The sequence below is a fragment of the Phlebotomus papatasi genome, chromosome 5 (genome assembly GCF_024763615.1).
Source record: "Phlebotomus papatasi isolate M1 chromosome 5, Ppap_2.1, whole genome shotgun sequence".
NCBI lineage: Eukaryota > Metazoa > Arthropoda > Insecta > Diptera > Psychodidae > Phlebotomus > Phlebotomus papatasi.
The window spans coordinates 4,090,885-4,151,832 of NC_077226.1; the positions used below are offsets into that span (position 1 = coordinate 4,090,885).

At 34.1% G+C, this 60,948-nt stretch overlaps 2 protein-coding genes and 1 long non-coding RNA gene across 3 annotated transcripts; 2 read left to right on the forward strand and 1 right to left on the reverse strand.

Annotated features, from left to right (window-relative positions):
• Positions 1 to 527: 527 nt before the first annotated feature.
• LOC129808680 (uncharacterized) lies at positions 528 to 3,521 on the reverse strand. Its single transcript, XM_055858451.1, has 2 exons — positions 2,676 to 3,521; positions 528 to 2,627 (listed from the first exon to the last, which is right to left on the reverse strand). The coding sequence occupies exons 1-2, from the start codon at positions 3,519 to 3,521 to the stop codon at positions 528 to 530; spliced, it is 2,946 nt and encodes a 981-aa protein (XP_055714426.1).
• Positions 3,522 to 6,158: 2,637 nt separating this feature from the next.
• On the forward strand, positions 6,159 to 9,356 carry LOC129808825 (uncharacterized). The gene is made up of 3 exons (XR_008752466.1): positions 6,159 to 6,255; positions 6,750 to 6,937; positions 9,307 to 9,356. It is a non-coding gene; the product is annotated as an uncharacterized LOC129808825 (long non-coding RNA).
• Positions 9,357 to 33,180: 23,824 nt separating this feature from the next.
• Positions 33,181 to 58,874, forward strand: LOC129808826 (uncharacterized). The gene is made up of 6 exons (XM_055858724.1): positions 33,181 to 34,164; positions 45,454 to 45,826; positions 46,007 to 46,369; positions 46,501 to 47,082; positions 57,445 to 57,687; positions 57,767 to 58,874. Exons 1-6 carry the CDS (start codon positions 33,851 to 33,853, stop codon positions 58,316 to 58,318), a joined length of 2,427 nt encoding a protein of 808 aa, XP_055714699.1. The 5' UTR covers positions 33,181 to 33,850; the 3' UTR covers positions 58,319 to 58,874.
• The last annotated feature ends 2,074 nt before the right edge of the window (positions 58,875 to 60,948 follow it).

Here is a 60,948-nt window from a genome sequence, read left to right on the forward strand (position 1 = left end):
GTTCATCTTATATTTGCGTATTCATTATCACATTCATATGATCTTTAATTTATTTTTAAATATATTCATAAAGTTAATCTGACATTAAACACATTTCCCATTTTTTGCAGATTAAATGTTAACAACATTTCAATTATTATCACGTGTACAGCACTTAACTTCGTCTTTTAAGATTTATTTTACAATATCCAACATATTAAAGCCCTCCTGAGGAATTAACTTTGTGGAAAATTTTATTTTTCATTTTCACACCATCAGTCTTCAGTAGAGTTCTTTCTTAAGATTAAGTTAGTTCATTAGGTTTATTTTTTAACGCAGCCTTTTTAAATTCAATTTTACTGGAAAATTATTCAGTTCTTTTTACTTTTTTGGTCAGCCTGCAATCGACGAAATGGTCCTTATTGTTGAGTTGTGTTGTTTTTTTTCCTTGACGTATATTCTTCTTTCGTATGACAGGAAAAAAACAACAAATAAATTAATAAAAGACAAGATTACAAGACATACGAACAAATAGCCTTTCTGAGTTGTCATAAATTTAAATCTAAGTTTCTTAAGTAATCGTGGGCCGCTTGAGGTAAACGGTCCAGACTACCAAGTCCACCCACAAAGCCTCGTCTTGGACAGTCGTTCACGATGTGGCTCATCGTTTGAAATGCACTACCGCAGTCACATTCTGGAGAATCAGCCATTCCCCATTTGTGAAGCAAATAGGCACATCTTCCTTGCGTAGTGCGGAACCTGTTTAACATTGCCCACTCGCGGCGGCGCAAGTCGAAGCCTGGAACTCGAGAGGTTGGGTCCCGGACCAAGTGACCATTGACTGGTGCGGCTCTGCTCCAGATCTCCTTCCATTTCTGCTCCAGACAGAAGTCCACGCCTGTGATAGACGGATCAACAGTCCAGGGTGGTCTTCTCGACTTTAACCTGCGGCTTGGCAATTCCTGGAGCTCAGTGTATAACAGAGAATTTGCATTTTCTCTGCAATTTGTGACCTCCCTCACCGCAGCCGCTTCGCGCCTTAATTTCGGAGGTGCAATATTCGACAGCACCGGCAACCAGGGCAGTTGTGTAGATTTCACTGTACCTGTGATAAGGTGCATAGCGTTGTTCAGCTGCGTATCTACTTTGTGTACATGCGCGCTGTTGTGCCAGACTGGGGCGCAGTATTCCGCTGCAGAGTACACAAGTGCGAGCGTGGCAGTTCTAAGGGACTGGGCGTCAGCCCCCCAAGTCGTGCCAGCTAACTTTTGAATTAGATTTACCCGGGAACTGGTTTTCTTGGCTGTCTTTTCTAGATGAGGCTTATATGTGAGTGTGCGATCCAAAGTGACACCAAGGTACTTTGGGTGCTCGACATGATTGATTGTAGAACCCTCAAAGCACACATTTAATTTACTGTGTGCCTCACGATTATTCAAATGAAATGCGCAAGCCTCCGTTTTTGCTGGATTGGGTTGCAAGCGCCACCTGCGAAAGTATGTGCTGAGGATTGAAAGATCCGATTCCAGGATTTCCTCAATCTCAGTAAGCGACTCCGACTGGACAGCCAAAGCCAAGTCATCGGCATACTGAAATTGTTTGGCTTGGGTCCGTGGAGTATCACTTATGTATAAATTGAATAGAGAAGGAGCTAGAACGCTACCCTGCGGAAGTCCTTCATTCAGTCTGCGCCAGCTACTGCTTTTGTTGCCAAGGAACACTTGGAAATAGCGGTTTGACAACATGTTGTTTAGCAGGCCGGATAGCTTAGCACAGGGTATCACCTCCATAAATTTGAGAAAGAGTCCATCACGCCAGACAGTATCGTAGGCTGCTGTCAGGTCGACAAACACCACACCAGTTTTCTGCCGGCGTTCGTAACCGGCTTCAACGTGGGAGGTGAGTGCAAGCACCTGCTCTGTGCAACCACGATGTTTTCTAAAGCCTGCCTGGGAAACTGGGGTTGCTCGGTCAATATGAGGTTGTATACGGTGAAGGATCATTCTTTCAAGAAGTTTATACACAACACTGACGAGTAAAGAAATAGGACGGTAATGGGCGGCGTCTGTACCATCCTTGCCAGGTTTTAGAATGGCAATCACTTTTGCTCGCTTGAAAAGTTTAGGAAGGTGGCCAGTATCCAAGATGCGGTTGAATAAGTCAACCAGCCAACACTTAACTTTTGGACCAGCGTTCTTGATGAATTCAGGGTAGATTCCATCGAACCCTGCGGCTTTCCCCAACTTTACACTTAACAGAGCACATTCCAAATCTGCAGTAGAAAACCTACCAGAAAGGGAAGACTCTGTTAGTGTTTTTCTTTTGCATCGGACCTCTCTTCTGGTCAACTCCAGATCAACTTTCGACAGTTTAGTCTTAGAGACCCGAATTAACCGAGAGGCGACGCTGTTAGGAGATATTTTGTTAACTGTGGCTTCACATCTGGAATCAGCACCCAGCTTTCGGAGAAGCCTCCAAGCCTTGCGACTGGAATGCGTGAAGTCTGTGTTCTCCACAGTTTCCCTCCACTTTCTCTTCCGCTGGTCATCCAACTCCGTTAACAAGCGAGCAGCGACTTTGTTGTTATTTGTCGCGTTGTACTCCTCGTACAACTCATCGCAGTTCTCGTTCCAACCGGGGATGTATTGCTTTTAACGTTCATATGAACCAGGATGTGCAGGAATAAACTGCACAACGTGGTCAAAATCCTTAGAAAAGGCAGCCCAATTAGCCTTTCGAAAGTTCCAGCGCGGCTTTGGCTCTGACTCCACCAATGGAATACTTATTCCATAGTGAAGGAGTACTGGGCGGTGTTGACTATTGGGAAAACCACTCAGAACAGAGCGTTTAGCCCCATTTACCTCCCCATCGTGGTTTTTGGTGACAATCGTAAGGTCAGGATTATAATCCTTTTGCCACCGGGCAGATCTGAAAGTCCCTTTACTCTTCGAACTGTAGATGAGATACAAGTTGTTCAGTGTCATCCACTCAAACAGCAAGTTTCCATCAATGTCACTATCCTCATAACCCCAGGCCTGATTGTGTGAGTTGAAATCACCAACATATACTGCCGGGTGCGAAAAGGATTTGAGCGGAACACGAGGCCATCTAGAACTTGGTGGCTTGTAGACATTGATGACCGTGACTCCGCTTACTTCAATGGCAAGAACATGTATATTGTCTGTACAGTCCTTATACACCACATTATAGTTGGGAATAGATGACTTGATGTACGTTGCTACACCGTGGACAGCACTGTGGATGGCATCGACAAGCACATAACCCGGAATGCTTCCTCTACTTCGCAGGTTTTCATCTGAAATTGTATGTGTCTCTTGAATCGTGATGATGTCGACGCGTTCATCTCGCATTAGCCGAGCGAGATATTCACTCTTTGCCTTTGACATACCTTCAACGTTGAGGTGACAAATTCTTAGACTTGCACCAACGTCTAGCGTCAAGGAGTCCTGAAAAGGACTGTTTGTTCTTGGATTGTTTTGTCTCATTTGTTGTAGCCATGTTACGGCGTCGACTGTTGACATTGGTTACGCTGGGATAGTATTTACTCTTTCGTTTGTAAAACGGAGGCGAAACTACTATTATAGCCCCCAGCGCATGCAGGGAGGGCCACCCGAAAAAAAATCAAATTGCGTGGATTTCGAGATGCGTGCAGGCTGTCAACTTCCTCCCCCCTTGACGTATATAACTGAGTACAACATTCAAAGCCTCGAGCGCCTGTTCTGCTGAAACATATTTCTCAACATTGTTTTGCACTGCAGAATGAGCAAAATTAGGTTCAAAATCTTCGAGATCATTTTCAACCTCTTCTTGTTCAGAATTGACACACTGCATACTCCTCACCATATCAAAAATTGTGTCCTCACTAATCTCCAAACAATTATCACTTTGCGACCAGTCTCTAATATCCTCCGCAGTGATAAGGCCAATATGTGGCAAATCATTGGCCAACTGGATCAAGTGGTCCATGTCCACACTATCTGTATGGACTTCATCATTCAAAAATTGGTCTTCACTTAGGATGTTTGAGCTGAAGGTCGTTTCGAAAATTCCCTTCCAACTTCTGGCAATAGTATTTGCATCAACTTAGTCCCACCAGAGGAACAACGACTCCTTCATATTACCATAATGATAATATGAAGGAGTCGTTGAGAGGAACCAACATAGAAGGAAAAAGTCGTTTTTCTGCTTATGTAGTGGTAGTCGCCAGCATTTGAAAAAAAAACGTCGCCAAGATTGCTTTTTAAAGTCAATTTGTGAGGTTTAATTAATGAAATTTCAATAAGAATTCATGTTAACATAGAAAAAATAGTTTTTAGAATTAGTTTAGTGACACAGAATTGATTAAAAGGCGTGATTTAATAGTAAAAACAGGCTAAATATGGGTCGCCAAGCGACTTTTGCAACATTTCATAATTCGTGGAAAATTATGAAAATTATGTGGAAAATCGGTGATTTATGAATTGGAATAGAAAATTGGCGAGTATTGGAAGCACTTCTCAGTATTTCTTTTTTAAATTATCCGTGGAAAATCTTTTAAAAATTGCCTTGAAAAGGTGCCTGCTTTGCTCGAAGAAATGCACCAAGATGGTTCAGTTGTCAAATAGAAGATGGCGGACAGTGCCCTTTAGGACATTTCTCTTGATGTTTTTGCGTAATTTTGCACGGAAGTAAGCGAATTTCGGCAGTAATTTCATTACAAATCATTAAAGAATTGGCCAGTGAAGAGATTTGTGAGAAAATTCTGTGATTTTTCCTATTTTTTCTTGTGTATTTTTAGTGTGAAAATTACCCTGCAAAAAGAGCATGCACACTACATTTTTCGTTTGTTTTGGGGCTCTTGGGGGCTTTTCTCAGTCATCCTGGCATTCTAACTTTTCTGGAGGGAGGCCTAGAAGTAATAGGTAGACTCCCAGACAATCCGTGTGCTGTTTCGAAGCCCTCCGGACACTAAAATTCATTCCATTAGATCACCATAAGTGTCATTGACTCGAAAAAATCCTTTTTATCCTTCTAGAAAATGGCTAAAAATCTCACATCCCTTACATTGTAAGGATTCTAGATTAGTTTCTTTTTCTATGTAAAGGAAGAAAGAATAAAAATATTATAAGAAACATTAATAATTTCCAATTATCTATTAGTGTTCGTTGACCCATTTTCTTTTGGTCTCAAAAAAAACATGCAAGTTTTACAAATTTATCACAATTATCGCATTTTTTTATATTTATTAGACCTCTTGCAACAAAATTAGGCAGGAAAAATTCCTCAATAATAATTAAAATTATTAAAAACATCAAAAAATAAATGCAATATCAGCCACTTTTTTTTAGTGTTGCCAGATTCGAATGCAAAAATGACTTTTTCCTTTAGTGGTGGTTCCTCTAGTCCCACGCTTGAGCTGTACACAAAATTACCTTTAAGATGTCAACTGCTTTGACAGCATTCATCACATTCGCATCAATTTCAATTTGTTCGAGGACAAATTCAAGGAAAAGTTTTCGATTTTTTTTTTTAAAACTTCCATTGCATTTTGATCCATTGGTTGAATTTGGGACGTAACACTAGGAGGCAGGAACATCACAGGAATAGGCAAGTGTTTTATTCGGAAGTCTTTTAAAGTTCAACCCCGTCTCATCAGCATTATATATCTGATGAAAATTCAGATTCTCTTCTTCAACGATTTTTTGTAGGTGATTGACAAACGATGGTAGCAAGTCTTCCCTGGAAGACAGAGTCTCTCCACATACTGTGAGCTGTCTCACTTCGTGTTGTTTCTTCCATCGGCTAAGCCACCCGGAACTAGCAGAGAAGTTGGCAGGACCATCATGATAGACTTTATGAAACTGTAGTGCTTTGGCTTTAGAAGAGGGCCAGAAATTGGTACACCTACAATAAAGAATACGAGTCGAATATGAGCCGAATAAAGTCACCCCCTGGAATGTTCGTTATTTTGGCCAAATTTCTATAGAGAATTCAAATTTCCACCATGAAGGCATGACGCGAGCGACACGCCGCGGACAGATCCGTAACCCCTTGACAATCGCCGCATTGTTGTGTTTTTTTTTTATTCTGGTGGTCCAGAGTTTTGTGGATAAAACAAGTGAGAAAATCAGCAAATTGTAGAAAAAATATAATTTCCAGCAATTACTGAGTGTGCGTGAAGATATCCGTGCAGTGAAACGTGTGAAAAATGAAGTGCGCGGTCATAAATTGCTTCAACTCTAAGCACCGAAATCCCAATGGGGTGACCTTCCACAGGTAAGTTACAATTTTCTTCTTTCTTTTGACGCAGCAATTTTAGTGAAAAATAGTGAGTGAAAGCTTATTTAATTGTGAATGCGTGGGGGTGTAATTTGTTCTAAGCGGCGATTAATATGAATAGAAAAAAATTCTGAAAAATGTGGATACGGTGAAAATCTTCCCGGCCAACATATTCGACAGGATTGTATTTAGGGGTAATTTTGTCTTGCGAAAAAACATCTTCAATTGCTTTTTTTTAAATCAGTGAAAAAATTGTTTGAGCTTATAGAAAATGAGTTTTCGAATAAAAACCAACTCAATATTCGTGTATTTAGGTTTGGTGAATTGACGAAGAGGCTATATTGCACATTTCTTTTTTTTAATAAAACTAAAGAAAATAATTTAAACTAAAGATTAGAAACAAGTGGAAAGTGGGATAAAATAAAATATGCTAAAGAATATCTCTGACTTGTATTTTTGCAATTTTGTTTTGGAATTATTATTTTTTTTAGATTTCCAAGTAACTTGCAAGTTCGGGAAATTCGGGCTACACGTCTAGAGCTCTCTATGTCCCTTGTAGGGAAGGATAAGTATGTGTGCAGCATGCACTTCAGGCCAGAAGATATCAAACAGAAAAATACTTCTAAAACGCAGCGCTTCAAATATGTGCATTTTTTTGGATCCAACTGCTCTTCCGATTGTAAGTATCATTTTTCCTTATTGCGCAAAATGAGCAGAAATTTTATTGAATAAGATAAATGTAAAGATATATAAAGATTTATAACTAATTTAATATAGTAGTTTATATAATATTTGTTTCTGATCTTTTTGTTGAAAAACATGTCATTAAGAAAAACAGAAATCTTACTAATTACCACGTACCTATCAAATTTTGAGAATTTTCTCAGTAATTTTATTCTATGGTTAAATTTATGCATATTTCTCTTCATGATGGAAGAAAGTGGTCTCTTAGACGTGGACGTAGAACAGTATTGCAAATGTCCTATAGGATTGTTCTGATTAGAAATCTCTTAGTTCTTTTAGAAGATCATAGACAAAATAAATAAGCATTTATTTCTCGTATTAAATAAATATTATTTTATATTCAAAATAATAAGAAAATGTAGAGTAAATTGCTACTTTTCTTGAATTTCCTTGAAATCGAAGTCAAAAATTGCTAGTATAATATCGCATGATTTTGATTTTTTTTGCTTTTTTTCTAATAAGAGATGAATCACTAATATGAATCTTCATCCATAAATCTAACTTATTTATACGATATTTTGTTGTGTTCGAGATCTACGAGCGTACTTATATACAGTCCACTTTTTTATAAATTGACAGCACTGTAGTTTTTAAACAGCAAGAGATATCAACTTTAGGTTATCGATGACCCCCCCCCCCCAGAAATCAATGTATTCTAGAGAATTCACTTACCCAATTCACACCCCCCAACCCCTCCATCCCTTTCAAAAAATTACGTTTTTTCTTTATATTTGGCCCTACGGATTCAGATCATTTTCGGTGTGTTTCAGAGCAAGTCCGGGCGAATATTTCGACCAGACACCCAAGACCAGAAAAAATCGCAATCTTGAATTTATTAATGTCAATGATTCTGGAGGGCTTATTTCTCAAACAAATTGGTCGATTTTTGATTTAATTGAAAGGTATCGAAATCCTAAACCCGGCTGCATCGGTCTCAACCGCTAATGAATTGGTAATGTACCGGATTTTGATATATTTCAAAAATATAAATTATCGCAAATTTTTGGTTTTTTTTTTTAATTTCAAATTAAACTTTGATAAATTCGCTTTAAAAAATATCTATGTTTATTTTTCTATAGACTAGAATAAGTCTAGAAAAGTAAAAGTTGCAATTAACATACTTATCTTACCAGTAAATTATTTAATTAAAAGATTAAACTTAGGAAAATCAAAATATATTGCATTTTAATTTGAAAACACTTTGTTGTTCGTCGTAAAATCCTATAGAATCTTAAAGGTTTATATTCATAAGAGCAATTTTATCGCAAAAGTTTCATTCTGTTACCTAAAAAACATCTTATTTATCTTCTAAATTACGATATAGGCATAAAATAGAATCTGTGCAACCTCACATGACTTCATAGTAATATTGTTGGTTCAATGATAACCATTTATATATCGCTCATTGGATTTAAATGGAGTTCATCTCAATCTGTGTCATTTTTCAGGAAACAGTATTAAATATTCAATTCGTTATAAATAAATATCTTACGCAAATTTTTGTACAATAACTGTTTGGTTCTATTCTATTTGTCTGAGCACAATTATAAACATTGAAATTTTCACGTTTTTAACTTATAAAATATGTTCTCTTCTTGTATGTAGTGAAGATGGTCCCTTGTTCTTCCAAAGCTCTATTAAATTTTTCTGAAATAAGAAGAATAGGGGACCAACTAGTGACAGTTGGTTCCCTACCTCACAAAAATGGCGCAAGAAATTCATATTTGTTTCCCTTTACTTCTAATTAATTGTGCATGTATGTAAGAGATTAGAATTGTGAAAAATAGTTCTAACAAAGTAAGTTAGTTCTATATGTTATCTGAAAATTTATTAAATTCTCTTTCTGAGTACATCAAAATCTCAAAATTACAAAAACTCGGGATGACCCCCCTGACCCACTTTAAAATCCAATGATATTAAGTCCAGATTTACACAATAGGAACCGTATAGTATTCATTTAAAAATAAACGCCATATATATTATTCTTACTTCTCCTCTTAGAATTTTTGCCATTCTAAATTTGAAGATTAATTGTATGGAATAGAACAGTCGGTAACTTATCATAAGGAAACAAATTTTGCGATTTTTTTTATAATTAGAATTTTTCTCAATTACTTTACATTGTTTTGTTTTTGACTTGAAATGTTACCGACTTCGAAGTACAAAGATTAGAGATATCAATAGAATGACTAGAATGTAGTGCAATTGCATCATAAATTGAGAAATATATCATTTCACTCATTGCCTACCAATTACACAAGATATTCTTCTGAGAAGTTCCTGAAATAAATTTCCTGATCATAGGACTTAAGGCAGACACAAGCAGATTCTGTTGTTCTTCTTGATGACAATACACAGCTTGGGAGTCATAATTCGAAAATCTACGCTACAATGGTAGAACTCCAAAAGTCATCCGTCAGCGACTACAGTGCTATGGACGATGATTGCGACGAAGTCGAGTGGCTTGAATTCGAAGATGACATATCGGAGCCATGCAATACGGCCAGTGACTCGATAATTATACAACCTCAGAAGGAGCATTTCCATCGTTTAGCTCTGGAGGTTGGTCAGCAACGCTAAGACGGTGGTGGCCGCAAATGTTGCTTTCTGATTAACTTTTCTTTATGTCTGCTTTCAAGAGCACTTGCTCAAAACATGTATTGATATTCAAAATTTGAAAAAAAACTTAAATCATACAACAAAATGCAGCAAGATTTCTGTAAAAAAGAATTGAATATGCAAGTCTTATTGAAAAATCTGATCTGTAACAAATGAACATGATCATAAATATAATCTTAGTTAAAAAAGCTATATATTTTGTTTTCTTTCTCATCCTAAACGAACTTAAGATAAAAATGTGAAATATTTTAAAATATCTTTCTAAAGCCTGTGTTACAAATAGGCCGAACAAAGCTTTGAAGCATTAAATTTTTTTATTTTTAGCTAAATTGAAAAAAGTAAAACGGTGGCAAAACGAGTTGACCCTTTTATATATTTTATAACTAGGGTAAATGTCCTAATTCAAAACCATTTCCTGACGCTTTAACTATGACAGAAGATTCAACACATTAAGTTCATCTTTTTTCTGAAGAGAATTACATAAATTTGCTCCTTGACTCTTCTAGAATGTTATTGTTTAGTCAAAATTCTTTAGATATAATTTGAAAACTTCTTAAATACAAGAAAAATACGCAAACGTAAAATGCTTCTATTGGAAACATATTAATAAAAATGGAGACAAGGAAACTTTCTTAATTGGAGACAAACAGTGTAAGTGAAACCCCGACGAAATGCTTCCAAAACCTTGTTGAGTTGCTCCTGTGTTCAAGATTTGTTATTATTCCTAGTCTTTTCTCTTTCCCCATCTAAAACAATATTAAAATTTCTCAAAACAAATCATATTTCCGGGGTTATTGTGAAAATTATTTAAATTAAGACTTATTTCTTGCTTTCTTCTTAACGATATTTTTTTGATTTTGCTATATACCTTGTACAAGATATCACATCCCAGAAAACAATGTTCATGATGAGAATCAGTCTCTCCTTGGTAACATTGATTCTGTAGTAATGAATGTTTACAAAAATATTTTTTAAACGTTCTAGAAACCACCGTGCTTTGTTATTAAATTGAAACTAACGTATTAAACAAAAATTATAATATTGTATCGATTTTCAACAAAATCTGCACAGAATCTGAATAAAACGATCAAAATTGCTAAACGTTCAGGAACTATGACGATTTTGTATTCAATTTTAACCGTCTTGTGCTGAATCTGTGCGCTTTTTATTTGTAATTTGTCCTTTTTGTGTTGGAGCTATGAGTGCATTGCATACAAGTGAAATCATTTTAAGTTAAGTTGTGCGCAATTTGAACACAATATTAACCTTTTTATGCTGAACCAGTACTGGTTCTGGGACAACCTTTTTCACTTAAGCTGTGCGGGTTTTATGCACAATTATGATCGTTTTTACTTAAGGTTAATTTAAAAGAATATATTGTGACTTTATTCTTTGCGTATTGTGTTTTATCCCTGAAGAACATAAAATCCTTAATTTTTCCTGCACTTCTGGAGTTTTTATTGGCTTTTTCAATACACAAAAACAGATAAATAATTCTTCATCAACTCTTCTATTTGAAACACTATCTTTTAGCTTTAATTTTTGGATAAAGGGTGATAAAAAATATAGAAAATATAGGTATCACTGTATTATATTTGCATTGCAATTATTACAAATATACCAAATAGCAGGTTCTTTTCGTATCATTATATCAAAGTCTCTGAAAAATAATCTATATAATTACTGTAAAACATTATTAAAAAGTATTTTTTTTAGATTTAAAAAATTGATTGATCAAGTCGTGCCATTTTCCTATTTACGAATAGTGAAAAAATCATATTTTTATGTCTCATTACCTTACATGTTTACTAATAACATTAATTTTAATTCTATTTTTCGTTAACGATAAAAAGAATTCAACATGTTGAGGATTTAATATAGAAAACATTCTGAAATATCTATCTGCGAAAGAAGGACGAAGTTCTTTTTAATTAGAAAAAAGTAACGTTTTTTTTTTTACCACGGAGAGTATGTTTTGTGTGTACAAAATCGTTGAATTACTTCACATCTAGGGTAAGTGTGCCAAATTCCGGCCAGCTTACAATTTCGGCCACCTTTTTGTTCCTCAAATTTCCATGAACTTTTTTGTTTTTGCCTACTCTAGAGATTATACAATGCAAAAGAATAACAAAAAATGTAGCTTCGACAAATGAGATGACGTGAAAAAACATTGGAAGAATTACCGAAGCGCAAGGAACTATGAGAATGAGGTGGCCGAAATAGGGCACCAAAGCTATATCTATATTTTTATTCATTTAAAATGTATTAAGAATGATTTTAAAGTAAATAAAGACGGTAAACTCCTTTACAAGATTCCAAGCAACACTCTTTCAGAAGAAAAAAATAAAAATAAATAAATTTGTATTTAAAATATTCCATTACCAATTTGAAACTATGACGCTTGCATGCAACTATGCCGAAATTTGGCACACTTACCCTATGGGTTTTCAAAACGAAATATAGTTCATGGTTTTCCCAAAAAAATGTTTCTTTGATATTTCTTATAAACAATATCAATATTGATATTGCTTACAGAAAATATTCAAAAGATTTAAAAATGCGTAATCTTCCTTTTTTACATTTTACATATTATTTTTACATTTTTACATGTTCTTTACATGTAAAATGTAAAAAATCTTTTTTACTATGTAAAGGCACAACCCTGTTACTGGGTGATTATATTTTGTCCAGTCATAATCGATACATTTTGCCGTACATAATGCCGTGATTATATATAAAATAAAAATTTGTTATATTTTGGATGTAAAAATTCCCCATTCACCCGAATATGTGCCTCTTTTATACGGTTATATAGAAGAAATTTATAAAGTCTTCGCCATTATTTTCGTATAGATATCAGATATCTCTACTCATTTATGGCGATAAATGCTTTTTGGGTATGCTCTCTTGGAAGGAAAATGATATGTAATACGTCTTGAATCTTCTGTCAAAGTTTGAGTCTCTGGAAATTGTTCCAAATTACATCACTTTACCCTAATTGACTTTGCACGAATTCTTAATTGGAAACACGTCCGAGGTCACCTGAATAATACCTCAGCTACCATAAACTTATCTGGGCTTATTACTGTTTTTTTTTTTTTTAAAGAAACACATCCACTTTTCACTATTTACTTATATATTTTCTTGTACACTAAAAATAGATTTAGAGTAGAAAAAAAAAACTAAAACTTTGTAATCCTTCAGCCGTTTTTTTGAATTGCTGCAGCCGTTGAGAATCGTCATCGAAACACACCTGAAAATTTGCTCACCTCGTTTTTATTTGTTATTTTCTTTGTTAAAAGAAAAAATTAATATTATTCACAGGCAATAGCAAATTCTAAGGCGTGCCCGGACTGACGAAGTTACTGGATGGAAGTTTGATGAGAGAATGGCCATGATTGACTATTTCACTTTGGCTTTATATACGCGAAGGTGCGGCCTAAAAGGTGGAGCATTTGGGGTGGTTTTTTCCTTTTTTTTTTTTTGTTTTTTGCTGCGGCTTGCCTCGAACGCGTCCATCTTTACGATTATCTCCACCATTCGCGCAAAAGTCTCCCATAGACACCTTCTATATTGCCTCCAATTTTCCTAATTAATAATGATTTTTCCTTTTACTACGTCTTTTTTTTTCTTTCTTTTTTTCTGTTGTATTTTCTGCATTGTCGCACCGTCAAATAGCCAATCATTCCCCCTTTTTTTTTCCCCGAGTGCGGTATTTTGTCATTTTCCAACGTATCCTCTTGTTTTTGCGGGTCCATAAAAACCATTTTATTGCCATCAATCGCAAACTGCAATGGACCGACTAATTGGTGTCATAATTTGTCGCTTGGAACTAACACGGGGTATCCCTTTTAGCCCCGGCACCACCCTTCCCGCCGGAGTTCTTAATCAAATATTTACCATTTAATCATGCCGGACGACTTAACATAATCTATAAGCGAATCATCTTGGGGGCATCTTCATTGGGGTTTGAGTTGGGACTATAAGTGGGACAATTGAGGCACACCCTCTTTTACTTTAGTTAGATGTTCCAAATGAACAAAAATATATCTAAATCTAATATAAAAGCACACCTTTATGACTTTTCTATTTCTATTATGGACAGCAAAAATATATTAGTAAATAAAATTAATCTATTAAATAAGAAATAGTTATTTTAGGGCCTAAAATAGCCGTCAGCTTAACGTTATTGTGAATGTGATACCTCAACATAAGTACAGTGATTTTTTAAATATAGTTTTAATAATATTTGTAATGAATTCTAAAATGAAAAAAAAAATTAAAAAAAGGGATTATTAAACAGAGAAAAAAAAGATTAAAATTCAATATTTTCTTTATAATTTCAAGTCCTTTTAGGGCTTAAAAAATAATTATGATTTTTTCTTCTTAATATTAGTCCTATAAATAATAAAATTAAGTCGGAACTGAAAATAAGATTTTTTGCGAATAACTTTATATCTTTTTTTTTGTAGAAGCTAGAAGATTAAATTTAACCCTCTAACGGGTAAGACCGCCTCCAGGCGGTCTTCATAAAAATCACATTTACAGCGACAATAGAGGTTTCATTTATTTAAAAGTGCTATACTGTCCTCGGTAATAGTCTTATAAACATCTCTTGAAAGTTTGAACTCATTTTGACTCTTCGTTTTGTTGCTATTCCCAGTTTTGTGTGACAGAGAAAAAGCAACAAAAAATATTTGTGCAAAAAAACTCATTTCCAATCAAGGGCGTACCCAGGATTTCAGTTAGGGGGGGGGGGCTAAGTCACAAATATTGTTGGCGGGGGTGGGGTACATAATTTTTATCTTGAAAAAAAAAAACTGAAAAAATAAAAAGAAAAATAAAATGAGACAAAAAGTATCTATATATACAAACTGGTCCTACTTTTAACGAGAGATTAGCCTATGCCCAATTTGTCGGTATTGGTTAAGGAACGATCATCAGTATTCCTCAGACCAGTGCACTGTCTCCCTAATTATTGGTCAAAAATAAAATTAATTTTTTAGAAATTATTCGCAAACTTTTCACCAAATTACTACAGCAAGGATTCATTCCGTTAGTTCATATTTAATCTATAGAATCAACTATCTAAGAAACATCAGGTAAAGTCCCTTTCGATCCGTAGAACACAGTGCATTTTTACTATTACACCTATCTTTATTCATTTCTGATAATAATAAGCATACAAAAACGTTAAATAGTTTTAGAGGATGAATTAAACTAGTCCTCGAACGAAGGATTTTGTGTTTACTTGATCATAACTTATAGGACTGCTCCGACTCATTAGCTAACAGGACATATTTGGTTTTTGGATTTCGGATGAATTTATTTCAAGAAATCTTGTCCATCGAAAAGTAATTTTTTTTTTCAAAAAGGTCTCCGAATTCCGAAAATCAGATCCCTACAGCTGAATTTTTAAAAGAAAATTTCAGAAAATATACTTTTTTAAATGTTGTTTTTAATGTTTAAATGTTTAAATTTTACATGCCTAAGAGCTTGAATTAAATAAACTTTCTATTATGTTGTAAAAGTATTAGAGAAAAATATACTTTTTTTCAGTAAGTTTGACCTACGTAACCCCTTAAGGGGTTACATGGATCACGCAGTCTAATAACAGCATGTTTTCTTTCATTTTAGTCAACGTAATAAAATTATTTCAATTAAAGCCCTTAAGTAAGTATAAATACAACATTTAAACTTCATTTTTTTTTAAATTTTTATTTAACTTTTACTCCTTGAAACTTGGCACCTAATTTTTGGAAACGTCTTTTTGAGAAAAACTTTTCGGAAGTCACGATAATTCAGTGTGGATTAATCTAACGTCAAAAAAAAACAAATTATTTCCTATTAGACTATGAGTTAAACTAACTTGAACCATGGATTTTTTGTTGCCTTGATAACAATTAATTTTGCAAGACGAAACAAAAATACGCCGAAAATCATATTTATGTATTAAATTTTCCGAAAAACCCAATTTAATCTTTCTTTCAAAAGTCCTCAAGTTCAAGTACGGGTTTAACTCATCTGCTAATAGGAAAAAACGGTTTTGAGGGTCAGGTGAATCTACTCTATGTAATCGTTACTAACGAAAAGTCAGTTTTTTCAATAAACGTTTCCGACAATAAGGTCCTAACGGTCCTAACGTTCGATTTTTTTTTAATAAAAATGTAAAAAGAAATAGTTTCAATGTTATGATTTTATATTCCTAGGAGCTTGAATTAAATAAAATTTTTATTATGTTAAGAAAAAAAAGTTAGAAAATATGCTATTTTCAGCCTTTTTGACGCGCATAGACTCTCTACAGATCAAAGTTCAAAGTCAATATACGACCTCAGCTTTAATCACAATCTTACATTTCACGTCTGACTGCTCCGTTTGATGGCTTAAAATAAACTTTCGGAATTTTCTTTTTTTTTAAACATATCTCTGCATTACTCTGGATTACTCTAGGTGGAAACGTCACAATTTTGTCAAAAATGCAATTTTTGACGAAAACAGTTCCCAATGTGTATAGGCCATTAAGAAGAAAATTATTAAAAATAATCGGTAGAATCATTTTAAGAAACTTGCTTTCGTCTCATATTGTCAACCGTTAGTGCCACAAAATACAATTTTTAAAAAACTCAAGGACGACTTTCCTAAAACATTCTAACCAGGGCAGAGCATTCTCATACATTTTCCGTACTCATACTGTATTTTAACTTCATTCTTTTCGAAAAATATACTACTGAATAAATTTATTATTGAAATAAGGTTAGAAAAAGAAATCCAAAATAGTTACGAAATATTTGCCCATTTTTACACTTTTTATTTCTTGAATGTAGTACAGTACGGACAATAGCCTTGTCCTGCCCCACCCATTGGGCTTTTAATAGTTTTTGAGTTTTTATAAGTTCATTTTTGTATTGACCCTCTACAAATGAGCAGTAAAACATCAAATTTGAGAAGTGACTAAATTTAAAACTTTAAAAACAGTAGATTTTTTTAATGGAAGTTTCGATCTTTATGAATTGAAAAATTAAGCCTATTTTTGAAAAGATTTTTATTTTTTTACTGATCAAACTTAATTTTTTTGCTAACCAAATATATATTTTTTAATTCTCATTTGTTTTTGTCTTCTTTGACGCTTCTAGGGGGGCAGCTGACCCCCCCCCTGCCCCTTGCTGGGTACGCCCATGTTTCCAATTTCCATAAAAAGGGACAGATAATCTTAACCGGCTTATGTAGGTGAGATTCTTAACGTGAGCTAACTCGGAGTGCATGCAAATTCGATTTGGAGCTGAAGTTGGGAGACGCCATTCAGTTATCTTGAATCAAATTCGTGAAATTATACAAATTTTGTATTTAAACCAAAATATCAAGGATTTGGATGAACTGGCACAAAAGTGATATATGGGTGAAATGTAGACCAGAAAGTTCTCTATAATTTTGCCATAGAACTTGATCCCATCGATTAATCAGAAGCCGAGATAATCGAGATTGTTTGTTTCTGAACTCGTTTTTCGACCAGAGCGCCCCAAGTGTTCATTTGATGAACTTTAACTATATCAAAGAATTGTTGTATTTTGCGGGACTTTCCATTTAAAACCCTATTTTAAGTGTCTTGATCGAGTAGAGGCAGTCAAATTGGCATCTGAGCGGTTTGAAAGTGTTATTATGGGAAAAATCAAGTTTTTCACACTTACCGTGCAAACAGACGGAATTCCCACGGGAATTCCCACGAGCAAATGGTAAATTTGCTATACAAGCGCCCTCTGCAAAAGTGCACGAAACTGCCCGAATGTCTTGAAATATTTTGAATTTCAAATGGAAATTTTCCGTTGGAGGGTGAAATATTCAATTTTCTAAAATGGAAAAAAGCTATCTCCCTCGAGATAGCTTTTTGCTTCCGGAAAATTCCGAAAATTTAATTTGGAGTGTTTTTAAGCAAATAATACATGAAAAAACATGTAAAATCTCCTGTAGTGATCAAAACATTGATTTTAAAAGCAAATTTGAAATCGAATAATAATACTATAATAATTTTGAAAGGATTAGTGTTTCTGGATTAAATTAAATATTCATCAATAACATTTCAGAAGAGGTTTAAATGATTGGAAAGGCAGATTCAAAATTTATCTTTTTCAATAAATCCCATTATTAAAAAATGTAAAGAATATAATAATGTAGATAAGGAAATACAAAGAATAGTAAGAACTATCGAAGTTCACTGATGAAAATTATAGCCAGAAACCATATAAACTGCCTTTTCGGATATAAAATATTACTTCAATATTTTTTATTGTTTACTTTTTCTTGGAAATAAAATTTTAAAATATTTTACAGTCTTCTTGTTTTTTAAAACAATTTGTATTCAATTATTATACAATTAACTAATTTTTGTAAACATCTCTGTTCCGAATGAATTGACTGCTTGGTCACCCAGGGACACTTTATACATTTTCTTCCAACACTTTATAAAATTTTAAATTATCAGCACTACAATTAAACGAAAATTAATCAATAGGTCCTATCAGCAAAGATATCTAAAGCCTGTCGTTGATTTATCCACTTTAATTGGGGGTTTTTGACAAGATATTTACGCTATAACAACATTTCTAATCATTTCTCGAGAAATTTTAAAAGATTTTCCATGAAATGTATTAATAGATAATATTACTAATATCATTGTAGTATAATAAAGCCACTTTAATAAAATAAAGTACGTAAAATATCCTAAATACACATTCCGTGGAAAAAACAAATTTTGAAATTCAAATCTTCGTCTGTTTACACGTCTCATTAGTAAACGGCAAAATCGGACAGATAGCGTAGTTGAGGGGTGGAAAATTGTGTGAGAACGAAATGTAGACACAAATGTCCTCTACCCCTATAGACAACGGCCCCAGCGATTCCACTGGATTTCCAGCAGCCTTTTCTGCCATGCCCGCTAATTTTACCGCTAAAAATCCGCGTGGAATTCCCTGGATTTTACCGCTCAAAAACCAGCCACTGATGAAGGCTTGGAGATCGAGCCGAAAGCTCTGAAGATATTTGATGTGTTTCCCTGAGTGATTATCTCTTCCCGACGACTTCCGGTTTTCCCTCTTGTTAATCTTCTTTTTAGTAATAGCGCCCCTAGCTGTAGTTTTATTAACTTGCGATGTAAGAAGGAGAAGTGGCATTTCACGAGGACTTTCCAAGGCCCGTATCCTCCACTTTGTGAGAGAAGATTTCACGCGAGCTTCTCTCCGTAACGTTTTCTCCTATTTTTCCCATCTGACTGCACTCCGTATCCACGAATATCGGAGAGAAGCAGGTGAGATTTTCGTGTGGAACTTGTTGTGGAAATCGTTTTTTGACATTCCGCGCGTTGTTTTTGGTCACAAAAAAAAACTGAATACTAAAATAATTATAAATTAAATGAATGAATAAACAATTAAATAATATTGTTATGTGCTTTGATTTATTCATCGCGACTTCTCCTAACACTTAAATGACTGCACCGGAATTTTTGCCAAATTTCTCTTTTTAATATTTTACTACAGTAAAAAAAATTTAAAAAAAAACCCTTTGCATTTATACTAATTCAATTATAAATACGTATTTATACGTATATAGATTTTCTCATTTTCTTGTAGTTTTGTATAAATTTTCTGAAAATTGTCAAATAATGCTAAAGTGAATTTTCAGAGATTTTTGTAACAAAACGCCAATTAACATTTAATTTTTCTTTTTTTTTTAAGTAATTTGACAAGGATTATCTTCAATATTTTCTCATTTTGACTACTTTGACTCTTGAGATCTAACAATTTCAACTTACTAAAAAAGACCTTTTCCTGATAAACTCCCTACAAATTATGCGATCTTTTTTCTCCAGTTTTATTTAAAACAAAAATTAAGAGTTTTAAAGAGTTCACGGCCAAGTAAACTATTAAAATTCTTTTAATTTCGTATTTATTAATAATATAAATAGGTTATTCAAAGATCTAATCATTAAATGGTCACAAACGTTTTCTTATTCACGAGAGCTGAAACAAAATAAAACTGAAATAATAAACACTTTGGAAAATGATTGGTATCAAAATCAAACAATTAGAAAAATAATAAGAGATAACAAGAAAAAAGTTCGAAATTCCTGCAGTTTATTAAGAAAAACTTGATTGAAATTTATTATAAATATAAGGAAATTGTGTTCATTAAGTGAAATAATTATTTAAAAACCATTTAAAACTTTAAAAAACGTGATATTTTAATTTATTTGCTTATTTTCTATGTAAATTAATCAAACTCTCACCGGGAATACCACTCGAGAAATCTCCCCGGTTTTCTATGAGAAAATTTCCAATCGAAAATTTCGTGGATACCAAATAGGGGAGTTCCACACGGAGAGTTGGCTTTTCCCACAAAATCAAACTCTCACATCTGGAGGATATGGCCCCAAAGCGCTCTCACTTTTTAAATTCTGACAATTGCAACCGGAGTTACGGCCATTTTAAGCAATGTCAATATTATTATTAATTTTTCAATATTTAAAGAAACTCTTTAAAGAAAACAAGGATGTTAAATAGCTTTCCAAGGTTGAGACCAACACTCCAGAAAAATGAAGTAACAAGATATTTGAATATGTATTAAAATTAGTAGATTTTAAACTTAGGACTTTGGTGCTTATTTGGAATTATGCCGAAATTTGGCACACTTATGTTGAAGATAATGTAGGGTAAATTGGTACAAGTTGGACAATGGCAAAAGTTGGAAAATTTCGCTGGGACAAGTTGGACAGGCAATTTTTTCTTGATAAATACAGTACTAAATTTTAATTAGTATATTTTTCTATGTTATAGTTTAATTATTTGGTTCCTTGTGCTGCAAATAAAGTGAAAATCCATTCATATGAATAAGATTTAACGTATAAAATTCTCACCTCAATTGACAGTGTAACTTTTCACCGTCGAAAAAATACATCGATCGGCCATTTTTTCCTAATAAAAATACAAGAAGAGTGACTTTGGTTTTTCGGTTCTGTTGACATTTCTCAATATTTCTGGCAAATTTTAGTGGAATAAAGTGTTTAATCTCGATAGTTAACGGTACGTAATGGTTTTATTTGATATAATTACTAACTGTATGAAGAAAAAGTGCTTATTTGAAGCGTGAGCAAAAGTGACAAGTTGGACATCCGGAGATACGATTGTATTGCAGGGGTTTTCTTTTTATTTCAGATGGGTAAAAAGGCAAATAAATTGAAGAAGTACAAATCCTATACTCAAGACAAAGTGAACAAAAGCACTGGAAGCTTTTCGTCAAGGAAAGTCACTAAGTCAGGTGTCAGTATTATTTGGGGTGCCAAGAACAACACTTTTTAATAAGCTGACCGGGAAATGTCCGGAAGAATGCTCTGGGGGAAGGCCTCCTACGCTGCCAAAAGATATAGAAGATGAGCTCGTTGAATGGATTTTATGATGCAGTGACAAGTGGCATCCTATAACAAAAGATCAAGTCCTCAACACTGTGCAAATTATTTGTAAGAAGTTCAAGATTGTCAACGAGTTCACCGATGGAAGGCCAGGATACTCTTGGTTCAAGAGCTTTTTGAACAGATACCCAGAATTGAGACTTCGTACACCAGAAGCATACACAACCCAAAGAGCTGGTATTACCACTGAGGACATCACTGAGTGGTTTGAGAAAACTCATGAATATTTAAAATCCAAAGATCTTCTGGAACTTCCTCCTGATCGCGTCTTTAATCTTGACGAAACGGGTGTAATGCTTTCGCCCAAAGGTGGACAGGTATCTATTATTATTCTATGGAGTTTTTAAATTCATGTTTGAAGTTCTTTGTGACAATTCGTATGATTAAAGAAAACTAAAAGAAGAGGCTATGCAAGAAAAAAAAAAGAATTAGACTTCAGAAACAGGAAGAAAGGTTCAAAATAAAAGAAGAAAAGGAGCAAAGCAAGAAAATTAAAATATCCAAGAAAAAGATTTAATAAATAATATATATCTAAGCCTTAATGTTTTTTACTTTTTAATTATACACTTTACCCTAGTGGTACAATTGATTCAGTGTGTATGGCATTCAGTAAAAAATCTTGAAACTTGCACAACCTTCCCCTACGCATTGTCCAAATTCTCACGTCCAACTTGTCCCACCCTGTCCAAATTATATTGTTTTGCACTCACGTATTTTTCTTGTATTTAAGAACTTTTCAAACTGTTTTTCAAGAATTTCCATGAAACGGTAATATTCTAGAAGAATCAAGGAGCAAATTTATGTATATCATCAGGGAAAAATGTATTTATAATGTCTTTAATCTTGTATCAAAGTTCGAGCCTCTGGAAATTGTTCCAATTTATGCAACTTACCCTATTTCTTAAATTTCGTAACACAAGTAACGCCTTTATTCAGTGCATTGACTTTTTTTTAAAATGTTTTTGTAAACGAATGTATAGGGAATCCATGTATGATTCCTTGACTATTCCCATTGAATTGTTTGGTGCCGAAGTGCTACTTGGGTTGTGTTCTAAATTCAACGAACAGTCTAAAATGTGAAAAGATTTCGCGCCAAAAAGTCACAGAACTGAGTGAGGAAGGGCATTTAAAGGGTGGGCGCGGGGGTGGATTGGAAAGTGCAGGCACTCCTTTGAGCATATCCTACACATTTAGATTATTTCTAGCAGAGGGAAAAAAGAGATATAGGGGTCTAGGGGAGACACGGAGGGTGTTTTGTGTTTCTGGAGAAGGTAAACACGGAATGTTAAGGAGTGGCGCCGTGTTCACACCCTTTTGCAGAATTGATTTTCCAAGCTCACTGCTGGACTTTTCTTCTACCAAGATACTCACTGCTCCTCTCGCCCTTGTCCACACCATAAGAAAAAAAAAATAAACGACCACCAACCCCAATTCTTCTTCTTTTTTTTATTTTTATTCCCTTCACCCTTCACAAATGGCACCAAAATGTCAATGAGGCCATTTGGGTTTTATTTTTCTCAATCAACGTCTCTGCTAACGTTCAACATCATCCAATTATATTACATGACTACTTTTTCACTACCCCATTTAACCGATTTACTTTAAATCGCCAATTTAGGATTATCATCAATTCTCTTCAAACGTTTTATGATACATCAAAAGTATCCCAGTATAATTGAATAGTTTTATGAAATATGGAAACATCTTGCAAAATTTTACAGTTTTGAAGAATATCCAAAGGGGAGATATTACTCGAAAATTCGTGTACACCACTTTCAGCACTTCCTGAATTTATTTGGAAAACGTCAAAGACCTACCCACTTCCGGAAGTGCCATAGGTGATTTCCATCACTTCCTGCACTTCTAGGTACTTCCAGGCACTTCCGGCATTTGAATTTAAAAGAAACGACTAAAATCTAATGTGAATTTTCTTCAACAGGCTGAATTATTATTTCTAACTTCATTTGATATCGCAATTGCTTTTCAATTCAACTCAAGGGGGAGATATTAGGGTTGGAAGTGGTGTACGGTTTAAAATGAAGTGCTTGGAAGTCTTTGGAAGTGGAAGTGCCCGAATATAAGATCTTTTCTACCTAATTCCTTATTTTTCGGACTACGGTAATTTTAGTTGAGTTTTTTAATTCGAACGGCAGTGTAATTTAAAAAGATTTTTTTTTGACATTTTACAAATTCGGTTATGACAATGAAATGGAGCAAATATGCTCAAATTTATTACAGCTTAATTTGGGTAGTAATTTTTCCGAGGAAATATTCAGCTGAATAATATTCCTTAATTTTTACATGAATTTCAAATTCAAAATTGCACGTAAATACAGTAGACTCTCGCTAATTCGGCTCTTTTAAGAAATAAATTATAAAGTTTACGAATTATAAAGTAATATTCGAGCAGAAGTTGAATTTGAAAAAAGTTTGTTGACATTTTTCAAGTCCCAAATAGCAATTAGGAATAAGATTACCGTTGGATGTATGTATTCTGGATTCCAAAAATGGGTCCTATGACGGTCGTCAGAGAGTCGAATGACGGAAAGTGGGGAATAATATGACGGTAATTACGGAAGTCATTTGGCGTCATAATAACTCTGAAATTACCCGCCTACGACTAAAATATGACGCCGACTTCCAGTGTACTAATAAAAATTCTTCTCCTCACTGGATATATCTGAGGGGAAATTTCACTTGTCAAATGGCAAATAGAACTATTCAGAGCTGTGAATTCGCAAAGTAACTGATATTTTCGCGTGTTTTCTCAACAATATAATAGTGTACATTGGGAGGAAAAGCTCCTTCAGTAGAGATGTGTGTTGTGATTGGAAAAAGTACAGTGCCGACAGAATTTAAGCGAAATTAGGCAATTTTTTGCATGATAAACACAAAAACATTTTTTTTGCAAAATGAAATTTTGTGATTTAGGAGTTTGCTCCAGTCTCTGCAGTATCCTGTGATTAAAATTTTGTGTCGAAAAGACCTATTTAGTGAAAATTTTTAAAGATTTTTTTGTGTTGTTGCCATCCAATGGGAAAATTTTCGACATGTCGGATGGCTCATTCAGCAATAGGCTAACGGCAAAAATCTTCGCAAATGTGTGTAGTGAATTAGGAAAAAATTAGAGAAATTTACATAGAACGTAGTAGAAAACGATGGAAATGTGAAGAATTGTTGAGAAAATATTGTCTACAGTGGTAATGCAATACAAAGTTGTGAAGTACACTTAACGTTTTCATTCAAAGTGTGTACGTCGATTTCGTATCTATGCGCTAGAGAAGGACGCCAAATGCATTGTTTTTGGCGCGTCATTTTTTGTACGGAAAAATACCGTCATTTGGAGTCGCTTTTGTTACTGCATGGTAGAGTAAATCTTAGGACCGTAAAATAACTATTATATTACTAATTCAATCTTGAGTAATGCCGTGACCAAAATTCGACGCGAATATGACTAATTCTTAAGATTCCAATTAGGAGTAATTTTTTGTGACCATTTATTAACCAGTCATTTTTGAGTCAGAGTAATTTTTTGCGGATTGGGGTTTGATAATGCGATTATCAAATGAAGCAAATATGCTATGGTTTGTCTTAGTTTTGATGTGATTTTACGTTATTAAGAGGTTTTCATGAAATTTGTAATAGCAATGAGCATGTAAACTTAATATGAGTATGCATATCAACAAAAAATCGTTGCAGTTCAAACAATTTGAAGCCCGAATTTCTCTCAAATTCGGTTGATATATCGGTCCCAAATGTCCGAATTTGAGAGAGTCTACTGTAATGATATAGCTATTCCAATTGCCTTTGAATCCTTGCTCTAAAAATGATTAGGGGGAACTGGTGTAGTAGTAAACAGGGGTAATTGTAAACACTGTGATTTTTTTCATTAATTTTAAGACTCCAGAGAATAAAACCCATAAGCATTCATAGATAAAAATCATTTTTCCTGAAAATGTTGATATTTCGATTATTTTGATCATTTGGATTTCCACCTGGAAATTAAAAATTGTGTAGAATAATCGAAATGTAGCAATATCAGTTCCTTCCTACATCTTTTAGGATTATATTAATGCATTTACTAGAGAAATTGAGATTCTCATCATTTTAAAAGAATTTATAATTGGTCAGAAAACAGTCAGAAAACAGTATTTGGGGTTGATGTAAACAGGCAATTTCAATTTCACAAAATGAGTAGGTAAAAGAGCGGGAAATGGGCCTTCATGCGAAATGTCTAATTCATTGATTACGAGAAAATGGTGGCGCTGTGTTCAATAAGAAGTCACATGATGTCAAAAGGGACAGATAATCCTAACCGGCTTATGTAGGTGAGATTCTTAACGTGAGCTAACTCGGAGTGCATGCAAATTCGATTTAGAGCTGAAGTTGGGAGACGCCATTCAGTTATCTTGAATCAAATTCGTGAAATTATACAAATTTTGTATTTAAACCAAAATATCAAGGATTTGGATGAACTGACAGAAAAGTGTTATATGGGTGAAATGTAGACCAGAATGTTCTCTATAATTTTGCCGTAGAACTTGAACTCATCGATTACTCAGAAGCCAAGATAAGCGAGGTTTTTTGTTTCTTAACTCGTTTTTTCATCCAGAGTTCCCCAAGTAGTCATTTGTTGAACTTCAACTATATCAAAGAATTGTTGTATTCTGTGGGACTTTCCATTTAAAACCCTATTTTAAGTGTCTTGGTGGAGTAGAGGCAGTCAAATTGGCATCTGAGTGATTTCAAAGCGTTATTATGGGAAAAATCAATTTTTTCACACTTAAACGGCAAAATCGGAGTGATAGCGTAGTCTGAGCGGAAAATGATGTATGGACGAAATGTAGAGACAAATGTGTTCTACAATTGTGTCGAAGTAATCATCAAAATCGGTTTGGCGACAGTCGAGATAATTGAGGTTATGTGATATTGAAATTGGTTTTTCGACTGTGGCGCCCCTGGTGTTGGTCCCACGAAGTTCAAATATTCTAGAAAGTTGTAGCATTTGGTGAGATCTTTCGTTTAAGCCCTCATTCATCAAAATCGGTCACATAGAACCGGAGATATGATTTTTTGAATTTCGTGAACTTTGACCCCTCATATCTCCGGTTCTATTGAAACCACAGCGCGCATACGCACCATTTTGGAAACGTCCTAGACTGGACTACAACATACTAAAATTTCATTAACTTGCACAATGCCGTTTTTGAGAAAAGTGACTTTGAATTTCGATGAATTTTGACGCTATCACAGCGCCACCTGTGGTGACTTTTTGAACTTCCATCTGAAAGTGCTCATCGAGACGAAACCAAAAAGGTAAAATTTAGGTCGCTATGTTAATTAGAACCGGAGATAGAGGCCGGTCAATGTTCGAACTTTGACCCCTTATAGCTCGGGTCAGGGGTTATGGATCGACTTAAGGTTTTTTTTGTTTGATAGGTATAATCAACGGCTACAACATACTAAATTTTCAGCCCGATGCACAATGGAATTTTTGAGTTATTTAACTTTTAAGATTTAAAAATTTTCTTTTTAAAAAAAGCGCCCCTAGCGGTGGTTTTATGAACTTGCGATGTTAGAAGGGGAAGTGGAATTTCACGAGAGCTTTCCAAAAAGCCCTCACTTTTTAAATTCTGACAATTAGAACCGGAGTTATGGCCATTTTAAGACTTTTTTTTTGGACCCTTATAGCTCGGGTCAGGGGGGTCGGGGGACCTTAAGTTTGGTATTGATGGAAAGCTCTAAGGCCCAGCTATAACATACTAAAATTTGAGTCCGCTGAATGCCATAGGGGCGGAGCTATTGAGAAAACAAAAAAGGGGGGTCTTCAAAATGGCGGAAGGAGGGGTGGGGGGTGGGGGGTCTATGCACCAAGTTGCAATTTTCACCCGATATATAACCTTTGCCGAAAACCGCAAGTCGATATCTTTTTTAGTTTAGGAGCTATTAAGCTCCAAAGAGCGGCCGGCCGGCCGGCCGGGAACGTAAATTAGCCACATATATATTCGTGATCAGGAAGTGCTGAAACACATTTTGGCCAAATTTGAGGTCGATCGGACGACATGAAATTTTGTTAGGATTATAGTAGGTGAGATTGTTAAGAATCTCACCTAATATGGGGAAAATCCATTGAAAAATGTCTTTGATTTGCACGCTTTTAGTTTATTTGCTATTTTAATTATTCCTTGTAAAAAGTGCAGTGATTTTTTGAAAAATAACAGTCTTTATATATCTCTTAAGTACTTAAGTAATCAAAATAATCGAAAGTGGTGCAAAATTAATTTCAAGGGTGGGAAAAAAGGTGTTTACATCCTCCCCAGAAAGTGATTACTTCTACCCCAGGTATTTTGTGAAAAGAAAAAAATGCACACTGACACAAATTTTATATTTTTATGGAAAACTCAATTGTTTTCCAGCATCCGCATTACCCTCGATGAATTGCCTATACCCAAGGGTAAAACATGAGCTAAGAAAGATTTTCCAAAAAATCACTGTGTACTTGGAAAATCACCTCAAATTCGCATCTATCGAAAATGTTTACATGTGCCCCAGTCTCCCCTAAAAGTGGCTTTGAAAATTATGAAATAGGGATTTGTTCTTCAAAACATCAAATCCATTTTAAACGGTCTCTAATATTGATGGTAATATTGTGAGTATCCTAGTGGAAGAAAATTTTTCGATAACAGTTGAAGAGATTATTAAAATAATGGAAAATAGTAATTCGATCGTATTTCGCTTTGTAGAAAAGCTTGGATGTGTTTAAAAGCTCGCTACATGGGTACCATATTTTTCACGGAAAGGAATAAGAGGAACTGTATAAATGTGGCCATATTTCTCCTGATATGTTGCTATAAAGATCCTTTTCTGAATCTGGATTGATGACAGGTGATGTGAAATTTCTCTAATATAACAATAACGGAAAAGGTCCTGGAAAAAATAGCCAAGTTTTTTGCAAAAGTTAATTAGAAATCATTAAAAACCTTTCCCAAGAATACAAAATGTTTTAATTTTAAAGGATTTTGAAGCCAAGGAGAGAATCAAGTTTAATAAAAAATGAAGACACTTCTAAAGTGCTGAATTAGTTGTTGTACTCGTACTTTTGGTCTCTTACAGACTTTCAAACGCAGTTTCAATTGTTACAAACTACAATATATTTTTTTTTAAAAACTCTTTTCCAAAAGTAGCTTCACTGGTCTCTTATGAAAATTCAAAATAAGTATGCAAGAATATCTGTCGCTAGAAATTTAAAATATAAGTTTATTATTAAATATTAAAATGGGCCAATCCATCTCAAGACGACCATAGGGGTACCCTTCATGGTCTTAGATGTTTTTGAATTTTACATATGTTAAAGTACACGATAAAATAATATACCCCTATTTTTTTTTTCGTCCGAAAAAAAATCCTGGCCGGAGATACATGGCGTCAAAGATGGCGCCTCGCGCTTCATTCCTCAATTGCGATTTTTAGCAAATATTTTAAAATGCTCTATTTCGGGAACGGGTTGAGATTTCTTCTTACTCTTTTTTTTATTTGAAAGATAATTTTATACTCTTTAAAACGATATACTTGATTTTGCATTATCTGCTTAAGTTTTTTTGTAACGGTCTTTTAAAAAAAATTTGAAAAAATTTAAAAATTAATTTTTCTCAAAAACCCCATTCTCAAAAATTTTGATTTTTTTACTGTTGATCAGTAACATTGAGTACTACATTCCCTGAAAAGGCGAGCTTCCACTTTTGCACTTACTTTTTTTAAAAAATATTTGAAAAATTACCATATTTTCAAAATTAAAAATAACCAGTTAAATTCAAAATTTTGAGTTCAACTTTTCAGGGAATATAGTACTCCACAATACTTATAAACAGCCAAAAAATCAAAATTTCTCGAAATCAAGTTTTTGAAAAAAAAATTTTTTTTGAGTTTTAAATAAAAATGTCTTTTATTGACAAAAATAAGCCTTTAAATCATATTAAACACATGTACTAATTATGTTTTTTTGTTTTCTTTTAGTTTTTCAAAAAAAAATTTTTGGAAATTTTTTTGGATTATTTTTGAAAAAATACAAAAAAAAATTTTTTTTGAAATTCCGTTTAAAAAAAAATCTACATATTGACACATGTGTCAAATGTATCTTAAAGTTTGATTTTTGTCAATAAAAGACATTTTTATTTAAAACTCAAAAAAAAATTTTTTTTTTCAAAAACTTGATTTCGAAAAATTTTGATTTTTTGGCTGTTTATAAGTATTGTGGAGTACTATATTCCCTGAAAAGTTGAACTCAAAATTTTGAATTTAACTGGTTATTTTTAATTTTGAAAATATGGTAATTTTTCAAATATTTAAAAAAAAAAGTAAGTGCAAAAGTGGAAGCTCGCCTTTTCAGGGAATATAGTACTCAATGTTACTGATCAACAGTAAAAAAATCAAAATTTTTGAGAATGGGGTTTTTGAAAAAAATTAATTTTTAAATTTTTTCAAAATTTTTTTGAAAGACCGTTACAAAAAAACTAAAGCAGATAATGCAAAATCAAGTATATCGTTTTAAAGAGTATAAAATTATCTTTCAAATAAAAAAAAGAGTAAGAAGAAATCTCAACCCGTTCCCGAAATAGAGCATTTTAAAATATTTGCTAAAAATCGCAATTGAGGAATGAAGCGCGAGGCGCCATCTTTGACGCCATGTATCTCCGGCCAGGATTTTTTTTCGGACGAAAAAAAAAATAGGGGTATATTATTTTATCGTGTACTTTAACATATGTAAAATTCAAAAACATCTAAGACCATGACCCCTCGATTTGCGATTTTTTCGGTCGTTTTGAGATGGATTGGCCCAAATATAAAATATAAAATATAAATAATAATTTAATAATATGCGTAATAATAAATTTCTTGAGATATTTTTTAAAGTTTTCTTAACTAGATTTCTCATCAGATTAAATAAACTATTTATTTCTAAGTATGAGAAGTGCTGGAAGTATTTCCACATTTTCGAGAGTATTGCGAAATTTTGGAAGTGCGAAGGGCTATTCCATACAAATTGTGGAAGTGCCTGGAAGTGGTGTACACATTTTCACCCTAATATCTCCCCCTTGATTCAACTGTAAATAGAATCTCAGTTTTAATAATTTCTCTCGGATGGGTAATTTTTATATTAATCTAAAAAAGTTATTCATATACGGAATTCTTCTGAAAACGTCAGTGATATAATAAATTTATTTTTCTCACGAAGAACAAATATTTCAAAATAAAAAAAAAATTAGAAATAATGAATCAAGAATTGCGCACAGAAACAGTGTGTCATCACTCTTTTTTTTTAATCTTAAAATCTTCTTACATTATCCAAAGCTCTGTTTGTAATTTTAGTTATTCTTTGGTTTTATTGGATGATTGCATAAGTTCATGGGCCACTTTCACAGATGTGTTAAAAATGTATCCTATAGCTTAATTCTGTAATTACGTGCATTGGAAAAATTATAATATCTTAAATTCCCATAATGCCATGTATATCCTTCAAATGAGTCGACATGTCCTTTAGAGGACTTTTCCAAAATGTGAAACAAAAAGGTGTATTTGCAGCAATTAATGCTGAGGATGTTAGGCCAATTTTGGAAAGGTCCAAGTGATGGATTTCCACGGAAAAGCATTTTAGGCATTTATTTTGATCATATTCTAGCTCTCAGATTTATTAAAAGGTGTTCTGGAATATTTCGAAATAGGGATTTATCCTTCGAAAGATCAATTCAATTTTAAATGGCCTCTATCATTGATGAAGATATTGTGAGTATCCTTATGGAAGAAAATTTATGCATAATATTTGAAAAGATTGTTAAAATGTTGGAAAATAATAATTCGACTGTATTTCGTCATTTTCAAAATATTGGATTTTTGACTGAAATGCTTTAGGTGAACCGAACGAATGTGGCCATTTTTCTTTTCGTTTCGTTACGACAAATAGTCTGTTTTTGGATCGATTGGAAACAACTGATGGAAAATGGATCCAATAAAGCAGCATATAGTCGAAAAGGTCCTGAAAAAAGCAGTCGAGCCTGTTGGAAAAACTGATCTTCATCTCACAATGATAATGTTACAAATTTAATGAGATTTCTGGAAAATTGCTTAATTTAGGTTACCTGAACTCGATGAAAAAATCACAGAAGACAAGAACTAAGAGCATTCTTTTTTAGTTTCGATGAGTTTTTTTTAACGAAAGTCAGTTTTCGGGGCAAAAGAAAAAGCATAATTTTCGAAGGCAATAACGTAAAATTGTGTGCCTTATAGGAAACGTTGTCAAAGTTCCAAAGGGGTTGTATAGTTTAGCACTTAGAATAATGTTCATTAATTGAGCCTTTTGATTAGCATTTCTTCCACAAAAAGGTACAAAAATATAACTTTCCCAAGAGCTGTCAAAAACTACTTTTCGATCTATCTTCAAGAAAAACGGGTATTAGGTAAGATTCTAAATAATCTCACCTACTATAATCCTAACAAAATTTCATGTCGTCCGATCGCGCTCAAACTTGGCCAAAATGTGTTTCGCCACTTTCTGATCACGAATATATATGTGGCGGCCGGCCGCTCTTTGGAGCTTAATAGCTCCTAAACTAAAAGAGATATCGACTTGTGGTTTTCAGCAAAGGTTATATATCGCATGAAAATTGCAACTTGGTGCATTGACCCCCACCTCCCACCCCTCCTTCCGCCATTTTGAATACCCCCCTTTTTTTTGTTTTCTCAATAGCTCAGCCCCTATGGCATCGATCGGGCTCAAATTTTAGTATGTTATAGCTGGGCCTTAGGGCTTTCCATCAATACCAAACTTAAGGTCCCCCGACCCCCATGACCCGAGCTATAAGGGTCCAAAAAAATTTCTTAAAATGGCCATATCTCCAGTTCTAATTGTCAGATTTTAAAAAGTGAGGGCTTTTTGAAAAGCTCTAATGAAATGCCACTTCCTCTTCTAACATCACAAGTTCGTAAAACTACCGCTAGGGGCGCTATTATTAAAAAGAAAATTTTTAAATCTTAAAAGTTAAATAACTCAAAAATTCCATTGTGCATCGTGCTGAAATTTTAGTATGTTGTAGCCCTTGATTGTACCTATCAAACAAAAAAAAAATACTTAAGTCGATCCATAACCCCTGACCCTAGCTATAAGGGGTCAAAGTTCGAACATTGACCGGCCTCTATCTCCGGTTCTAATTAACATAGCGACCTAAATTTTACCTTTCTGGTTTCGAATGAGCACTTTCAGATGGAAGTTCAAAAAGTCACCACAGGTGGCGCTGCGATGCATCGAAATTCAAACTATTTTTTCTCAAAAACGGCATTGTGCAAGTTAATGAAATTTTAGAGTGCTGTAGTCCATTCTAGGATGTTTCCAAAATGGTGCAAATGTGCGCTGTGGTTTCAACAGAACCGGAGATATGAGGGGTCAAAGTTCACGAAATTCAAAAAATCATATCTCCGGCTCCATGTGACCGATTTTGTTGGGTGAGGGCCTAAACGAAAGATCTCACCAAATGCTACAACTTTCTAGAACATTTGAACTTCGTGGGACCAACACCAGGGGTGCCACAATCGAAAAACCAATTTCAATATCACATAACCTCAATTATCTCGACTGTCGCTTAACCGATTTTGATGATTACTTCGACATAATTGTAGAGAACATTTGTCTCTATATTTCGTCCATACATAATTTTTCTACAATGAGTGAACATTTCTTTCTGACATTAATTCACTCTGGACAAACTGCATACTTAGTAAAAAATCGTTTTGAATACATCAACCGCCAGCGTTTGGCAGCTGTCACCCGGATAACGAAGTGCCGGATAACGAAGAGCCGTGCGTACGCTTCAGAATGTGTAAATATCAAAGCATGTCTCTTAACATTCCGATTCAAGGTGCTCTTTCCATATTTGTTCGCAGGAATTTCAATCGAAATTGCAATGAGTTTGTCAGGTAAAAGACAGGGATGGATTATACATACATCTCATACTCAAGTAATGCATGATGTAAGGTATATGGTATGACCACTGGGAATATCTGCGCATGCAACGTCAACCCCAAACTGTCATACAAATGTCAGAGGTTGACGTTGTCAAAAATTGTCCCAGGTTGTTCTGACGTCACACACGGGAGCGAAATATGGGTGATATGTGTGAAGTGTAGTAAGAGAGAGCAAAAGTTTTCAAAGAAGTACCCCCATAGCATAAAAAAAAACTAACCGCAATTGTGTGGTGCTAAAACAGACGATATTGTTGCTTTTTGGGTCAATCCAAAAGGAAGAAATCTGCAAATTTTTCATATCAAACCATTTTTAAAGTAGATATTTCTGTTTTTTTTTCTCTCATCTTTTTCCCCCGTGTGTGTTAATATTAGTCCCGGGGAAGAAGAGACTTTACTACCGAAAGGAAAAGTGTGCGTGTATTATGTGTGGTGTTTTAGTGCAATAATAAAATTGCGGGCGTGTGCGTGATATATTGTAGCGCCATTTTGGTGTTGCCATATTAGACACACACAATCAAAAAAAATAAAAAAGAAGTTTTTTCTTAAGGAGGGGGCGCTTTTTGGCAAACAAACACACATCAAAATAATATTTTAAAAAAAATGTCCAGTGACAGCAAATAGAAAGAGAAGTCTCTCGCGTGAGGCAGAGAGATATTTTGAATCTATTATTATTATTATTATTTTTTTAAATAATTACTACTATTATTATTGTTATATTTGTTATTTCGTGTGTGTGCGGTGTATGATTGAATTTGGGAGATCATGCAAGTGGCAACGTTATTTCGTGAGAGTGCTGCAACACTTTTAGGCGCCACTGGGATGATTGAGTCACCCACAGCGCCGCATTCTTTCGTGCCACCACCTAGTCATCCTCCCAAACCACCGTCAGGCACGGAGGCGCCACCGTACACTTGCCTAGATGCTTTGGGTGCTCACCATCAGGTGCTGCCCCCTCAGGACAGTACCGCCTACAAAATGACATTGGAATATCATCATGCCAAATCCAGTCCTTTCGCCCAAAATTGTCCCTTGTCGCTGTCGCCCACAACAATCAAGCACGAGATGCCAGATGATGGGTAATAACCAAAATACACATTATGTCAAAAGTCTCATCTTTACACCAAGATATTTTTTTTAATCTTAATGTCCTAAGGATCCTAACCTAATAAGTTATTTAGGAATTGAGATAAGGTGCAAAGTATTTGCTAATAACTTTCACAGTTGTCAACCAAAAAGAATGAAATTTCGGTTGAATATACCTTGAAGCTATGTCTTTCAATATATCTAGGTGATTTCCCTAGAATTTATTGCAAAAGAACCTAAAGAAAACATTGTTTGTGACTATGCAAAAATCTCCATGTGATGCCACTTTTGCGCATTAAATTCCGCCTTTTTAAAATGCATATTAATAATAATATTTATTTTTCCAATCTCTAATTTGCGTCTGCCGCCGACTTCACAAACGATCTCATCGGAGAAAACGGTAGAAAACTGAATCACTGATCGTATATATCACTGTTGGGGACCAAGTCCCCTGGGTCAAACAAAATCAAGAGTTAGTGGACTGTATTTATTTTTATCAACTGAATCAGGCGTGGCGGACTGCAAGGACTTGATTAATTTGGCGGTGACTGATTGGCTAATTATACAAATATGTTAATGTGTGTTGATGGTTCCTAAAATATAACCTACATTTCAATTCACTTCCTTAAACAAGATAATTCAATTCTTACTTTAACACAAACAGCCTCCGTTTGTTTCCATCAACATCAAGCTATTTCACGAGTTTACAACCTGTAATTTAATAATTTTCATACTATCGCCATATTGAATTTCTCTAATTTTTCTCTTTCAACCTACCAAGTTATAAAACTCTTTATCCTGACTCAGGACCTAGCTTGATCGTCTCCCAAGGAGTTCAGCCAAACCTATACAATAAATACTCCTAAATTACATAGGTTTTGACATGAGAAAATATCCTTACTTACGCAAATTCCTTTCTCAAAAGAATTACACAACTGCACGTCACACAACGCTTTTAACAAAAAGACTGACAAATGTACCGGAAGGGCTTACATAATAAACCTTCAAATATTTCCGTGAGTTGGCGCTCGCGTTTCCAACAGCCACTGATCAGATATACATAAACATAATAAAAACAATTTTAGATAATACTGACATTTCAATCGGAATAACAATATAATATAATCATAGATAATTGGCTCAGGAGCCGCGATAAATAAGGTTATTTGTTTTTGAATTCATTTTTTGACTCTATCGCCCCTAGTGTCCATATGACGGACTTTGATTATGTCAGAGAATTGTTGAATTTTGTGAAACCTTTCATTTTAACCTAATTTTAAACGAAATACACAGCTCTCTTCGACATCCGGCTTACGGAGGGACAAAATTGCATTTTTTGTTTTTGCATCTGGTCAACGGTTTTTTCTATTTTGCGCTGGTAAAAAAAAATGTTTTGCATTCATCAACCGTGATTGTTTGGCTGCTGCCAGCCAGAAATCGAAGTGACGGATATCGGAGATCTTGTTCAACAATCTTACATAAAATAGAAGAAGAAGAAGAAGGATATAGGAGAGAGCAATGAAGTTGAATAAAAGCGATCATATCAGTAACCGTGTAAACAGACGGAATTCCCACGGGAATTCCCATGAGATTTTCCATTCCGGATGGGAATTCCGGATGGAAATTCCCATATTGAACTGTCAAATTTTTACCATCCGCTCTATGCGCCTCTGGTGGACTTCAAGCGCAACACAAAAATGCTCCGAAGATTTGAATTTCAAATTTTGTTTTTTCCGAATATAAATAACGGAATGTGTATTTAGAAGATATTTTACGTACTTTATTTTATTAAAGTGGCTTTATTCTACCACAAGGATATTAGTAATATTATCTATTAATACATTTCATGGAAAATCTTTTAAAATATCTCGAGAAATGATTAGAAACGTTGTTATAGCGTAAATATCTTGTCAAAAACCCCCAATTAAAGTGGAAAAATCAACGACAGGCTTTGGATATCTTTGCTGATAGGACCTATTGATTAATTTTCGTTTAATTGTAGTGCTGATAATTTAAAATGTTATAAAGTGTTAGAAGAAAATTTATAAAGTGTCCCTGGGTGACCAAGCAGTCAATTCATTCGGAACAGAGACGTTTACAAAAATAGTTAATTGTATAATAATTGAATACAAATTGTTTTAAAAAACAAGAAGACTGTAAAATATTTTCAAATTTTATTTCCAAAAAAAAGTAAACAATAAAAAATATTGAAGTAATATTTTATATCCGAAAAGGCAGTTTATATGGTTTCTGACTATAATTTTCATCAGTGAACTTCGATAGTTCTTACTATTCTTTGTATTTCCTTATCTACATTATTATATTCTTTACATTTTTTAATAATGGGATTTATTGAAAAAGATAAATTTTGAATCTGCCTTTCCAATCATTTAAACCTCTTCTGAAATGTTATTGATGAATATTTAATTTAATCCAGAAACACTAATCCTTTCAAAATTATTATAGTATTATTATTCGATTTCAAATTTGCTTTTAAAATCAATGTTTTGATCACTACAGGAGATTTTACATGTTTTTTCATATATTATTTGCTTAAAAACACTCCAAATTAAAGTTTCGGAATTCTCCGGAAGCAAAAAGCTATCTCGAGCGAGATAGCTTTTTTCCATTTTAGAAAATTGAATATTTCACCCTCCAACGGAAAATTTCCATTTGAAATTCAAAATATTTCAAGACATTCGGACAGTTTCGTGCACTTTTGCAGAGGGCGCTTGTATAGCAAATTTACCATTTGCTCGTGGGAATTCCCGTGGAAATTCCGTCTGTTTACACGGTAACCGTGTAAACAGACGGAATTCCGACGGGAACTCCCACGAGCAAGTAGTAAATTTGCTATACTAGCGCCCTCTGCAAAAGTGTAAGAAACTGCCCGAACGCGTCCAAATATTTTGAATTTCAAATGATGATTTTCCGTTGGAGGGTGAAATGTTCAATTTTGTGAAATGGTTTTTCATTTCTAAACCATCGGGAATCACTGAATTATTCGTCGAAGCTGTTTTTTGCAGGATATCTATCCTAGCTACTATACTTTGAGACAAAGTATTCAGCAAGATTGCTTGTTGAAAACAAGCTACATTCAAAATTGTAGTCTAGAAGCCGTAATTGAAACTAGAATCACAATTATTTTATAGAAACTATCATAAGATACGCCAACTTATATGTTTCTGCTTCATATATCCATTTTTATCTTTTATATACATACAATTCCTGTATAATATTGCGAAATTCTATTAAAAAATTTATTTTATGCACTCCAGGGACTTATTTTGAGGTATTCTTCTAAAATTTAAATAATATTGAGATGAAATATTAAATATTGAATATCTAACAAAAATAATTTTAAAAATGTAACATTTTATATTACAATTTGATCAACTTAATTGAAAATCAACTGCAATAATGTCCAAAATGGCAAAAAGCTATCTCCTTCGGGATAGCTTTTTGCTTCCGGAGAATTCCGAAAATTTTGTTTGGAGTCTTTTTGAGCCAATAATATATTAAAAAAACTTGCAAGATCTACTATAGTAATGTAAAAAATCATTTTAAAAGCAAATTTGAAAATGAATAAAGATAGGGTGGAGTAACCACTTATCGCCACGTTTAGGAAAAAGTGAAATTAATTGTATTATGACTTTTGACCCCTTATTATTAGATAACTCAAATTTGATACAAAGCTACTTAGATATATTGGCTCTATATTCGCAAAAACAAAGGTCCTACAATTTAATGCTGGAGTACCTAAAAACTGATTTTTATTAATAATGCAAAAATAACCACTTCGTTGCCACTTTTTACCACTTTTCGCCAGTTTTGTAACCACTTCTCGCCACCCATCGCCAATTGAAAATCTATGGCGACAGGTGGTGAATCAATTTTAGAATATTACCACTTTTCGCCATGGCTCATTTTTACATAAAAAATATATAAAATTAAATATTAACTAACTAAATACAAATTTTATGTATTCGCCGAATGAAATTAAATGTTCAATAGACAAATTATTGATTCAAAATCGGAAATTTTGTTTGATAAAAGTTTTATGACACTTACTATATTTGCTAAGAAATATTCGATTCGATGCACTTGCTTAAAATATTCCTCTAAAAAATGCCCAAACATTTAAATTCAAACAAAAAAATAGTGTTTTTCGACTCTATGGTAGCAGCAATACAAATACAAGTAACTTTGCGGTTCATGTATTTCAGAAATCGTGAAAAATAGCGATTTAAATATACGTGGCGAGAAGTGGGGCACTGGCGAGAAGTGGTGATTCCACCCTAATATAATAAATTGTGGAAAATGTGGAAAATTTTTTTAGTGTTTCCGGATTGAATTAAATATTCATCATAACGTTTCAGAGAAGGTTTAAATGATTCGAAAACAAGATTCAAAACATTTTTTTCAATAAGTCTCATTAGTTAAAAAAAAAAAACTGTAACCGTGTGAACAGACGGAATTCCCACGGGAATTTTCACGAAATATTTTTCATTCCGGACGGGAATTCCGGATGGAAATTCCCATATTAAACTGTCAAATTTTTACCATCTGCTCTATGCGCCTCTGGTGGACTTTAAGTGCAACACAAAAATGCTCCGAAGATTTGAATTTCAAAATGTGTTTTTCCGAATATAAATAACGGAATGTATATTTGGAAGATATTTCACGTACTCTATTTTATTAAAGTGGCTCTGTTATACCACAAGGATATTAGTAATATTATCTATTAAAACATTTCATGGAAAATCTTTTAAAATATCTAAATTATTGCAAACGTTAGTTATTGCGAAAATATCTCGTCAAAAACCCCCAATTAAAGTGGATAAATCAACGACTGGTCTTGGATATCTTGGCTGATAGGACCTATTGATTAATTGTAGTTTATATTTTTGTTTCAATTAATAAGAGTCTTTAGAAAATATGGAGGTTAATTAACTTAATGTGAAACTCATGCGTATTTAAAATTTTCTGCTTCAAATATTAGATGAGATCATATATTCTGTCAGTAGAAGAGGTAAAAAGTTTGGAGTGGTATATCTCAGCTCCTGATGAACATAATTGGATGAGTGAACTATTGTTGGAAAGCTTGGCTCATTAGCTTTTAGAATCTGGTATATGTAATTGGCTATGGGTAAATCATGGTCATCCAGAACCATTTATGTCGAAGAAGACACTTTTTGCAGCGTCATTTTTGACCATCTACTGCTGGGACCAGGAGTGACCCACAATTCTCGCACTTGGACTGTTCGTTAGAGGAACTCAAAGGGTATAATTTGTGGAAGAAACTTTTTTTTTGGACGTCTTACTTTTTTTTATTCATCGACTTTTGCAAGAATTTTAACATTTTACACGCAAGGAAAAAATTACAAAAATCCTAAAAGAGTGGTTTCTGGAGGGGAAGGATAGACGTGGGGATGAAATTGATATGATATTTGGATTCCTTGGATCAACTTATGGGGGAGTACTTAGAACATTCCAAGTCGATATCTTCATTAGTTTGTCCAGAAAATGAGATAGAAGGATTTCTGTCATTTTTTTCTATGCGTATAAAATGTTAAAATTCTTGCAAAAGTGGATAAATAAAAAAAAGTAAGATGTCCAAGAAAAAAGTTTCTTCCACAAATTATACCCTTTGAGTTCCTCTAACAAACAGTCCATGTGCGAGAAAAGTGGGTCACTCCTGGTCCCAGCAGTAGATGGTCAAAAATGACGCTGCAAAAAGTGTCTTCTTCGACATAAATGGTTCTGGATGACCATGATTTACCCATAGCCAATTACATATACCAGATTCTGAAAGCTAATGAACCAAGCTTTCCAACAATAGTTCACTCATCCAATTATGTTCATCAGGAGCTGAGATATACCACTCCAAACTTTTTACCTCTTCTACTGACAGAATATATGATCTCATCTAATATTTTATTTCATGACTTACGTGTTGTCTTTTATACTCAATTATTATTGTGACAAAGTCTTTAAAATAATAAGTTAATAAATAGTTTATACGGTTCTGGTTATACCTTTAATCACTAAACTTCGACAGGTCTCACTATTCTTTGTATTACTTAATTTATATGTCGTGTTTGGATATTGATGATCCAAATAAAACACTGATATTGTAAGATCACTTAAGACTATATTTGCACGCACTTTTATTCACTTTATCGCTTGGATGCCAGAATTCAAGTGACCGGAAACATTACTGCCACTCTGGAGTTACAATAAACTCCCCACTAATACTATTCACCACATTATTTAAATTATTATGTTCTTTACATTTTTTTAAATAATGGGACTTCTTGAAAAAGAAATGCTCTGAATCTTATTTTCCAATCATTTAAAGCTCCTCTGAAACGTTATGATGAATATTTTATTCAATCCAAAAACGCTACAAATATTTCTACACTTTCCAAAATTTATTTTAATATCTTTATTCGTTTTCAAATTTTCTTTTAAAATTAATTTTTTAATCACTATAGTAGATCTTACAAGTTTTTTCATATATTACTTGCTCAAAAACACCCCAAATAAAATTTTCGGAATTTTCCGGAAGCAAAAAGCTATCTCGAGGGAGGTAGTTTTTTTTCCATTTTGGACATTATTGCAGTTGATTTTCAATGAAAGTGATCAAATTGTGATACGAAATATTATTTTTTTTAAATTATTTTCGTGTGATATTCAATATATTATCTCATTATAAATAAAATTTGAGAAGAATAATAAGTTCCTGGAGTATAAAATCAAATTTTTAATAGAATTTCGCAATATTATGAATGAAATGATCGATATATAAAGTAGAGAAATATAATTTAGGATATCTTATGATTCCTTATTAAAAATAATTGTGATTCTAGTTTCAATTACAGCTTCTGGACTGCAATTTTGAATGTTGCTTGTTTTTGACGAGATATTTTCTATACCGATCGCATTTTCTGACATTCTTGCTTAATATTTTGTCCGAAAGTATAGTATAGGGATATACATCCTTGAAAAAACATCCTTGGTGAATAATTCAATGATTCCCGATGGTTTGGAGATGAAAAACGATTTCACAAAATTGAATACTTCTCTCTCCAACGGAAAATCACTATTTGAAATTCAAAATATCTGGACGCGTTCGGGCAGATACTTGCACTTTTGCAGAGGGCGCTTGTATAGCAAATTTACCACTTGCCCGTGGGAATTCCCGTGGGAATTCCGTCTGTTTACACGGTTTGGGCATTATTGCAGTTGATTTTCAATGAAGTTGATCAAATTGCGATACAAAATGTTACTTTCTTAAAATTATTTTTGTTAGATATTCAATATTAGGTGAGATTCTTAACAATCTCACCTACTATAATCCTAACAAAATTTCATGTCCTCCGATCGCGCTCAAACTTGGCCAAAATGTGTTTCAGCACTTCCTGATCAGGAATATATGGGGGGCTAATTTACGTTCCCGGCCGGCCGCTCTTTGGAGCTTAATAGCTCCTGAACTAAAAGAGATATCGACTTGCGGTTTTTGGCAAAGGTTATATATCGTATGAAAATTGCAACTTGGTGCATTGACTCCCCACCCCCCGCCCCACCTTCCGCCATTTTGAATACCCCCATTTCTTGTTTTCTCAATGGCTCCGCCCCTATGGCATCGATTGGGCTCAAATTTTAGTATGTTATAGCTGGGCCTTAGGGCTTTCCATCACCTAAGGTCCCCCGACCCCCCTGACCCGAGCAATAAGGGTCCAAAAAACAATTCTTAAAATAGCCATAACTCCGGTTCTAATTGTCAGAATTTAAAAAGTGAGGGCGTTTTGGAAAGCTCTCATGAAATGCCACTACCCCTTCTAACATCACAAGTTCATAAAACCACCACTAGGGGCGCTATTTTTTAAAAAGAAAATTTTTCAATTTTCTAAGTTAAATAACTCAGAAATTCCTTTATACATCGGGCTGAAATTTTAGTATGTTGTAGCCATTGATTATACCTACCAAACAAAAAAATACTTAAGACGATTGATAACCCCTGACCCGAGCTATAATGGGTCAAAGTTCGAATATTGATTGGCCTCTATCTCCGGTTCTAGTTAAAATATCGACCTAAATTTTACCTTTCTGGTTTCGTATCGATGAGCACTTTCAGATGGAAGTTCAAAAAGTCACCACAGGTGGCGCTGCGATAGCGTCAAAATTCATCGAAATTCAAACTCATTTTTCTCAAAAATTTCTTTGTGCAAGTTAATGAAATTTTAGAGTGTTATAGTCCAGTCAAGGACGTTTCCAAAAAGTTGCGTAAGTGCGTTGTGGTTTCAATAGAACCGGAGATATGAGGGGTCAAAGTTCAAGAAATTCAAAAAATCATATCTCTGGTTCCATTTAACCGATTTTGATGAATGAGAGCTTAGACGAAAGATCTCACCAAATGCTACAACTTTCTAGCACATTTAAACTTCGTGGGACCAACACCAGGGGCGCCACAGCGAAAAATCAATTTCAATATCACATAACCTCAATTATCTCTACTGCCACTAAACCGATTTTGATGATTACTTTGACATAATTGTAGAGGACATTTATATCTACGTGTCGTCCATACATCATTTTCCGCTCAGACTACGCTATCACTCCGATTTTGCCGTTTAAGTGTGAAAAAATTGATTTTTCCCATAATAACGCTTTGAAATCACTCAAATGCCAATTTGACTGCCTCTACTCCACCAAGCCACTTAAAATAGGGTTTTAAATGGAAAGTCTCACAAAATACAACAATTCTTTGATAAGGTTGAAGTTCACTAAATGAACACTTGGGGCGTTCTGGGCAAGAAAACGAGTTCAGAAACAAAAAACCTCGCTTATCTTGGCTTCTGAGTAATCGATGAGATCATGTTCTATAGGAAAATTTTAGAGTACATTCTGGTCTACATTTCACCCATATATTACTTTTGTGCCAGTTCATCCAAATCCTTGATATTTTAGTTTAAATACAAAATTTGTATAATTTTACGAATTTGATTCAAGATAACTGAATGGCGTCTCCCAACTTCAGCTCTAAATCGAATTTGCGTAGATTACGAGTTAGCTCACATTAAGAATTTCACCTACAATAAGCCGGTTAGGATTATCTGTCCCTTTTAAATAAAAATTTGAAATTTCAAATTTCACTATTAATGTATTCTGTGAAAAATAGAGACTTCGAGCGGCCAAAACAACACTTATTTGACGTAAAGTAATTATTTGAACATTTCTATGTCAAAAATATTTCAACGAATTGGAATAAACAAAAATCCTCATGGTAAAATAGTGGTCCTTGCGGAGCTGATTCTATTATTATGACCGCCACTATAGATAGCGAAAAACCTGGGTACTATGTATCTTTTCAATATTCTTTTTCATATTTTTGCGAATATTATATTTTTCTACAACGATTCAAATTTTCTAAAATTAAGTTTAACAAGATTTACCTAGTAATAGGATCTTAAAAATAAAGAGGAAAACTCTTTCAGTTTGTTTGTTAAAACATTTTAAATAAATCTTTTTTTTTTAATTTGCAAGATCTAGAATAAAGTTTTTGAGTATTTCTTCATTGAAGATTGTCAAAAATGACAGCGTTTATAACCAATTTATTCTAAAAAAAAAATTGTATGAATAAATAGTTATTTTTGGAGAAATCTACATTGCATTAGCTTTTACAAGGTACAATATTAATGGAAAAATTCCCAGTAATTTTCCTTAATTATCAAATATTCTGAATTATTTTAAATATAAAATAAAGCAATAAAATAAATAAGTTCTAAACTAACTGATAAAAAGAATATATTTATGTGTTAAATATTACATCAAAGTTCAAGTTCTGAAAAATTGCCCAAAATTTCATAATCTAATTCAAAATTTGGAACCGGTTTTAGACCGGTTAACCGATTTTAGACCCTTCCAAAACCGATTAACCGTCTATCCTAAAAACCCGGTTATTTGGAATCACTATTCAAATGGGTTAGTGGTACAGTAGAGTCTCGCTATAGTCCATATTTGGTTCCAGATTTGACACTTGGGTCGCACTATAGTCCATGTCATTTTTTAAAATTATCAACGACTTTTAGTATTGAAATTGCTCGACGGCTTCCACTTTCTTTGCGATTGTAGTACTTGTTCTCGCTCTCTTTATTATCGATCACAATTATCACAACTATTCAATTAAGTTTGCCAAAAATATTAAAATATTTATGACAATATTGCATGTCGCGTACTAAAAAACATAACCTCACTTAAATTCAGTCTTTTGAAATCAACGGTCGATAAATTGTGGCAGGAGGGTAGCCACCTGTTTTTTCTATATGGACTTTCATAAAAGAGAGTGGAGGTACTGCTGAAAGAGAGACAAAGACTCTGGAAGACATATCGACCGTTTCACTCTGTGTAAGGTATTGGAAAAGTGTTTTATTTTATATAAATTATTAATTTTAAAACCAAAGATTGTGAAAACTTAGTTTTAATGAAAGAACAATTTCGACGATCAAATGTTGTGTAGTGCAATAAGTTCAGCAGAAAGTCTAGAAAACTAACGATAAAATTATTGTCCGGCAAGTGAAAATTTTTTGTATAGAAGTGCTTGGGGATTTTTTCCCAAAGTGTTCCGAGCCGTATAATATATGTCAATCGAAACTGACTTTTATAAGCTTTCCACGAAGGTATATCTTATGGTATCCCCGGAAATTAAAACAGAATTATAGCAATTTTTTGTGTGAATCGAGAAGAAAAGTGTGACTCAGCGAAAGTTATTACTTAAAGACAAAATTTTACCTAATTGAAATCGACCGTTAGTACACTGATTGAAAAATACCTTGTTTTAAAGAAATGTTCAAAGTGATAAATCAATTGATATTTTTTTGAACTACGTGAAGTAATTAAAACTTAAGACTGTAGAAAAGAAGCACTATTATTTATACGGGCTTTACATATTTTAGTTTAATGAAAATTAAAAATCGGTGACTTATTTGGTATAGTTCTCATTTTTTTCGGTGCATTAAGAAAATTTTTTAATGTAATTACTTCAAATGAGTTAGAAAATTTGCAAGAATGAGACCAAATGGGAAGTAACTTCACATTTTTTCAAACTGGCTACCCCCTAGAATTGTGGACTATAGAGCGATGGCCTATAGCGGAGTTCTACTGTATCATTCGGGGTATGATCCACCCTATTTAATTTTGAATTTGCCAGAGATCATTGATGTTTGGTGGACAGATACTTAATCTCTCTTCTGTTTTGTTGCTGTTTTGTTTTTCGTTAGGTATGAGACAAGTGGCGGTGACGCCATTACACCACGCAATAGCCTAGCTCCGGCCAAATGTGACCTCCAGCCAGCCTCAGAAGACCCGTACAACTTCATCGACGATGATCTCAGTCACATGATGTCCTTCCCATCACTCTATGGTGCCCAGGCACCACCGGATTTCTCACCAAATCTCGATATTGGTAGTACACCGAAGAAACGGGGACGCAAGAAGAAGGTACGCGATGATCTGTCAACGGGATCAGCAACAGCACCACCCAAAGTCCAGCGTGAACGCAAGAAGCACGATAGATTCAATGGGATGCCAGAGGAAGAAGTATCCAAACGTACACTTCCTGATCATCTCACCAGCAATCTAGATATCATTATAGTGAGTGTGAAATGTAAATATTTTCATCCTTCTTTTTTCTCTAACTTTTTTTTGTTGTTGTTGTGTTTTGTATTTACGTTCCTATCTATATTTATTATTTTGTACAATATTCCGAGATTTAAAAGAAAAAAAAAGAGAAAATAATTAAATGTACACAATGAACGTTTTTGATTATTGCAGATTGGCATAAATCCAGGCCTATTTGCGGCATACAAGGGTCATCATTATGCCGGTCCGGGGAATCACTTCTGGAAGTGTCTGTACCTATCTGGTTTGACGGCTGAACAGATGAGTGCTGAGGAGGACTATAAATTGCTCAATTCTGGCATAGGATTCACAAATATGGTTCAACGAGCTACAAAGGGATCAGCTGATCTCACAAGGAAGGAAATCAAAGAAGGTTGTCGTATATTACTAGACAAACTCCGGCGATTTAGACCAAAAATAGCCGTTTTCAATGGAAAGCTCATATTTGAGGTGTTCTCTGGCAAGAAAGACTTCAATTTTGGCCGTCAACCTGACTGTATCGAAGGAACTAACACGGTTAGTTAGAAACTATAATCACATTATTTCTGTCTTTCTGTCTATCTCGCCATTTTGATCACTAATTTTTTTCTTAAATTCTTCGTATTCCTTTTTTTGGAACTACAAAAAAATTAAAAAAAAAAAAACAGTACATGTGGGTGATGCCATCGAGCAGCGCGAGGTGTGCCCAGTTGCCACGTGCTGCTGACAAAGTGCCATTTTATGCTGCTCTGAAGAAATTCCGCGACTATCTGAATGGCCTGTCGCCAGAAGCGGATCTGGAGGAGCAGGAGTTTGTGTTCAGTGATCCCAAGTACAAAGTGTGCTGTGAAAGTGAACCAAAAACTGACAGATGTCTAATTGACAAGGACGATGGTGGGGGAGGAGGAGGAGGAGGGGTTGGGCAGGAGGTTAAAAAGAAACGAGGACGACCGAAAAAGGTACGTCCAGAAGATGGAATAATGCAGACTACAAAGGTCAATCCAAAGCGATCATCGCCATCAATTGATGGTGGTAGTTGTGCCAAGAAGAAACGAGGAAGACCGAAGAAACTCAAAGATAGTGGTGGGGGTGGGGGCGGGGGTGGGGGACATCAAGAATGCAAAATGGAATTTAGTTCACCGCCACCTATACTTGAGGCCATGCAACAGCAGCAACACAACAACAATTCTGGCAGTTTCTGCAAAACCCCAACGGCCTACCAATCACCCCAGAACTCACAGACAAGAGATGTAAGTTGCTTTTAGATGGTAGTATGTTAGAAGTAGTAAAGTTGGATCCCAGGGGGAAATTCTCCATGTGATAACGTTAAAAGGGCTAAAATTGAGAAAATATCAAAAGGTTTCGTCTAAAGTTCAAGTTCTCGTGCTCGTTGCTTTAGCGATTTTTGTTTTGACATTTCGAATTTTGATATTCTTAACACTTCAACTGTCAACAATGTCAGCAATAGTGCATGCACTTTGCCAGAAGAACCACCATAGGAAAAAGTCGTTTTTACATTCGAATCTGGTAACCCTAAAAAAAAGTGGCTGATGTTGCATTAATCTTTTAATGGTTTTAAGATTTTTTATTATTCTTGAAGAATTCTTCTTGCCTAGTTTTGTTGCAAGAGATCTAATAAATATTAAAAATGTGATTAGACTATGCAACAAATTCACAACTTTTTTTGCTAACGGAGATCTCACATGATACGTTTGATAGAGTCCCTTGATTAAGAATCTGGTCTTGGTTTTGCTCCAACACGTAACATTTTTTTTAAAATACTTTTATATTTTTTCTGCTTTGCCTTACATTATCCGTTATATCTCAGGTTCTAGTGAACAGAACTTAAAAAGTGTAGGTCCGTTAGAAAGCTCATTAGTTGTACTTCAATTTTGATAATGACAAAAGACTTTGAAAAAACCACTCCTTTAGGGTGTAAAATTGGAGTTTCTCTAAAAATTACCAAAAAATGGTCTTTGAGTGAGGTTGTAAAAAATTGTATAAAATAAACTAAACAAAATATTAAAAATCCATTGACACCATGCGATAGGCAACACTTAGGACTACAATTTTGTTCATCTAACTAAGACATCGCGCTCCGATCACTCTAAATGCCTCATTTGTTGGTTTTTGTCATTTTCCAAAAATATTAAGTACCTATTTTAGATCAAATTTCCTAAAGATTTCTGAGAAAATATCTTTTAAAACTTGTGTAAAACATACTGTCGTTGCGGGTGACTTTGCACTCGGAAGGCGACTTTGCACTTTGCTGTTCGTGAGACTTTGAACAATTCTAGCACTTATTGATAGTCTTGGCCGATTCGGTCTACCATGTCAAAGTATATAGGGATATGTTAAGTACCAAGTAAGGTACAACGATCCTCAAAAGGATTCTTGTAGTTTCAGTAATAGTTAAAGAATTCCTAGTATAGGTATTTTGTCAAAAAAACGACTCTGCGAAAAAGTTATCTGAAGATGCAATTCCAAAATCGGATTGAGAGAAGTAAATTGCCCAAATCTATTCTAAATTTATCTGGCTAGAATAATCCACGTCGATTTTGTTGATTATTTTTATTAAAATATTTTTTTTCCCTATTATCTTTCTAAGAACGCTTGATTTATGTTATAAAATTGCATGTAATGGTCTTTCTAAAACTTTATTATAAAAGTGTTTGGCTAAAAATTATCCAATTTTTTGATAATTTAAGATAAAGTGACCGAGATCTACAAGATGGTATGGTCGCCATCTTGATTTGACGTTTCTGTCCGCCATTTTGAAAATCTCATCCGATTGAGCTGAAATTTTAGTATGTTCTAGCTGATGTCAAAACCTTTTCAGAACATATATAACATCCGACCTAGGTCAAGCGATTGTCTGGATACTGGGGCTCTAAATTCAAAATTTTGACATTCTCATGAATACAGAACTACGGAGAGCTCCTTTTATCGAAACCATCACAAAAAGGCAGTACTATCGTTAGGCGATGAGACCTAACAAACAAACAAAAAGAAAAGTAATGTTTTTCTTTATAACAGCATATTATTTGAAGATCTGAAAAACTTTTTTTGCAAAGTTGAAAAAATTAAAAAAATAAATAAATGCACTTTTAATTTATTATTTTTTAATTATGTAAGAGTAAATAAATATATAAAATAAGAGCCTCGACCATTTTTAATGCTTACTGAGGCATTTCGTTCAGGTTTTTAAATTAAGGATTAGAAAATAAAGATCGCCAAAATATGAATATTTCAAAATTTTAAACTTTGAGCCTCTGTATCTAGGTAAATACTTGACGTAGACTGGAACATAGATACGTTCTGAAAATGTCTTTACATCAGCTACAACATACTAAAATTTCAAACCAATCGGACCAGTTTTAGGGTTTAACAGTTATTCAAAATGGCGGACAGAAACGTCAAATCAAGATGGCGATCGTATCATCTTGTAGATCTCGCGCATATTACTCTTTGATGCGAAGATCTTCATTGTCGTTTATTATTAGAAATTGTTGATTTTTTAGTATTTATTAAAAAGTGCAAAGTCACTCGCATCCTTTCCCAATTGCAAGCCTTTTTTCTTGATTTTTTTCAACATAGTAAAATTTTATAAAATGAATGCTAGTGGCACAAAATCCATTCATTAACAACTGAATACAAATAATTTTACTCAAAAACCCCCTCCCTTCACTTTAACTATCCACTTTTAGAGAGTGAAGTTGAAAAACAGCGAAAAAACGTGCAAAGTCACCCGCAACGACGGTACATAAATGTGGAGATTCTTCTTTAAATCGATCGGGGGCCATCAACATGATTTTCATTTACATTCCCAATCAACCCTCGTTAGAAAGCTCCCAATTTTCCTTTAAGTAATTCAATTTTTGTTTTCATTTATTTCCATCCATCCATCTAATACTATTTCTAGTAGAGGCTAATTTTAAGTGAAAGTATGATCTAAAGTCATTGCAATTTATTTGCGAAATGATCGCTGATGCGTTTTCCACCTATCATAAAAAAGCATTCTAAAAGGAGTTTAGGGGTTTCTTCTCGCGGTTGAATGTTGATTAGTGATGCTAATGAAAATCATGTTGATGATTTCCCGATTGATTTAAAGAAGAATCTATACATTTATATATGTTTCACATAAGTTTTAAAAGATATTTTTTCAGAAATCTTTAGGAAATTTGCTCTAAAATCGGTATTTCATATTTTTGGAAAATGACAAAAACCAACAAATGAGGCATTTAGAGTGATCGGAGCGCGATGTCTTAGATGAGCAAAATTGTAGTCCTAAGTGTTGCCTATCGCCTGGTGTCAATGAATTTTTAATATTTTGTTTAGTTTATTTTATACAATTTTTAAAACCTCGCTTTAAGACCATTTTTTTTTTGGTAATTCTTAGAGAAACTCCAATTGTACACCCTGAAGGAGTGGTTTTACAAAGTTTTTTTTGTAAAACTTTGGATTGTAAATTATAAATAAATTGAAGCACAACTAATAACCTTATCAACGGACACACACTTATTAAATTCTATTCACTAGAACCTCAGATATAAAGGATTAATGTAAGGCAAAGCAGAAAAAATATAAAAGTAGTTACGTTCCTGTGGGGTGAAGGGATACCCTTGCAAAGTAGAGGAACACCCTGGCCCAAAGTGAAAACGCTTTCTTCTCCCTTCACCAACTATCAGCTATTTATTCCACTAATTCGGACAGTCACAAACGCCTTCGCTCCTCTTCTTCTATCCTGCTTCTTGCTTCCGTTGCTCTTCCTACACTCTCTACTCCTTTTCCTGAAGAGAAGTGGGTCTAGTGGGGGGGGGGGCTACGAGATCATCTCGTCATGTTCAGCTTCATATGTTCTTTTAAATTTAGACCAATTTAAAAAAAACTTTAAGACATTCGTCGAACAGTTCTCGAGATATTTCACTTTAAAGATTTCAATTTTAATAGAATTTGCTAATAGCGTCAGGCAGGAAAAAAGCGGGAGAAGCGGCGACGGACAAGCTTTCCCCATATATATAGCACTGTCTCACTCTCCCTTTCTCTCACTCTCCCTCTCTACATAGTCAGTCTATATCCGAAGATTTGTAAGGTGTCATATACAATTCACGGTCCGCGATGTCTTTCGCGGATCTTCGCGAGGCGCGAATTTTCTCGCGGATTTTCACAGGGCGCAACTTTCTCGGGTCGCTGACAGAGGTTCTCAGTGAATGTAAAGTTGAGGCCTCTATCTTTCATAGTTTCCGAGTTAATCAACTTTAAAGTTTTTCAGATACATTTATGCATTTCTCATTCAATTTTCCTTATTAATAACGATAAGAAGTTACATACAATTTAAACGAAATTTGCATTATTTATGTATAAATATCGTTCGAGTTTGCCATAATCCAAATTTGCAACGAAGGAATCACACCTCTATAAGCTGATCTGAGATTCTGAAGTGAGATTCTTAACAATCTCATCTACCATAATCCTAACAAAATCTCATATCCTCCGACCGGGCTCAAACTTTGCCAAAATGTGTTTTAGCACTTCTTGATCACGAATATATGGATGGCTAAGTTACGTTTCCGTCCGCGTTCGTCCGTTTATCCGTCCGTCTGTCCGTCCATCATTCTGTCCTTCTGTCCGTCCGTCCGTCTCTCCGTCCGTACGTCCATCATTCTGTCCGTCCGTCGAGATAATTGAGGTTATGTGATATTGAAATTGGTTTTTCGACTGTGGCGCCCCTGGTGTTGGTCTCACGAAGTTCAAATATTTTAGAAAGTTGTAGCATTTGGTGAGATCTTTCGTTTAAGCCCTCATTCATCAAAATCGGTCAAATAGAACCGGAGATATGATTTTTTTAATTTTGTGAACTTTGACCCCTCATATCTCCGGTTCTGTTTTAACCACAGCGCACATTTGCACCATTTTGGAAACGTCCTAGACTGTATTAAAACATACTAAAATTTCATTAACTTGCAAAATGCCGTTTTTGAGAAAAGTGACTTTGAGTTTCGATGAATTTTGACGCTATCACAGCGCCACCTATGGTGACTTTTTGAACTTCCATCTGAAAGTGCTCATCAAGACGAAACCAAAACCCAAAATTCAGGTCGCTATGTTAGTTAGAACCGGAGATAGAGGCCGGTCAATGTTCGAACTTTGACCCCTTATAGCTCGGGTCAGGGGCTTTAGATCGACTTAAGGTTTTTTTGTTTGATAGGTATAATCAACGGCTACAACACACTAAAATTTCAGCCCGATGCACAATGGAATTTTTGAGTTATTTAGCTTGTAAGATTTAAAAATTTTCTTTTTAATAATAGCGCCCCTAGCGGTGGTTTTATGAACTTGCGATGTTAGAAGGGGAAGTGGCATTTCACGAGAGCTTTCCAAAACGCCGTCACTTTTTAAATTCTGACAATTAGAACAGGAGTTATGGCCATTTTAAGAAATTTTTTTCGGACCCTTATAGCTCGGGTCAGGGGGGTCGGGGGACCTTAAGTTTGTTATTATTCGAAAGCCCTGTGGCCCAGCTATAACATTTTAAAATTTGAGCCCGATCGATGCCATAGGGGCGGAGCCATTAAGAAAACAAAAAAGGTGGGTATTCAAAATGGCGGAAGGATGGGTGGGGGGTGGGGGGTCAATGCACCAAGTTGCAATTTTCACCCGATATATAACCTTTGCCGAAAACCACAAGTCGATATCTTTTTTAGTTTAGGAGCTATTAAGCTCCAAAGAGCGGCCGGCCGGGAACGTAAATTAGCCACATATATATTCGTGATCAGAAAGTGGCGAAACACATTTTGGCCAAGTTTGAGCTTGATCGGAGGACATGAAATTTTGTTAGGATTATAGTAGGTGAGATTGTTAAGAATCTCACCTAATATTTATCTTAGGAAAATTGAATTTGTGCTATACATTAATTTTAACAAAACTTTTTTAAATGTATTTCACGTTAATTCCAACACGGCATCGTATAATGAAAAATAAATTAGAAATTCCCTACCAATTGGCCAAATGTTTTAAAATGGTGGTTTTAGACTTCATAGTTTAAAAAAATTAATCTAAAATTCTACTAAGAGTATTAACATTCTTTTTTTTAATCTCTCTGTTTACATCATCGTCTAGAAGAAAAATATATGTAAAAGAATTTAAAAAAGGCATTTTGTATGTAAATCATAATATATTTGGCCTCAAAATATGCAAAAATCAAATTAATCAGAAAAGTTCCACGCTTCTAAAAAAAAGACATCGTTTTATGTTAAAAGAAAAATTTTTTTTTGTATACAAAAAGTTTATAATAAATTTATATATATATATATATATATATACATATTGTCGAATTGAAGCTCAAAAGCAAATGAACCATTTATAATTATTTAAGATTTCTGAATTACACTACTTGACTCGTGTTGTGTCAAAAATAGGATTTCAAAATTTGAATCGTATATATTATATAAAAATAATTATTAAATTAAAAATAGTTCCTTTTTAAATTTTTTAATGTCTCCATATTTTCCATTTTTTTAATTCTTCATTTTTTTCTGAAAGTAGTAGGATAATTTAATATTCTGTAATTTAGTTTTACTCATTCTCCATATTTTTCAATAGCTAAACCATCTCAAAAAATCGCCTACTGTTACACTCGAATACTTTCTAAACTATCCTTAGTTTTTACTAAATCTTTTATTTATTTTGTATATATACATATTTAGAATTGGCGTAATTTTGTTTATTAAACTCACTAGAGAAAATGAAACATTTATAGGCCCATTACAAATTATTTTAAACAAAAATTATCGCAAGTGCCCTTAATTAATAAAAATTTATCAGAATTTGTCGTATCTTCCATTTTTGGGGAAGTTATGACAAAGGAGAATGGTCAAAACTATATGGGCGCTGGTCCCGGAATCGCCACAAACGAGAGTAGGCGCATTTTGTAGGTACTGATATAAGATTGAAAAATTGCCGGAACCCAGGACGATAAACGCTGGGAGTCCTTGTAAAAATGCCTTTATCCTTTCGAAAAATCGCTGTTTTGACAACGAATTACGCAAGAACGGCTAAAGTGATCTTGATGAAATTCGGTATAGGGTCACTGTATGACTTAAAGTTTTTATCCATGCATATCACCCCCTCCCCCCACCCTCCATTCTGATAGCCCCCATACAAAATGGGGACATTTTACCTTATAACTCCTTTCTAAGAGGAGGTAGAAAGCTAAAATTCGACAAGGGAAAAAAGCTTGGGGAATACTTTTAAACCATGTACAATATCTCCCTCCTCTGTCCCCCTTTCTGGTAGCCCTCATACAAAATGAGAGCATTTCACTTTATAACTCCTTTCTGAGAAAAGATAGAAAGTTGAAATACAGCATGGGAACAAGGCTTAAAGAAGACTCTTTAACCATAATGCCCAAACTCTTCGTCCATCACCCCTTCTGGTAGCTCCCATACAAAATAAGGCTATTTTACCTTATAACTCCTTTCTAAGAGGAGGCAGAAAGTTGTAATTCGACTAGATGTCTAGAAATGCATATAAAATCTAGAAAATTATTGTTAACGTTATTAGTTATTTATTTCTTTTCATTCTTTTATAAACTAACTACTTCTCCTCAGAAAGGAGGTCAAAATGCTCTCATTTTGTATAGGATTACTAGAAGGGGTGGTATAGGAGCGGGTTAACATGCATGGTTGAAAAGTATTCCATAAGTTTTGTTCCGTTGTTGAATATCAGCTTTCTACATCGTCTTAGAAAGGAGTTATAATGTAAAGTGGCCCCATTTTGTATGAGGGCTACCAAAACGGAGGGTGGAGGGAGAAGGTGGTATGTATAAATAAAAAGTTTAAAATATACAGTGACCCTATACCGAATTTCATCAAGATCAGTTAAGCAGTTCTTGTATAATTCGTAGTCAAAAAAACGATTTTTCGGAAGGATAAAGGACTTTTTACAAGGACTCCCAGCATTTATCGTCCTGGGTCCCGGCATTTTTCTCAACCTTATATCAATATCTTCAAAATGCGTCTACTCTAATCTTTGTATGAAGATGAACCAGCGCCCATATACTTTTGATCATTCTTCATCATTGTAAAAAATAGTTTTTATGCTCTAGAACTGTTCCTCCATGGTTTAGAACATTGATCCCAGAACAAAAGTTGTTACCTATACTAATGTCTATCCAATGACATAGGTCCCGTTCGTGGCGATTCCGGGACCGGATTTGACCATTCTCCTTTCATACAAAATTTTTAATAATCAGCATTTGCCGTAACTTTTTTAGCTCGCTTGCGTAGTTTGTAATTTGCAGCAAAAATTTAATATTTATCATTAAAACGTTCACAAACTTTTCCATATATCCAAAGACAGTGCGAATAATGCAACATTAAATCCAGGAGGGTGACATTAGCTCTAAAAAATGCGACCGGTTTTAGTGTAAAATTTTCCCTGTTTTCGTATACATTTCACAAGATATCTCCAAAACTACATAGGTTGCCAATTTAGGATTTTCGGTTGCCTCTTCGTTATTAAATTTGCTTTTATTTTGTATTAGTTTTTTTTGCTAATTCATTCTACAATGACAGAAAACAGCTAATAAACTCAAAAGTTTTTTCGGCTCGCTAGAAACATATGGGAAACATAGGAAATGTCATGCCCCTGATTAAATCATTTTAGTTCAATATTTGCGAGAAAAAAGTGAGAAAAAATCCCTGCCCATCTGTCGTTAATTCAAAACAAAACAAGCGACGTGGCGCACAAAATTTATTCAATAAAATTTATAAAATAAAAGCTTTTATGGACAGGAACCACAGTTTAATTGACTAATTTAGTGAAATAAAGGCACTCATTATCACTAGAGTAATTAAATTGATATAATGTGTTTTTGAAAATTGTCGTAACTTCCAAGATTTCCATACATTAGAAGTTACGGCTTTATAAACGATGGAAATTACAATAAAATATTATTGTGTTTTTTCTAACATATTTCTCAATATTGCAGCTTTTAAATAATTTTATGAAGATTTTCTCGAGTTAACTTACAGTTTATTAGTGCCACTTTCATTATTTTGACTCAAAAGAATCGCATTCGGGGCTCATTTTTAAGAAAAATAATATTGAACTGAAAATGTCGTTTCCTGAAAAGTTGTCAAAACGAAGTTACGACAAATGCTGAGGGGCAATTCACGAAATAACCAGTCAAAATTGACTGGATGGCGAATATGGCGGAGACACATTTGGTGTGGCGAAAAGTGAAATAACCCTAATTAATGCATTTTTCAGTCTGTCTTTATTCGCCGAAAAGTAGGCAAAACGCAATTGGCAGGTAATTTATGGCGCGTATTTAAAATTGGGAGTCGTTATAATATTTTAAGAACTTGAAAAAGCATTCTAATTCTAATTCAAATACCAATTTAATTTATATTTTGGTGTAGTTTGTTGAAGATTGAATGGTGTTACTTATATTGCTTCATATCCTTTATATCAAATAAAATAAATATAGCAATATTGGTTTAGTGCAAATATAAATGTTTTTATTTTAATCCATTTTTCCAAACTAACTTTGAGTTTGTTTTAAATTCTAAATACAATTTAAACTTTTAATATTAGAATTTTAAAAAAATATTTGGGTATTAAAGATGTTGTCACATATATTTTCTAAGAATTATGATAAATGTTGTAAGTTTGTAAAGACCAATTACATCTCGAGAGTCAGGAGTAGCATCAGAAAAATTGTATTTATTCTGATAATAAAAATTTTATTCATTTTGTACTTAAACGTGGTAAACGGTACTTCAAACGTTGCAAATGTAATATATTTGATGCGTGTATTTATTGACACGTGGTGGTCTTGAGAAGGTTAATTTAATATCACAATTTTTTTTAATATCATTGTAGAAGTCTTAGCTTGGTGAAAAATAATGTTAGATGTAAAATTGTAAAATTTAACAATAAACAATCTGAGACCTATAAAATCCCTAAATAGTAATTCCTTTAATCACTGAACTTTCACAAAATCTATTTTTCAGAACGCATGAAGTATTTAACTTTTATAAAATTTTAAAATACAATATTTTATTATTATTGTTGTGTCTGGGTATCTTTACTTAAATGAAATAATGCAAATAAATAACTTTTTCGTAAGATTTTGGTAAAAAAATCGTACCCGCCGGTCTCGAGCTGGCGGGTGAAATTATCTGGGTACACCCAGAAATTCCAACAGGTACAAGACCCAAAACCTTGTACGCCCTCCATTTTTAGCGAGGAGACGCACCTTTCACAGGGTCGGCGAAATTCGCTTCACAGAAAACATGCAGTAACCAGTCAAAATTTTGACTGGTTAATTTCGTGAATTGCCCCTCTGATTTAACTGATGATATGTAAAGACACAACCCTGATTTAATGTTAAAATCTTCCAGAAAAAAACAAATATTTATATAGAATTCATTATTCATCAAATATTGGAATAAAAATCCATCATTTTAATCAATTTATTTATGGTGTCCAACTTTGCCCTCAAAGTGTCCAAATTTAGAAACTGTCCAAAATTATGAGCTCTAACCGTAAATGTGATTGAAAGAATTCTTTCTAATAATTTCTTTTTCTTCCATTTTATCTTTCAGACATTTTCTCATTCTGATCTGTCGTCTGAGATAAGTGCTGCCATCTCATCGGATCATCTTGTTGACTCTCCGCCAGCAGCATCTCCGCCTCTTGGACCGCCGCCAGACTTTGAACCTCCCGCTACAATGCCCACCGACGATGCCAGTCACACACCTGACCTCACATTAAGTCCGTACTCTCCCTACACCAACACCACCAACGCCACCTACGCCCACGATGAGCACTGGCGTGCAGTTAGAGAGGTACCGATATCCCATCTTCTTCTTCTTCTTTTTTTTTGTAACACTAATAATAAATGTTCAATTTTTTTTTGCATTGCAGCAGAGAGATGTGTACAAGGTGCCAGATGTCACGACAAAGAGTTTATCTGGTCTGGAGAATTTGGTGGATCAAATACCAACAATGGGTGATGTTGATGGTAGTCATCATCATCACCATCATCATCACCATCAGGTGACAAATGGAACAATTGAAGGTGGAGATACGATGCGTGGTGATGAATCAACAAACTATCCATCGTGCCTCTACTCAGACCGTGACTATGAATCAGTTTTTGCACCATATGGTGGTGCATCATATGCTGCATTTGCTGCTGATTCAATAGATGTTCCCCCACCACCACCACCACCACCAGCATATGCTGCATATACATCGGGTAACTTCGATTATACATATCCAGGACAACATCCAGGATTTGGTCCAACACCACAGGCACCACCATCACCCCAGATGGTTCTCAATCCAAATTATGCTGCTTATGCTGCAACATCCTATCCCCCACCGCCGTATCCACCACCGCCACAGGCTCAATCGACTGTCAGCTACCGACATCACGCCTTCAAACCCGACATCACCGGATATGGCGGCTTCTGATAGTTCTAGTGGTTCACTCATAGCGTCCTCTTGTCCTGCACCGCTGCTGCTGCCCTCTATCATTGAGTTCAGCAAATACAATTTCTTTTTTGTTTTTAAAATTCAGTGACACATTGCAAGCAGTACAATGTCATGATAAAAGGAAGGTTTCTAACACTACTTAATAATTAATTTATTAAGTAGAATTTTGATTGGATAATATTATTAAGTAGGTCATTATTGGATAATTTCACTGTGCAATGGTGAAAAAAAATTGGGGTTTTGAGTACCTCTTGAACATATTTACCGAAAACACTTACCCCGTGTTTGTAAAGTTTCAAAATGGGTAAGTTAATTTATTTATATTTCTTTTAAGTTTTTCGTTCCTCGAAATAGAATTATTTGTAGAGAAAACAAATTACACTCAATCCTGGGATTACGCATATGCAGGGGCTTTTAACTGTTTAATAAAAATGCATTAACAAATAGCATTTTTTGGCCAGAATTCTTCAATAAATGGTTAGAATATTTAAAAATTTTACCATAATAAAAGAAATTAAAGTTTTATTTTGAAAAAGAAGCATAGCGTTTTCAAATTTCCCGCGTCTCGACATAGTACACAGTGGCCACAAGATAAATAGCACACCTTCAGGGATTTTCCTATTTTGATGTTTATGATACAGTATCTATCTGATCATGCTTTATTTTTTAGAAAATACAATGCCTATTATGAATAAAAATGATAATTATTTAATATTTGTATCTGTTAGAACCATGTGTTTTTGTCATTTTATGAATCTAGGTATAATTCGTGTGGACAATTTAAATAGAACACTTTCATTTTCTCTGAAAATATTACCTGAAATTCACTTTTAATTTAAAATTCATGATATTTATTTATTTTTGATCATTTATAGGCAGTAATGCCACAAATTTTCGTAAAATAAAATTATGAGAAGTAAAAAATCATGAAAATAAAGCCTTTGGCGCAGATTTATAGGATTTACGTGAAAGAGTTTAGGATAACTAACAATTTTTTTTGCAAATTAAATTGTTCAGGGAAGATAACCATGAATTCAATAATTTTTTATAATCAAACTTACAAATAACGCAAAAACATGAAAATTTCGAGAAAGAATTACAATTTCTAGAGAAGATTCTGCTATTGTTCTTATAGTAAAACTGAATTTATTTGCCGCCGTTCCGAAAATAAAGAAACAAATTGAACAGAATTTGATAAACTGATGTGAGCACTACTAAAAGCCAATTATGTAAAAATACTCGGTATAGAAGTATTGCCAGACGTACAGAGTTAGTATTCAAACGAAACCGTATTAGTTGTTTGATTTTTGTTAAAGAGCATATGGAGAAGGACTGTAATTCTGAAATGATATTCGTTGAACCGATGTATTCTTGTTCAATATCACGGGATATGACATAATAAAATATTAGATGTCCCAAAAGTCAAGAATTTTGTCCTTGATACATAACTAAGAACGTAAAACTCAGCGATGGTAATTTTTTAATATGGGGTTACTTTTTGCGAAGTGGCTTATGGCCTGTATATGGAATATCAGGTAATATAAACCAATTTGTTTACAAGGACATCTTCAAGGATATCTTTGGACAAAACATGTACTTCAAAATCGAAAGGGACTTGCTTTTGGTTCTTAAGTTTTAATTAAGCTAATGATCCCAAACACACTGCCAAAAGTTTTTAAAACTGGTTCAATTAGAACCAAATTGACTTTTTGGAATGGCAGGATGGTCCAAGGACTTCAATCCTGTTGAATTTAAAGGAAAAGCTTGACCACAAGATAAATCTTTCGAATGTGACTAATTTGAGACAGTTTTAAGTAAATATCTACAATACATTAAATACAATCACATTAGAATACTGTCAAATCCTGATTTCTTTAAAGATCCTTCGTTGTCAAGCTCTTATTTTCCCCAAAAGTTACTTAACTAAGTACTAATCAATCCAAATTTATTTTTCAAATAGAATTCGTAAGTTGTTAATTGCAGTTGAAGCCGAAAACTATCACTTCTTATTGGGTGTGCTATTTATATTGTCCCCTTAATATGTGCCATTTCAGTTATTTTTTGATTGTACTAAATTTCTTGATGGAACTTTCAGGTTTTTTCTTCATATTCAAAATGTTTTTATATACAAGTTCATTTATTATTATTACTCTCATCATTTAATGGCATAATTTTTCGAAAAACAAAGCATATATTACATGGTCCGAAACTGTGCTATTTATATTGTCGCCACTGTACATTCAGGCGTATTTCAAAAATTATTTCATAATGACTCCCAATGATAGGCAAACTTGCATAATTGCATGTGCATAATTCCATCAGGTGCATAATCGCGAAGTGCATAATGCCGGGGTAGAGTGTAACCTTCTCTTTTAGCGAGAGTCGAAATATTTTGAGCAAGATCTATTTTTAAATTTTTTTTATTTCTGACCCACTTCCTACTCTCTCTACTCCCTCTTCCTTATCCTTTCCTATGACCATCCACCCAATTACAGTGGCGACAAGATAAATAGCACACTTTCGGTCTCTGTAATGTATGCTTTATTTTTCGAAAAATTATGCTTTTAATGGGCTAAAGTGCTATGCAAAACTATATCCGCACCCAAATA

What these genes read in the sequence shown, in the direction of transcription:
- LOC129808680 (XM_055858451.1), bottom strand. Translation starts at nt 3,521, where the DNA reads ATGTCAACAGTCGACGCCGTAACATGGCTACAACAAATGAGACAAAAC. An exon ending in TTTCTAAGGATTTTGACCAC is followed by an intron (nt 2,628 to 2,675) that starts GTTGTGCAGTTT and finishes GAACGTTAAAAG; the next exon opens with CAATACATCCCCGGTTGGAA.
- LOC129808826 (XM_055858724.1), top strand. Translation starts at nt 33,851, where the DNA reads ATGCAAGTGGCAACGTTATTTCGTGAGAGTGCTGCAACACTTTTAGGC. An exon ending in CACGAGATGCCAGATGATGG is followed by an intron (nt 34,165 to 45,453) that starts GTAATAACCAAA and finishes GTTTTTCGTTAG; the next exon opens with GTATGAGACAAGTGGCGGTG. An exon ending in AGAACTCACAGACAAGAGAT is followed by an intron (nt 47,083 to 57,444) that starts GTAAGTTGCTTT and finishes TTTATCTTTCAG; the next exon opens with ACATTTTCTCATTCTGATCT.